Source organism: Lactuca virosa, chromosome 7 (genome assembly GCF_052849685.1).
Source record: "Lactuca virosa cultivar CGN04683 chromosome 7, Lactuca_virosa_CGN04683_v6, whole genome shotgun sequence".
Lineage (NCBI taxonomy): Eukaryota > Viridiplantae > Streptophyta > Magnoliopsida > Asterales > Asteraceae > Lactuca > Lactuca virosa.
In genome coordinates, this window is record NC_136432.1 from 15,755,462 (window position 1) to 15,827,550 (window position 72,089).

General features: G+C 33.5%; 4 protein-coding genes across 5 annotated transcripts; 1 reads left to right on the plus strand and 3 right to left on the minus strand.

Moving 5' to 3' along the window:
• Positions 1-28,569: 28,569 nt before the first annotated feature.
• LOC145125459 (DUF641 family protein (DUF641)) lies at positions 28,570-31,397 on the minus strand. The gene is made up of 2 exons (XM_079060922.1): positions 29,688-31,397; positions 28,570-28,918 (listed from the first exon to the last, which is right to left on the minus strand). The coding sequence occupies exon 1, from the start codon at positions 31,175-31,177 to the stop codon at positions 29,753-29,755; it is 1,425 nt and encodes a 474-aa protein (XP_078917048.1). The 5' UTR covers positions 31,178-31,397; the 3' UTR covers positions 28,570-28,918; positions 29,688-29,752.
• A 4,130-nt stretch (positions 31,398-35,527) lies between these two features.
• On the minus strand, positions 35,528-36,352 carry LOC145126424 (uncharacterized). Its single transcript, XM_079061796.1, has one exon. It carries the CDS (start codon positions 36,350-36,352, stop codon positions 35,528-35,530), a length of 825 nt encoding a protein of 274 aa, XP_078917922.1.
• A 4,905-nt stretch (positions 36,353-41,257) lies between these two features.
• On the plus strand, positions 41,258-43,875 carry LOC145124744 (vesicle-associated protein 1-3-like). Its single transcript, XM_079060201.1, has 8 exons — positions 41,258-41,412; positions 42,026-42,096; positions 42,182-42,263; positions 42,370-42,485; positions 42,591-42,743; positions 42,828-42,869; positions 43,235-43,312; positions 43,587-43,875. Exons 1-8 carry the CDS (start codon positions 41,361-41,363, stop codon positions 43,698-43,700), a joined length of 708 nt encoding a protein of 235 aa, XP_078916327.1. The 5' UTR covers positions 41,258-41,360; the 3' UTR covers positions 43,701-43,875.
• A 434-nt stretch (positions 43,876-44,309) lies between these two features.
• LOC145124303 (flavin-containing monooxygenase FMO GS-OX5-like) lies at positions 44,310-49,315 on the minus strand. 2 transcript variants are annotated; one of them, XM_079059589.1, is made up of 7 exons: positions 48,711-49,315; positions 46,989-47,059; positions 46,608-46,757; positions 46,112-46,194; positions 44,902-45,037; positions 44,641-44,763; positions 44,310-44,549 (listed from the first exon to the last, which is right to left on the minus strand). In XM_079059589.1, exons 1-7 carry the CDS (start codon positions 49,270-49,272, stop codon positions 44,403-44,405), a joined length of 1,272 nt encoding a protein of 423 aa, XP_078915715.1. In that variant the 5' UTR covers positions 49,273-49,315; the 3' UTR covers positions 44,310-44,402. The 2 variants fall into 2 exon arrangements, with proteins under 2 accessions (XP_078915715.1, XP_078915714.1); XM_079059588.1 differs by having other exon boundaries at positions 44,641-44,811.
• Positions 49,316-72,089: the final 22,774 nt, after the last annotated feature.

Consider the following 72,089-nt stretch of genomic DNA (forward strand, 5'->3'; position numbering starts at 1 on the left):
TGGAAATAAATAGATCTAAGGAAAGAATGATCAAGTTAGAGACTTGATTACCAGAAAATGTAGCAAATGGAGTTTGGGACAATGAGGTTGTAAATTAGGCAAAAATGACTCACACAAGCTTCAAAGCACACTAAGATCACTCAAAATGACTCACACACTCAAAGAAAGCTCTAGGGTTCTGTGGATTAGGGTTTGGGACAATGAGGTTGTAAATTAGGCCAAGAGGTGGGGATTAAGATGCTTAAATAGGGTGCAAAACCCCAAAATTAGGGTTTCACTCTGCCAGGCCTACTCGCCGAGTCGAGGGTTTTTGACGAGTCGAGTAGGTGGCTGAAATCCCGTTTCCAAGACTAACTTCTACTCGACGAGTCTGTGGCATCCAACTAGTCGAGTAGCTTTTCAAACATGAATAATTTGTAAATAAATGTGTACCAGAGTCCGGGCGTTACAGGTTATTGTATTATAGTATCATCACCGCAATGGACTTATGTAACACTCATTTGAAAGAGATCCAATAGGGTATTCGATAATTATACACTCTTGGCTAGATTTAGAGTCGAGAACTGAGTCCAAAGCAAATTTTCGATCCCCCACTGAATTGTGATAAAAAAGAAAGATAGAAAACCTCAAAAATCAAGCACATAAAGTTGAGTTTTTTTTTCGATCATGTTTTTATTTTCTCAATAATATATATAAATCTAACCTATAATTGAAAATCTTGTCCTAATTTATCAGTTATATGAAGTTATGCGGGATATACATGGATGCTATTGCAAGTAACAGAGCCCTAAATTCGATAATAAAGTACCAATTGTGAATTCAGCTTGAATAAGAAAAATTAAAACGGACATGAGGAAGAGAAAGACAGAGTTCCTGAGATTGACCTAAAACTTGAGAGAGTTTACAAAAGTCTCCTTTATTAAACCATTCATGCGATGGATTTGGTCCACACTAATACTTCCATCTCCAAAGTAAATGGTAATCAGCCTTGAGTTTCAACTGACTAAATACACAAACAATCTTAAGTAATATAAAACCCCAAAAAAGTTGAGCCCTTGTTAATTCATTCAAGAAACCACAAACACAAGGAGGCAGTGGAGATATTAAAAGAAACGGGCATAATAGAAACATGGAGAGACGGTGGAAGCTTCACATATATGAGCCGATTGATTTCAAAATTTGGAGCTAATTTATAGTGGAATACATTGAATTGATAGTGTTACCATATAAAATCGATGGCATTGATAGTATCCCACAAAATCAGGAAATCGGTTGCTACCTTATAATGAGAAAGATTGATAGTAGCAGGAGGTAGTATAGACGGGAAAAGTGTATGAAAAGATGACACGTGGCAATTTAAGCATGTAGAAAAATAACATATGGCAATAATAGGTTTTGTTAATTAGAGGAGGTAGATTTCATTATTATAAAAATGATAGATTTGGAATTGTTATTTTATTTTCATTCTTACCATATTGTCAATTTTACACTTGTATCTTTATGTTTTCCTTCTCTTTTATCAGTTTCATGAGAATGTCTAGCATCCCAAATTTAAGGATAAAATCATTCTTTGTAAATTAAATAAGTAGCTAATAAATAAATTAAAAATAATAAATAAATAAATACTAAATAACTTAAATAAAAAAATATGTCATATTTCTAGTAGATTTATAGTTGGAAATATTAAAATAACTTAAATAAAAAAATATGTCATATTAAAATTATAGCAAATAAGGTTGGAAGGTTAAAGGTGACAAAAAAGTGAAAATATGTTTGATCAAGTGTTCTCACTTAAGTGGTAGTTGGACCATTAAAGTCATAATATGGGTAGGAACGAATTATAGAAATTTTATAAGTCGGGTGAAACAGATATGTCAAAATGGGTTTTTATTTTAGCAAAAACATGTAACTTGAGGGTGGAATTAGAAAATTAGGCAAATAAGATGCGTCAACTCACTCGTTCCTCTATACAAATGGTTTTAGAAATGGAGAAGCTTTCCAATGGCGATATTGTACTCTTTATTATCTAGGGTTTGATCTAAGCAAATATCAATCATTAAAGCATGAAGTGTAGAAAACTAGTGCTTGCAAGGTATAATTCCTCACCACTCATATTTAAATTTGAATTTGAGTATGTGAAAAGGGTAGAAAACTAGTGCTTGCAAGGTATAATTCATCACCGTTCATATTCAAATTTGAGTTTGTGAACGAGGTAGAAACCAAATTTTTTATGAGTCAAATTGATGCTTAGGGTTTTATTTTCTAACCCTCCTTGAGTGTTTTATAGGGTTCTTAACTCAAATATATCATCCACTTGATGGATTTGGTGTTTGGGTAAAAACCTAACCATGTATCTTAAAATCTCAAAGTGAGATGGCCAAAGTAGGATGCCCAAAAATGAAGTTGTACAGAACTTGATGCATACCTGACCCGTAAAACCTACTGTGATCATGAAATATTTTTCAATTCATGGAGTTTGGCTTATCCATTTGACCATATTTCACTTCCATAATTCCTAAATAGGTTAATAATGAACATTTTGAGAGTTTGGGAGTTTTATGACCGTATGGGGGATTTTGGTCATTTTTAGTAATTCATTTTATATCTCATAGGAAGTGGTTGAAGAAGGTTCTTTAAGGAACAACTAAGGAAGGGAAGTGTTTCTTTAGCTAAGTGTTAATGTAAGTTAGTAGGAACACACATCTCTGCTATACTCTATTCTGCTTGGTAACACTTGATAATTCATATATGCAATGTTTATTGGTTTCCTTAGATGAAATTTAAATACTATATCTATTAACATGGCATTAAAACCATTTTGAATATATGTTTTGCTCACTTGAGTTACTAATTCGTTTTTAAAAACTATTTTGGCATCCTTCCATGTGTGTATTGTTGGAAATAGGTGTCCATTGTCATATAACTAATTAGTATAATTTTGGGAATAATAGCAAAGTCTTTTTTGGGTTGCCCTCAAGATCAAGAATAGCTAGAAATGATTTTAGGAGATTGAGGAAAAAGTTTATTAATTTATTATATGATTAATAAATTAATTAGAAACTGTAAAACTTGTTTTCCAAAATAGACAAGCTGAGGACTTGAAGGGATCAAGGTAAGGTTTTTGGAAAAAAGCTTGGTGCCACGACGTGGAGAATGGAGTTCCACGATGTAGCATGTCAATTTTAAGAACGCGTGTTTTTATGGCCACCATGACGTGATAAGAGGAAGGCCACGATATGGAAGTTCATGCAGCCGAAGCCCATGATTTTTAGGGTTTTCTCCATATTTAAGCACCTAATCTCAACGATTAGGGCATCCTATTCAACCTCCATGCATGTTTGAGAGTCTATTTTCTTGATTTGGAGCCTAGTGTCACGGGATGACTCAATCACCGTGTGCCACTTAGTGTTTCTTCGACTAAGTCAGGCTTGGAACACTTCCTTATGATGTACTAACGACTAGGATAGCAAGAGATGTGATAAGGAATTCTACGAAGTAAGAAATAAAGCTTCTATTATAGACTCGACTACTTTACAAGGCAACTTCTCAATGATTCCTACAAATGAGACATCCTTCCTATTTATATGTACCTTACACCTCCTCAAATGGAAGTTTCTAGGTCCCGATCATTCTTGACTAATCTAGACTCTTCTTATTATATACATGGCCTTTACAAGACTCTAGAATATGGTATACTTGTCTACGATGCTCTAGAAATCTCCAGGTCGTCCCGACATTATCCAAATCGCTCTTGTATGATCTAGCGTGTTCTAGATCGTTCCAAAGTCTTCAGAGTCGTTCTAGCTCCGTCTAGCGCCCTCTTGATTATTTCGGATCGTTATCCTTTGTTCCATGGACATCTATAATATTCTAGCATCTTCCAGAGTCTCGTAGAACATTCTTGATCTCTCCGGAGACTTCTGGAGTATACCTGATCATGCCGGAGTTTTCTAGACGATCGTGGAATTTTCCAGAAACTTGGTCTGTGACACTAGTCTTTGGATTTTGGTAAAGCTTGAGGAAGGAGGAAGTTCACTTTGGTGCAAGGAAGCAAGGAGTTGGTTTGGATCCATCATTCTCTTCTGATTTTTGATCTATTTGAGGTATAAAGTTCATACCTTGGCATATTGTCCTCTTGAGGTCTCTGAGCTTCTCTTAATTGAGAAAAGAGTCATGGTTGGAATTACTTTGTGTCCATGTTTAAGATTTGGCCTCATTAAGGACTTATGGGATTTAGAAGTGTAGGTCTTGCCTTGTGGAGGAGTCATAATGGATATATATTATTGAATTAAATATAATTGAAAAATATCATCTTAATTAATTACAAGGGTAATTTAGTCAATTAATGTAGATTTAATAAAGGAAAATTGCATTTTTTAAGGGATCATAGATTCTATTAATTTTAAAAATCCGATTTTACGAATTATAATTCTTTTTATTCGGACATTCTGACAGAATATGTTTATGAGTATATTCAAAAATAAAAATATTCTTGAACCATAAATAATAAAAATATTCTTGAACCTATTTCTTGATCATGAATTTAAAAACTTCTTGTAGAATAACAAATTCTTGAACAATCAATTGAAGAATAAAAACAAAAAATTCATTATTTCTTATAGAATACGGGTAACAATTGTTAAGAATTACATTTATTGTTAAAGAATAAAACTAAAAAAACTTTCAAACCGGGAAAGAAAACATCAAAATCTAACAACGACTAATACATTCTAAAAGAATAATGTGGTCCGTTCTTCAAGCATCAACTTCTGTGATTCCAACAGAATTGGAATTCGTGATTCCATTCCAACAGAATTGGAATTCGTGATTCCATTCCAATAGAATTGGAATCTCACCAATATCATCCATTGAATCATCTACATAAACATACTTGATACCTTTTCAGAATTCAACCTTGTTGCGATTACTCGAGCTTGACTTCTCTAGTTGGTGGTGCTAATTGCAAATAGTAAAATGGTTCACATTATTCCAAGATTCTGTAATTGTCAAATACCAAATGCAAGTAAAAATTCACCTGGGCAGAACACACCTGGCCTCCTGTAACATATTGTATGGCTGTAACATATTGTATGACAGAGTAAACATAAAGAAAGCACAAAGGAATCATAAAAACAACAAAAAAAAATCTCTACCTTTAGATGGAGCAGCCGGCTGTGACAACCTCACCTCCACCTTCTTCTTCGTCTTCTGCAACGACCACACACTCTAGTGTGGTGTTTTCTTCTTGTTCTGTCGATCAAAGCACAAAATATACACCACCCCCAAATCACTACTTCTAAGAAACAGAAGTTGACGCAGCTAGAGGCTGCTAGAACAAAAAAAAACTAATTTCTTCCTTCTTCATTTCCTGTTAATCAACAAACCCAAATTCCCTTCATTTTCATTTATTTCCAAGCAAACCCAAACACCCCAACGATTTCTATCAAACAAACAAACGAAATCCCAAAAGAAACTTTTTTTTCGTTTTACTATTGAGGTATCAGAATAAAAAATCAACCATCTTTATGCATAAAAATGTGAACTTTTTACAAATTTAAGCTATCAACATGAAAAATCAACCATTTTTTTGCAAAAAGTGTTAACACTTCACAACTTTGAGGCATTTGAATGATAAATCAACCATCTTTTGGCATAAAAATATGAACTATCAAAAACCCATAAATATTTTCAGATAATTGGAGCAAACAAACTCTCTGTAATTACTTTTGAGGAAGATGAAAAGAAAAGAAAGACTACCTTTTTAAGGCCAGGAACTAAAGCAGATAGAGCTATGAACCTCTGACTAAGTTTCTCTCTCCTTTTTCTCTCAGCTAAGATATGATCTTGAGCTGGGGTATGTTTGCTACTATTTTTCGCAACATCAAAACCACCATGATGACTTTTATTAAAACCAGAGCTCTCTTGGTTACTAAATGGAGATGAGTATCACTAATAAAGCCATGTCTGCTCTTTGAAGAAACTGTCATTTCTTCTTTAGGCTTTACGAGTGTTGCTTGTTGAGATAGATTCAGATTCATTAAGGAATGAGAATGATCAGTGATTATGGAGGAATTCCAGCTGCTTGTTTTGAGTTGTTTACTTGGTCTTGAAGATGGTTGCATAACAGGTTTGTAATAGTCAAACACGCCTACTTGACCATAGATACGATCCATGTTGTCTCCGAACGTACCTGAAATCTCCATTGAATCTAGTTGATTGTCGAATGAATTGACTGGACATTGGAAATTGAAAGAGGCGTCTTCCATTCCTGTCAATTCTGATAAGTTTCTGAAATGTGAAATCTCCATTCCTGCAAATATCAAAATATACACACGAACGTTAGATTCTGAAACCTTTACAGGATTCAGCATATATTGGAAATACCCAAATCAAAAATCGCATTTAAATATGAGAATATCAAACACCACCGAGGTCCTCACCTGCGACGGATGGCTGCCATCGGACCCCCATTTCCCCTCGTTTTCTTCCTTCTCTGCTGTTCCCATCGAACACAAAGCCGCTCCTCGCGAATCGACCGACTACGCACCGCCTGTGAGCTTCGTTTTCTTCGGCCTTTTTTGTGGTCTACGACAACCGAGGAACCGGAAGCAGCGCCGACGAGCCTTCGCTTTTCCCTCTATTCATTCGTCTGCTTGCAGACGTTCTTCCCTTGCCAGTTCAACAAATGACGACGGGATGCGATTTAAACCTAATCCCTTGTAAAATCTTTTAAAAATAGCAAAAATACCCTCACTATTAAACCTTTCCCCATCGATTATTTTTGGATGATCAGTGAGGGTTTTCCGAACACGATAGCTTCAATACCCTGTAGGATGCTAGGGCTTTATTGGGTGGGAGATTGAGGAAGACACGCTTATTTATTTAGGTTATACGTCAATACCATGATTATAGGGATTATTTTTGGAAGTTACTAAACAAATTACTAAATTACCCTTATTTATTTATTTTATTATTTAATTTTTTATTTAATTTTGATTAGCCCACATTGATGCATACAATGACACAATAATTAGTTTAAACACCTGAACCTAGCTCTCTCTCTCTCTCTCTCTATATATATATATATATATATATATATATATATATATATATATATATATATATATATATGTGTGTGTGTGTGTGTGTGTGTGTGTGTGTGTGTCTATATATATATATATATATATATATATATATATATATATATATACATAGGCTCGTTTAAGCTCGTTTAGGCTCGCGAGCTCACTAAATTGTTCACGAGCCAAGCTCGAGCTTCATTTTAAGGCTCGAATCGAGCTCGAGCTCGAGCTTCTTCAAAATTAAACGAGCCGAGCTCGAGCTTGGTTAGGCTCGGGCTCGGGCTCGGGCTCGGGTCGTTTACACCCCTAGTAGGGAGTGAGGGTGTTGTTGTATTTCCTTGAGTCTTTGATTCAGTTGAGTTTCCTCACTATACTATATGTTACAATATATGTCCTTATATGTTAGGATATAGGAGCAATGTCATGCGGGTTAAAGTACGAGGGGTTAGTGATCGTTTAATTGAGTGCCCTAGGGGTTGTATGCAGTCATGTATGATAACCTGAGAGCTCTTGATTTAGGCTTTCTTGCATGTTCTTTTTTTGGTTGTGGCTCTAGAGTGGGATTATTTGTTCAACTGTTTATCTCACCTTTGATTACATATACTTAACCATTTATTAGTGATATGCCAGTAGTGATATAGAGTATTGTATGATCCTCGATATACGGTAGTGAGATGTTAGTCAAGTAGAATAGTGTAGATAGTTGCATGTGTTTATGTTGTTGTTTGATTGCTTGTTTGATTTATATGTTGACATATCGAGTGGTGGGTTGAGGTGGTCCTACTTTGTATGGTAGGCCAAGATACCTGGGCGGGCCAATAATGTATTATAGGGCAGTTGCATACCAACTATATGTTGTAGTCGTGGATTGGAGGCCCAGGTGAGCGGTCTAGGTGTATTGTAGGCCTCGCGAGGCAGTTGAGTCAGACTGAAGGCTCGTGTGTGTTTATTGTATGTGTATTGTGGTGTGTGGTATTTTGGGGAACTCACTAACTTTTGGCTTACATTTATGGATTAAATGTTTTTCAGGTACCTTTGGTTATTGTGGGAAGGCGAATGCGCGAGTGTACACATTCATCGACAACATTGGAGATTCCACATTTATTATATTACTCTGATTTGCAAAAAATTGTATTTTAGAACAAATGAGTTTTCTTAACTTGGGTTTTTATGAACATAGTGTTTTACCTTAATTAAAAAGGAAAATTTTGTTTGTAAAAATGGGATAGTACAAAAACTAGTTGAAATTAATTAGAATTAATTTGTAATTAATTGTGGATTAATTTGAGGTATACGGACCAAATGTTAATTGTTCAATAGTTGAATAAAGGGGACATTTTAGAACCCCATTAGAATAGATGGTTTTGAGAGCCTCCTTGGAGGGTTCCAGACTTGTTTCATTCATCAGATAAGGCAGTGATTTGAATCATGATTAAATCTAATAATTAATTGATTCAAATCATGGTTATCCTGTCACCTGCTCAACTATATAAATGGGCCTAAGGGAGTTGGAATTTCCGTAGCCTCCTCCTGGAAGGCTAAAGAAATTGTTCCCTCTCTCTCTCTCTCTCTCTCTCTCTCTCTCTCTCTCTCTCTCTCTCTCTCCCCTCTCTTTAGTTTTAGGGTTCTTGGCTTTTGGGTGTGAAACATTAGAGGTACTCTCCTTTGGGTACTAATCTTCCAAGAAGCAATAAGATATCAAAGAATCAAGAAGACAAGTCGATTTTTCTAAAGGTATGTAAAAACCGGTAAAATTCGGTCAGAGTTCGACGATCAAACCCCCGTGAGCCGTTATGCAATAAAGACCAATGGCACGTAAATTGGGGTCTATTAAGTATATGTGTTTGTATTTCTAATTTAACCAACCGAGATTTAACGAATTAATAAATGTTACGTCCTCATTATATATATAAGTTCAAATATATATATATATATATATATATATATATATATATAAATATATATATATATATATATATATATATATATATATATATATATATATATATATATATATATATATATATATATGTGTGTGTGTGTTAACTACTTTTGCAAAATATCTAAATACAAGTATGATATATGATGTATATATATTCGAAATAAATTATACACTAACAAATATATAACAAGTTACAATTATTCAAATATATAACCATTTACAATTATTCAAATATATAACCATTATCATTATACACTAACAAATATTTAACAAATTTACAAGTATTCAAATATATAGCAATTATGTGAGCTGTCAAATTGAGGCAACTGTAAATCATCTTCCGTGATTCCAGCACACTCAATTCTTTTTCTCCTTGTTTCTTGCAAACCATCAAACAAACCCAATTCATATTCTTTTCTTTCTATAACTCGTTTCCAGTAAGAACACTTGGTTCTTAAATTCGTGTATAACTTCAACTTATCTGTCAAATAAAACAACAAAACAATTGTTTTTCCCTTCTTCAATTTCTTTGAATCACCCAACCCCAAACAACCTAACAATTCCTGTCAACAACCAAACCCAAACATTTTTCCCTACATCGATTCTTATCAAAATAATCATCCCATTCATCAATTTTCAATAAAAATAACCAAGAACAAACATCTCAAATACCCCCCCCCCCCCATCGATTTCAATCCACAACGGAAAAGAGAAAAAGAACTTTCTTTTACCTGTTAGCCACCGTCGACTGTTGCTGTTGCGGGTTGTTTCCGGTCTACTGCATCCAGGGAAGAGGAAGGAAGGGATTGCTACTATCGGTTATACTTATCCTTTCTCAAATCAGATGATGGATCAAAGACCCCACCCGATTGTCGCCTTCAATTTCAGTTTGTGTTCATTCCTGATCAGACGAAGACGACGGCTCAATCAAATTAACGGATCGCCGGAGATTGCTATCCTCGTGTTCTCCCTTTTTCGCCGATCTCCTCCCTTCTCCGGCCAAATTAAGTACCGATAATAACTCTCCGATTCAACCCCTGCCCTTTTCCTTTCGGTGACCGCTTACCTAGTCGCTGCTTGCTTCCGTCCGTTCCAACCACACGCACAAAAGAAAGAAGACGCCGACGATCGCCATTGGTCAGCGCCCCTACATGAGATTTGCTCGATCTTTCCCCGTCTCCTTGAACCTCGTCTGCGGCTGCTGCCTCGTTTCCTCGGGCCGAGATTTCCGACGATGGAGGTAGATCCTTCACAGGGACGTCGGAGTCGGGCGGTGATGGTGGTGATTCCGATGTTTTCGGTTTCTGTGTTCGGTCGCCTCCACTCCCGTTCATGTTGTCTCCATGTTGCAGTCCCGTGCACCCGAAGCTCCCGACTGGTTCTCTCTTTTGGAATCGATCGGGCAAAATAAGGGCAAAAGCCCCAAATTCTTTTGTTGTGAGAATTATCCACATCAGCCCCTACAAATGCCAAGTTATATCAAAATAAACCCCCATTTGTAAAAATTGATCAAATCTGGTCACCGGTGATTAAGGAAATTACTAAACAACCCCCATTTGTCAAATTACTTCCCTAAACAGCCCTACACTTGTCAAGAAATACCGAAACTGCCCTTTTTGTTAAAAATTAATACAAACGGTCCCCAGAGTGTTTCAAAGCTCAAGAATTACTAAATTACGATTCTCACGTGAAGCTTCACCAAAAAGAACCGGGATCGAGTTCACGCTACGACTGAAATATAAAGATACACGGTGAATCGTGGTACGAACGAAGAATGTCACGTAACAAATCTCACGACAAGTTTCCCAAAAGAACCCGAATACCGTGCGAATCGAACTCACGCTTCAAGGGTGAGTTCATACCCCTACATTTACATGTTTTTCTTAAGTTTTAAGGGGGGAATACAAGTAAAATCATCAAGAACACAATTAAACTTTTTCTAACAGATTACATCAGAAAAGATGGACTTTAATCACGGACTGTTTTGGTCAACTTAAATATTTTAGTTTTCAAAACTGTTCCAGGTGCAAGTAGTTCAAACTCTTAGCTTTAAAATGGATACTTGAACATCTCCATATGATTTTTCTACAATTTATGGTGATTTTTACAAAACTGTCTGTCATTTCAGAGGTAAACCCGGACCAGTCTGTGATTATGGACATTTTCACCTCTGTTAGAGATCACTAAAAATCTTGATAAAATTTACAAACAAACTAGACTCATATTCCAAACTCTCAAAATTTTCGGATTTGGATTTGGAGCTTTGATGATTTTTCTATAAATTTTCTAAAAACAGTAACAGAAACTGTTTTCAACAAAAAGTTGCTGTCAATTTCATTTCACCTTGTAACATGTTGAGCAAGGTGTATATCTTTATATGATTATATGTTATTGCAATATATGTCATTTTATCTTAATATATGGACACACATCAGTTTACAAATGGATTTGGACATATTGAATATAAAGAATAACAACTGATTATAATCAAAGTACAACCGATATATTCAAACATTTAATAAACTATTTTAAATATAGTTTGCATACATTACTACGTACTACCCTTGGTTGATAAACTATAATAGGTATAGTTTATGATACATTACATAACACATACATTTAAAAAATGGTACATTTATACAAAGGATATTTTCATTAAGCAAGGTACGGCCATACGGTACCAAGTTTTCATAACACGTAATTTCGTTAATTACTTTGTGAGACATTTACTTCAAATTACCATTAAGTCCTGTATTGTAACCAGAGTCTCCTTGAGGGAGAGCGTGATACTTGTGTATAGATCTATATTGGGTTTGACAAACCCACACCTAAGCTGCATGCAACAGCTAGACCGGCAGGTCTGGGGTGACAAATGTCATAACATTTCCGACGCCTGAAGAACGTCGTTTCAGGCCAACTAGGTCATAGCATGGTTATAATAACTCACATAAAGTATTAATAAACATTGGAATTTACGTGAACTTCATTAAAATTTAACGAGTTTATGTCGATTTAAACTTGCATTGTTTTACTATAAATATGACAAATTACTTGTACATTTCGGTCTTTGGGTTTTAAGACTACATTTACACATTAAGGAAAATATTGGATTTTCTAACACAAATACTACTTTCACAAACGAAAGGCTTTAATAATACCAAACAAAAGCTTATGAACTCACCAACCTTTGTGTTGACACTTTTTCAAACAACTTGTATTCTCAGGAACTCATTAAACAGGTAATCAAGTGCTTTTGAGGATGGGACGCTAAGGCGTCTACTATTTCATATTTTGTCAACATATTGTAATTGATTCGTAAACATGTAATTCATACAATGATGTAACTTTTTCAATTATATATATGTTGGTTGTGTTTGCTTGAATTACTATTACAATTGTTGTTATGATACTATACATGAAGTCCTCCACCCCCGGACGTTTCCGCCATCCTTGGTTTGGGGGTGTGACAGATTGGTATCAGAGCACAGTTTATAGTGAATTAAGTATATCAAACCACATAAGATATACAAACTATAAACACAATTGGTACTAATAGTCTCTGATTTGTGCATTTTTCAAATAAATATACTTTTAGAAAATAAATGATTTTTTTTATTAAAAGTATAAATACATGCATACATGCTCATATAGTGTCATAACTAGAAGAACATAAAATAAAAGAAGAGGAGTTGTACATTATGGGTATGCCTTGGTATATGTAAATCAAGTCTGGGAAGGATATAGTCTGATCAACTATATCTGTCCGAGGAGTGACTTGCATATACTGGGGGATAGTCATAATGGGCAACAAATCTATCAACCTAACTACACCCTACAGAGAATACTTTAAGAATCGAATCTAAACAGCTAAAAATACTATAGGAGTATTTGGTGATACTATAACCAACTTATGTGAAAACTAAAGACCTCTATTAGTAGGCCTATGATAACTGAGTGCATACGCCAAGGTTATGCATAATTAAAGATATTATAGACTCAGAATCTATGACTATTGCTCTACTTCCTGTTCCTTGTTTGGTTGTGGACTTAGAGTAGAGTCATTTATTCGAAAGTCTATTCTATCTCAAATTATGTATAACTGATATGCACTACGTGATTATAGACGTAACTAATAAGGATCACCCCTATAAGTAATTATAGGATTAGGCGTCTATTAATTATCTCTTCTACCCCTATTCTCGCAGGAGTAACATGATGTGTAAATTTTAACGCCCGTACAAAACCTACTTCTACCCACTACCATAACTCCATCTCCAAGACGTTAACAGAAACACCAAGAATAGTTCACTAAAGTGCGAAATTATACATGTGTATATAAATGGTAAGAATATTTACTAAAAGGTTTATCAATGAAATAGGCATGCATTTTATTTCATTGAATCTCACTACTTGGTATTACAAACAATTTACAACTGGTAACTCTAAGATTCTTTAGGTGTACCTCGAAGTTATGTGTAATTAAGGAATGATTGACCTAGAAATGGTGAGTCCGCCTTAGGACCTGTTCCTTGTTTGGTTGTGGACTTAGGGTAGACTCATTAGGATCAACAGTCTAATACAATTTTAATTACACATAACTGGGGGCATGTCAAGTGAATCTTAGGAGTGGATCAGACATGGAACAAATCACAAGATTATAATCAAGTTATTCCTACTAAATTCATAAGTCTATTTATATAGACCTCTGGTATAGAGTCGTCGGCGTAGTCATGTCAGCAATCTAAAATATGGCTAAATACATAATACAAACTATAATACCCAAATTATACAAAATTTTCTGCATTAAAAATCAATAGACAAATACATAAAATGAAACTAAAAAAAAGAGTATCAAACTATCAAGAGAAAAACACATACAATGTAGATTAAAATCCACGAATGATAACAAAATGGCTAAGGATTGTTAAGTCCTCTCTTCTTATAAATAGCTTTGAAGCAAGCTTGCCTAAGCTTCTTTGTTCTTTCTGTCAATTCCATACCTGGCAATTTCTCCATCATCTTCTTGTGCCCTTCTAACGTCTCTATCTCCTCGTTTAATCCCAACTCCTAAATTTTTTTAAAGGTAGATACAATATATTTTTCATGTGAGTTCACAAAATTTACAATGAGTTAAGTTTATATAAATATAAATCAGGAGATCGTAGTAAATCAATTGATTTGATGTGGCATATGCCTAGGACCTATGTTTAGTTATAAAGAAGCTAACGATTAAAATTTTAGAAAATACCAAAACTACTTTGGTTACCAAGTGCATGAGTAATGTATAGAAGGTTATTATCATAATTTACCTTGGCATTTTCAATGAGGGATTGAAGGCTCTTAAGTTTTCTATGAGGCCATCTGTTTATGTTTAGCTCTCTGCATCTTTTCTTCAACACTGTTAAACTTATCCCTAGTTCCTTTGCTGCCATGATTATCGGCATCTCAAAGTACTTCTCTATCTCTTCAAACTCCAATGGTCTCAATCTCTTTGTTACCTTTCGGCCACCGTGATCAGTGGTGACAGCACTAGCACTACATGTAGCCTCACCACCGGATTTATAGTCTTCACTGAAACTAACCAATGGTAAATTACCATCCTCCCAACAATCCCATAAGCTTATATCTTCAAGGGGATCAAGATCGTGAAACTCATTTCTAGAAATGATGTTTTGATCCTTGTTAAGTACTGTGGAAACGTTCTGATCGAGCCCTTCATGCAATTTTTCCGACAACTCGTAATCATGATGGTTGAGCATGTCACCACTGCAAAAATCCAAAAAAAAAAAAAAAAAAAAAAAAAAAAAAACTCAAGATAATCAAATCCAACACGATGAAATACTCTTTTTGATCACTACAAATCCAAACCATGTTTTGATAAATGTCGACAAAATCACTTTTCTGTGCGTAAGATGGTGTAATGAGTGACGTTTATATATACCTGAAAAGATCTTGATGATCAAAGTACTGAAACCAATCGAGGTCATCTATGGGGTTTTGATGATCTGCAGGTGGATCCATTTGTGAGGGAGAAGTTAAAAGTCGCGGTAAGAATGTGATGATTTATATAAGTAAAGTGGGAGAAGTAATTAATAAGCAAATTGTTGGGAATGCAACAAAACAAGTTAAGCACTTCTGAAAAATTGATAAATGATTTCGGTAACACTCGCGGAATATAAACTAGTGAAAATTACAAATGAAATAGAATATATATAGTCTATGATGTTATGGTTATTGTGTATCTAACAAATGAAGAGAAAATGAATATATATATATATTCTTTGAGCCGTAACTTTCTTCTTCCATTCACACACGTATAAGTATATACTGCTAAAATCTTGACTTGTGTGCCGCATGCATTTAATGCTTCACATGTCTACCCTGCAAATCCTTGACTTTGAAGCGACGTATCAGTTCCCATATACCTCAGATTAAATTCTTTTCACTGCATACTACAAGTCTTCAATCATGCAAAAGAAAACATGACTTGTCGTAGCTAAACTACTTACGTTCGTTATAATTATTTGACTCGTATAAACTTGGTTGCTATAAGCTGCTTTGTATGTGTATGCTAGTGTCAATTCATGAGGTCTTATCACATTTAAGTCCCTGGAATCAGTTCACACTAATCATTAACTCATTTGAGTATATGGTCATCATGGATAACGCTAGCCAGAAGTAGACAACTCCTCACTTGCACGATTCGCTTGAGTGCATTTTACCATTTTATACACTATGTTTTTGATACACATAGTAGTCACTAGGGCACAATTCGGTCATTAGGCTGGGGTTATGAACTCATGAATGGGGACTTGGTACATCTACGAGTCTTACATCACGTTTTATCAACAAATCTTGTATACTCATTTTAGCAACAAATCTGGTATCTCATTCTAGCAACAAATCGTGTATCTCATTTTAGCAACAAATCTTGTATCACGTTTTAGCAACAAACTTTGTTTCCCCTGAGAATATGACAGTTGCATCTCATTTGGGCAACATACTTCATCTCTCATGATAACAACAAGTCATTGTAATAAAATAAACTTGACATCATTAGTAGTTACGTCTCATATAACTTCTTTGTAAACATCATACTTTGACATTACTACCAATATTTATGTAAATTTCTTTTGTGTTTCAGAATTTTAAATTTATGTTTGAGTAAGAATTAGGTTTAGTGAGTTGCAGATTCATTAAGGAAGACAATCTAGTTTTATCATACATATATAACATCTGGAAGAGAAACATGTTTTGTATTCAGTTCCCTTCTCTGTTATAATTCTAACATTGTCATGCTTTAGCATTTTAAATTTACGAAGAAATGATTGAACCCTTAATTCCCATATCAGCAAAGTAGAATAAATCAATCATTCTCATCGCTATCAAACAACTTCATTCCACTAAATGTGAAAACCTAACAATATTGTAAACCATAAACAAGTCCATATATATTTTTCATCCATACAAAACTTATCTTGTAGTCGATTATCCCTAATCAAAGCATCGTATGTTCACCACGACGGTATACATCATTAACATCCTAAGTGGTTTTGACGGTTGATGATCAATCAAAATCTTTCGTATAGTAAACTAAGAATTTTAATTTCACCGATAAAATTAGCAAAGCTAAGTTTAATTTACACAACTCATTTGGTTGAAATAATTCCTCAAATCTGATAAAATCCTTTTGAACCTATACATATTTGTAAATTTTATATTACTCGTCATATAGTTTGAAAATAATTAGCAAACCCAATGGGGCAAATTTTCACAAAACTAGTCCAAACATATGTATCTAATATCGTAATAAATTAAAACTGGTACCGAAAACCCACAACTTTTCTCTTAAGGTACTCCTTTCTTAAATTTCGGGACGAAATTCCCTTCAACAGGGGGATAATGTAAAAACCAGTAAAATTCGGTCAGAGTTCGACGATCAAACCCCCGTGAGCTGTTATGCAATAAAGACCAATGGCACGTAAATTGGGGTCTATTAAGTATATGTGTTTGTATTTCTAATTTAACCAACCGAGATTTAACGAATTAATAAATGTTACGTCCTCATTATATATATAAGTTCATATATATATATATATATATATATATATATATATATATATATATATATATATATATATATAAATTATGTACATATATATATATGTGTGTTAACTACTTTTGCAAAATATCTAAATACAAGTATGATATATGATGTATATATATTCGAAATAAATTATACACTAACAAATATATAACAAGTTACAATTATTCAAATATATAACCATTTACAATTATTCAAATATATAACCATTATCATTATACACTAACAAATATTTAACAAATTTACAAGTATTCAAATATATAGCAATTATGTGAGCTGTCAAATTGAGGCAACTGTAAATCATCTTCCGTGATTCCAGCACACTCAATTCTTTTTCTCCTTGTTTCTTGCAAACCATCAAACAAACCCAATTCATATTCTTTTCTTTCTATAACTCGTTTCCAGTAAGAACACTTGGTTCTTAAATTCGTGTATAACTTCAACTTATCTGTCAAATGAAACAACAAAACAATTGTTTTTCCCTTCTTCAATTTCTTTGAATCACCCAACCCCAAACAACCTAACAATTCCTGTCAACAACCAAACCCAAACATTTTCCCCTACATCGATTCTTATCAAAATAATCATCCCATTCATCAATTTTCAATAAAAATAACCAAGAACAAACATCTCAAATACCCCCCCCCCATCGATTTCAATCCACAACGGAAAAGAGAAAAAGAACTTTCTTTTACCTGTTAGCCACCGTCGACTGTTGCTGTTGCGGGTTGTTTCCGGTCTACTGCATCCAGGGAAGAGGAAGGAAGGGATTGCTACTATCGGTTATACTTATCCTTTCTCGAATCAGATGATGGATCAAAGACCCCACCCGATTGTCGCCTTCAATTTCAATTTGTGTTCATTCCTGATCAGACGAAGACGACGGCTCAATCAAATTAACGGATCGCCGGAGATTGCTATCCTCTTGTTCTCCCTTTTTCGCCGATCTCCTCCCTTCTCCGGCCAAATTAAGTACCGATAATAACTCTCCGATTCAACCCCTGCCCTTTTCCTTTCGGTGACCGCTTACCTAGTCGCTGCTTGCTTCCGTCCGTTCCAACCACACGCACAAAAGAAAGAAGACGCCGACGATCGCCATCGGCCAGCGCCCCTACATGAGATTTGCTCGATCTTTCCCCGTCTCCTTGAACCTCGTCTGCGGCTGCTGCCTCGTTTCCTCGGGCCGAGATTTCCGACAATGGAGGTAGATCCTTCACAGGGACGTCGGAGCCGGGCGGCGATGGTGGTGATTCCGATGTTTTCGGTTTCTGTGTTCGGTCGCCTCCACTCCCGTTCATGTTGTCTCCATGTTGCAGTCCCGTGCACCCGAAGCTCCCGACTGGTTCTCTCTTTTGGAATCGATCGGGCAAAATAAGGGCAAAAGCCCCAAATTCTTTTGTTGTGAGAATTATCCACATCAGCCCCTACAAATGCCAAGTTATATCAAAATAAACCCCCATTTGTAAAAATTGATCAAATCTGGTCACCGGTGATTAAGGAAATTACTAAACAACCCCCATTTGTCAAATTACTTCCCTAAACAGCCCTACACTTGTCAAGAAATACCGAAACTGCCCTTTTTGTTAAAAATTAATACAAACGGTCCCCAGAGTGTTTCAAAGCTCAAGAATTACTAAATTACGATTCTCACGTGAAGCTTCACCAAAAAGAGCCGGGATCGAGTTCACGCTACGACTGAAATATAAAGATACACGGTGAATCGTGGTACGAACGAAGAATGTCACGTAACAAATCTCACGACAAGTTTCCCAAAAGAACCCGAATACCGTGCGAATCGAACTCACGCTTCAAGGGTGAGTTCATACCCCTACATTTACATGTTTTTCTTAAGTTTTAAGGGGGGAATACAAGTAAAATCATCAAGAACACAATTAAACTTTTTCTAACAGATTACATCAGAAAAGATGGACTTTAATCACAGACTGTTTTGGTCAACTTAAATATTTTAGTTTTCAAAACTGTTCCAGGTGCAAGTATTTCAAACTCTTAGCTTTACAATGGATACTTGCACATCTCCATATGATTTTTCTACAATTTATGGTGATTTTTACAAAACTGTCTGTCATTTCAGAGGCAAACCCGGACCAGTCTGTGATTATGGACATTTTCACCTCTGTTAGAGATCACTAAAAATCTTGATAAAATTTACAAACAAACTAGACTCATATTCCAAACTCTCAAAATTTTCGGATTTGGATTTGGAGCTTTGATGATTTTTCTATAAATTTTCTAAAAACAGTAACAGAAACTGTTTTCAACAAAAAGTTGCTGTCAATTTCATTTCACCTTGTAACATGTTGAGCAAGGTGTATATCTTTATATGATTATATGTTATTGCAATATATGTCATTTTATCTTAATATATGGACACACATCAGTTTACAAATGGATTTGGACATATTGAATATAAAGAATAACAAGTGATTATAATCAAAGTACAACCGATATATTCAAACATTTAATAAACTATTTTAAATATAGTTTGCATACATTACTACGTACTACCCTTGGTTGATAAACTATAGTAGGTATAGTTTATGATACATTACATAACACATACATTTAAAAAATGGTACATTTATACAAAGAATATTTTCATTAAGCAAGGTACGGCCATACGGTACCAAGTTTTCATAACACGTAATTCCGTTAATTACTTTGTGAGACATTTACTTCAAATTACCATTAAGTCATGTATTGTAACCAGAGTCTCCTTGAGGGAGAGCGTGATACTTGTGTATAGATCTATATTGGGTTTGACAAACCCACACCTAAGCTGCATGCAACAGCTAGACCGGCAGGTCTGGGGTGACAAATGTCATAACATTTCCGACGCCTGAAGAACGTCGTTTCAGGCCAACTAGGTCATAGCATGGTTATAATAACTCACATAAAGTATTAATAAACATTGGAATTTACGTGAACTTCATTAAAATTTAACGAGTTTATGTCGATTTAAACTTGCATTGTTTTACTATAAATATGACAAATTACTTGTACATTTCGGTCTTTGGGTTTTAAGACTACATTTACACATTAAGGAAAATATTGGATTTTCTAACACAAATACTACTTTCACAAACGAAAGGCTTTAATAATACCAAACAAAAGCTTATGAACTCACCAACCTTTGTGTTGACACTTTTTCAAACAACTTGTATTCTCAGGAACTCATTAAACAGGTAATCAAGTGCTTTTGAGGATGGGACGCTAAGGCGTCTACTATTTCATATTTTGTCAACATATTGTAATTGATTCGTAAACATGTAATTCATACAATGATGTAACTTTTCAATTATATATATGTTGGTTGTGTTTGCTTGAATTACTATTACAATTGTTGTTATGATACTATACATGAAGTCCTCCACCCCCGGACGTTTCCGCCATCCTTGGTTTGGGGGTGTGACAAGGTACGTATTCGAATCCCTCTCTTATAGGTTGATTTGCTAGTTTTGAAAGTATGTTACTATAATAGTAAAACTTAGAATCCTAGGGTGCATGTAGACTTAGCTTTATTATTGAATGCTTCTATTGCCACAACTAGTGTAGAGATTCATAGAAAACCTAACATGTACATCTAGGATAGGATTTTGTGAGCGTCCCCCTTTATATCCATGCCTTTATATCCATGGGGGATTTAACAAACTAGGGGACATGTAGTCGGTGAGTAGGTAGATTTCTAAATAACCTTCACGATTTCACATGTGAGATCAATACCCCTTGTGTGGCTTAGGGTGGATGGTTCCATAATGTCTAGTGTTTTGTGTATTAGACAATAGGGGTGGTGGTTTCCTCTATGGCACCAGCCATGAGTCCTAGGTGTAGCCATCAAACTTTTTTGTGAGTTGAGTTTATGATATGGACAAGGGTGGAAATAGTTGCAAAATTTCATGCTATGTTATGGTGTTATTCCTCATTTACTCTTTTTGTGTTTTGAGATGAAATGTTTGAGTTTTTCTAACCTAATGCTTAGCTTGAATTGTTTTTGGAAACTTTGAGAATTCTATCATACTTTATGAAAAATGTTTTATAATTTTTTTTAGGTTTGGATTGAGTAAGTTGATTGCCATCTTCCTACTCTAATAAGTCGACCTCCGTCATCTCACTAGGAAAATCCATTGCCTAACTTATTTTGATGTGTGTGCAGATTGAAGACTATGAGGCTAGGATTAAGCAAGGACATTTATAAGGCTTCGACTTGTGAGGTACTTGAACCTTGTTATGATACCAATAATTGACACCTTGCACTTAGATTAACTTAATTTTTGGAATACTTTTTGAGACTGTTTGTTATCCGCAAAACTTTTAATATCTGAAACTTTTATTTTAGAACTAAACTAGTTTTAGATGTATCTTTTCAAACCACTCATGCGAGGGTTGTTACAGAATGTGTGTCTTAGTGCATGGTTATGGGATGTATCTTTTCAAACCACTCATGTAAGGGTTGTTACAGAATGCATGTCTTAGTGCATGGTTATGGGTTATGGGTTATAATGGTTTAATGCCAACGTTAAAGACGTGGAAGATAAATTAATAAGTTTAACTGCAAACTTTTTTGTTTTTTTGTTTATTTACTATATTAAATGTTTAATTTGTTACAACAAAATTATGCTTTCATTTGAAATCTTTTATGTGAATCAACCATGAAACACATGTCAATAATGGAGCCTTAAAGCTTGATCTAGACATGGATTCCCTTACACTTGTGTTAGCAAGGAAAATGTGGGTTTTTAAAATGTGTTGGCATTGGAATGACTTCCAGCAGATATTGGCAATCTGGCATGTTCCTCGAACTAAAAATCATCAAAAGACCGAATTATAGAACTTAAGTTTCAACTGCATAATGAGTGACATGAGTAAGAAAAAAGAAGAAGAAGAACTTAAAGACCTATCCACATAGATGACAAAAACAAATAACACACTAAATAAAGTATTAGCTCATCTTGCTTCACAAGGAAGGACGTTACCAAAGTGTCCCTCTTATACAAATAAAATATCACCAACATAGGTAAGTGAATTATTCTATTGACAAGTTAAACCATTAACATTTAGAATATGTTACCTATTATTCCTAAGGTCATATTGTTTTTTATATATTTTGGAGAATTAAATATATGGTCCTTGTGTAATAATATGCTTATAGAAAGTGTCCCTGTGTGGTACAATTTTAAAATTGTCCTTGTTTCAGCAAAATGAAATTATTACATACAGAATTTTTCCATTTGTCCTTACATTTTGCAAGTAATTTCTATGGAAAATAATGTTGGATCTAAGAAGACACTCCTAATGCTACCATGTCTAAAGTAGTGTAAAAAGAAGTCATAATACTGTAAGTAATTGATAATTTCATTATTTTTAATATAGCAAGTTGCAATAACAAAACGTAATGCAAGCACCATCGATTCACTTCAAACTTTGCCTCTTTGTTTTCGATTAATTTTCCATTATTGTTTCCTTGGCACAGCCACCCTAGCTCACCCCACCTCCAAATAAAAATAGAAAGAAAACATGCACATGATTTCTACATATTAATTAGATAATAGCGTCGACTTTGACATTATTCAGTCTATATATACGGGCTTTTTTATGTTCAATATAACTCATTTTTTATAGCTACTATAGTGACCGAATATGTTTCCGCTAACAACTCTTAAGTCCTTTGGATAAAGAACCAATTATTTGACTATGACTTAGAGTTCACAAATCACAAAGATCCAATATTATACGCTCCACAAGTGCTTTCATTTCTGTAGAAACATTATTTCAAAAATAGACAACAACAATACAATAAAATAAAAACACAGTTTTTGCCGGGCTCATGGCCACGACGTGGATTATTTGGAAATACAAGAATGAGCGCACATTCAATAATGTCGTGAGCAACAATCAAGATCTGTGGCGAGTGAGATGAAACTTTTGGTTTTCAGTTGGATCAAAATTAGATGTAAAAAGGGAAACTTGTGGAATTGACAGACTTGGTACAATTGAATGTTTGAACTTGTTGTAATTGTTGTAATTGTAGCCTCTCGCTAACCTAGTTTCTAATTAAATCATCTTGATGTTCAAAAAAAAAAAAACGAGTGCAATACCCATATCTTCCAACTCTATCTTACATTCCAAGATCTAACTGATGCTACACATCATTTCATAAATCATCATAAGGCAAAATACAGAAAGACCAACTTGTTTGGATAGTAATATAAAAAAAATTATCTTAATTTTTATATTAAAAAAAGTAAATATTTTTCCGTTTACCATTTAAATATATTGTGTTAGCCGATTTACCTATCGCTATTACAGACAAAAAGCCTTTGTCTTTATTTATTTCTTTTAGCAAAACGGATTACTTTTTTACCGTTTGAATTTAACTTATTTTTACCGTTTCAATTTAACTTATTTGTAGAGCTTGTAGTTATTCACTACTTCATGTGGGGTTTTATCCAACGTATGAACTATGAAAGTCATCTAATGCTTATGCAAGTTACAATGTAGCACACCCAATCTTTTGCTGTAATCCACCATAGGCAACTTGGTTATGCGACTAGTGCATGCTACCCGTATATATAGACTTGGTTGCAGCCTGAAAATTGTCTAAATGTTGCATAGTCTGGAATTTGACTTTTGAGCTAGACCACTGGCCACGGTAGTAGCAACGAACTAGCCACTAGCCACTCACTAGCCACTAGGCCACAACAGTTTGGTCGGACTTACTGCCTTGCCGGGCCAATGCCTAATTCTGGTAGCCCAAATGCTTGTTTATTAGTTGTGTCTTGATAGATTTAATTTATAGTTGTTTGATTATTTTATTAAATTATTAAGTTTTGATTATTTTATTAAATTTACATTTACCCGGAATATTTTGTAAAATGTATTACCATGAAAAAAAAAAGTAAATCAAAGATATTTGCTTTTGTAAAATCTAATAGTTTTACGAAAAACTAGTTAACGAAATAACTTTTATTTATTTAATACATTTCATGTTCTAGGTAAATAGAACTTAGTTTACGTTTATTTATCTTGCTTATCAATAAGTAACAACATACACCCAAATCCTCTATATCGCTCTCACAGTATATAGATGTTGGGTTTTATACAAAAATTCAGTTTCTAAAACGACAAAATAGGCAACGGAATCTAAAAATATTTGAATAACATAAAACTATTTTATTCCCACCAAGATATTTTGCATGTATAGAAAAATTAATACAACCATAAGAAGAAAGAATAACAAACTTTGAAGTCTTTGATTTCTCGATTGGAGATTGGAAGTTGATGAAGTGATGACAAGAGCAATAAAGAGAGTTCCTCTAGAAGTATCCTCCAACAATTACCAAGTTGTCTTGAATGCTAGTTCTTCCTTTCAATTAAGCTCTTAAGCATTTAAGAACAAAATCCAATTTTTTTGTTTTAAAGGAGAGCATTCAAGTATTAAATCGTATATTAAACCTTTAAGAACTAGAGAGAAAATAGAAAAAGTATGGAAACTCAGGCAATGTTCAAGAGAAAAGGAAAGAAAGAATGCAAGCCTTTAAGCTCTTAATCTTAATTCATTATCCTTCGGATCTTAACATATCGGGATTCATGTTTTTAATCATTTTGTCAACCCATGCTTCTAAATCATGGCTTTCTTATTAAAATAAGAAAGTAGCCCATATCTTGTCTCTCCTCATTCATTTTCGGATTTATGTATAAAAGGGAAGAGATGTTTATAAAAAAATCTCACATTTTTTATAACTTATAAAGCCATGACCTTTTAGTTAAAAGACAAAAGTATTTAAGTCCAAAATCGATGTACATGACTTTAGATATCATATCTTATGATATAAACCATGATACTTATACCGGAATAATATTATTTTCTCAAAAAAAAATAATTTTCAATTAATTGCAAGAATTATAATTATTTATCAAGAATCAAATTCTTATAAATAATATATCTATATCAACTTGTTGTTGGCGTGACCCTTTATGATCGTATGTTATTAACAAATATCATTCTACATGATTCTTGAGCATATAGATTCAACAATCTCCCACTTACACAAGATTCATTGTGGATTGATATAGGCAGTGGTGAATTTTTTGGGAATTAGATGTTGTTGAATGGCACTTCGTCGTGTGTTGTTATGGGCAGTGAAATGTTGCTAGACGTTCACCACTGCCTATATCAATCCACAATGAATCTTGTGTAAGTGGGAGATTGTTGAATCTATATGCTCAAAGAACAAATTCCATCTCACATTTTTTTATAACTTATAAAGCCATGACCTTTTAGTTAAAAGACAAAAGTATTTAAGTCCAAAATCGATGTACATGACTTTAGATATCATATCTTATGATATAAACCATGATACTTATACCGGAATAATATTATTTTCTCAAAAAAAAATAATTTTCAATTAATTGCAAGAATTATAATTATTTATCAAGAATCAAATTCTTATAAATAATATATCTATATCAACTTGTTGTTGGCGTGACCCTTTATGATCGTATGTTATTAACAAATATCATTCTACATGATTCTTGAGCATATAGATTCAACAATCTCCCACTTACACAAGATTCATTGTGGATTGATATAGGCAGTGGTGAACGTCTAGCAACATTTCACTGCCCATAACAACACACGACGAAGTGCCATTCAACAACATCTAATTCCCAAAAAATTCAAAGTGTCAATTGATGTATAAGGTAAGTTATTAGTTATCTCTTTGTCACAAATATCATCTTGAACATGAGATATGGATCACAATCAATCTCTTTTGGTGTTCATCTTTTATTAACACACCTTAGATATGTAGCTCTCACGACATAAGATGAACAAATTCCATCTTGACTACATATCTTGTATAGTTCATATTATACCTTATAATGGTCTTTATAACTGTCTGGTCAAAGAATAACATTAAACCATATCAAATTATAACATTCCTGCAGTCAAGCCACAAATATGTGTCTCAGGTCTAAGGATACAAAGATATTATATTTATCAAGTATCATTTATGATAGCGATCCATAAAGTGATCTTGAAAATGGTTGATGTCTAATACTTTTTCTCTGGAAAGTACCTACGAACTTGGTTATAACGTTTTACCTACTTTTATCTTATGAAAGTCAGTCAATCCAATTCATATTAGTCTTACTTAATATTTGTTCTCATAATTCTAACCGACTATGGACTTTTAGAATAGCTACATTATTTATGGATTAAAAATATTAAAACACATTACAACAAGTATTACTAAAAAGATCATATTCTAATATATCAAAACAACACAATAGTTGTTGTTACAATGTTCCAATATCCAAATATTAAATCCAAATCAAATCTGATTACTAGAATAATGAAGTCTTGTAGCTCAAGCACGACATTTCATGCTTAGCTTATGAAAGGGCTTCATGAATAGGTCCAACTTAATTTTGATTTGTGTTAATTCTATAATGGATATATACACTAAAGTTTTAATATTTTCATCGATTTGACAAGAAAGTCCTAAACTTTATTTTTTTGACAGTAAAGTCCTAACTACCGGCAATTTTTGACACGTTTACTCTTTTTTTCGGTTAGCCGGTAATTAGGACTTTGCTGTAAAAAAAATAAAAAAAAAAAGTTTTGAACTTTCTTGTCAAATTGTGAATTAGGACTTTACGATCAAAAAAATAAAGTTTAGGAATTTCTTGTCAAATCGTTGAAAATATTATCACTTTAGTGTATATATCTTTTTTTTTGTTAGAAATTTAATGATATGATTAGGGTTGTAAACAAACTGAACGTTCAACGAACTGTTCATGAACCGTTCGACGGGAAGTTCGTTTATGTTTGTTTATTTAATAAACGAACGAACATGAACACAAATTCTCGTCCGTTTAGTTAAACGAACGAACATGAACAATGGTCTCGTTCGTTATGTTTATGAACGTTCGTTTATGTTGTTCGTTTACGTTTGTTTATGTTCGTTCATATCAGTTCCTTCTATCTTCATAAATGTTTAATTGTGTTTGATTACATTACTATATTATATGTTCATTTATGTTCATATATGTTTGTTTATCATTGTTCGTTTATGTTCGTTTGTTTATGATCGTTTAGCATGTTCACGAACATAAACGAACGAACATGAACAATGTAATTTGTTAAACGAACGAACATGAACAATGTAATTTGTTAAACGAACGAACATGAACAAGAAAACTTGTTCGTGTCTGTTCATTGGTTCATTTAACTTAAACGAACGAACATGAAAAAGCCTCGTTCGTGTTCGTTCGGTTCGTTTACAACGCTAGGTATGATAGTCTTTAAGCATACAAGTTATTGAAACCTGCTATAGTCAGTTAGATCCTATTGAAATCCTTAACGTTTGCTTCTTGTTAAATAGTTTTTTTAATCTCAACAAACCAACATTGAAAAAAAATGGAGACAATCAAGAAAAAAAGAACTAGTGTTGTGTTGACTTTTTTCAGTCCTAAAACCTGGAGAACTAAGAAACCGAAACTGCCCTTCTTACCCCTTCTCCATATTCACACATTTTTGACTAGGCGTGTATTGTTTGTGTTTGTACAATTTGTCCCCTCTTTTTAGTTCAAGATTTGGCGGCGAACCAAGAAGAAAGCTTTACAAGTTTTCTCACCCTCTGTCACTCTTTCTTGGGGTACAAAAATACACTAAAGTCTCAATATTTTCAACGATTTGACAAAAAGTCATAAACTTTATTTTTTTGACAGTAAAGTCCTAATGCATGAGTTTACAAAAAAGTCCTTGACATTATTTTTTTTGACAGTAAAGTTCTAATTACCGGCAGTTTTTGACACGTTTACCATTTTTTTCCGGTTAGCCGATAATTAGGATTTTACTGTCAAAAAAATAAAGTTTATGACTTTCTTGTAAAATCGATGAAAATATTGGGACTTTAGTATATATCCCATTTTATAAATATAGCCATCTATTTATTTAACTTTGTTCCAAATATAGTTAAATCCATGGATAATGTGATTAGTGATGTGACTTAGAAGCCACATTCAAAATGAAATATTTTTGTCTATACCATATAAAATAGACAAGTTGCAAAAATATTGTTAAACTTATTCGAGTCAAAATACCATATACATGTGGTGTAGTCATCATCCATAAGCAATATTTATTGTGAAAGAGATGCATGTTGTACACTATAGTTTAATGCCAACAAACACTAGGGCCCAATGCACTAACAACTTTAACAACCTTCTGACTAGAATAACACATAACTCCAATATAAATAAACCTTCATAGACCTAAAACCAATGATAATATGCACAAACAGGACTACTGAAAATGGTTTGACCAGCTCTTTGACTATTTGTCGAATATTTCTTTGTAATGATGATTATGAGCAAGTAATTGAACTTAAAAGCTTTTTTCCGACAATAAGGAGGAATCATCATAAAGAAAAGCTAAAAACTAGTTGTCATTGACATGATGTACAACATCAGAACAATCATAATATATACAACTATACAAGAGTAAATTACAATCTTAGTCCCTGTGTTATATCACTTCTTTTTGGACATTGTACAAAACTTCACCTTTTTATTTTTATTTTTGCTTTTTTTCATCCGCATTTCATTATTTCTTAGCCCTTTTCTTCCCTGACTCACATGCAGTTTAGAAATCGGATTTAACCAATGTAAAATGACCATTTTGTCATTATAGAACAGATTCCAGAAACATAAACTGCCATGAGACAGCATCATTGATGCAAATTCTTCACTTCAACATAGAATAGAATCCTGAAACATAAACCGAATTGACTGTTCTTGTTTTCTCAACAGATTCTCTATCTATGCAGCCTCACAGCAATCAAATGGTAAAAAAAAAAAAAAAAAAAAAAAAAAAAAAAACCTAGTTTACTCATTGATTACTTAAGAATTCATATATAATAACTCAAGAGCATGGATATGAGGTTGCATCATTCAAGCATATTCTTCCCTTCAAGATAAAACAAAATGAAGATAGATCAAAGCAGATTCACATTTTGACTATATTTTTTGGGTTAATTGCAAAAAACAGAAACATGCTTCCATTTATTTGTTTGTAATAGCAATATCATCCAAATACAAAGCAAGTGTCACTGATACAATTAAGTAGATTTTTAAAAGCACAATACCCTAATAATAACAAATTTTGAAAGTACAATGCTATAATCAGATAGATTTTTCAAAGTACAATGTCTTAATTAGAAAAAAAATGCTATAATTGAAACTAAACGAAAGTAAGATGCTATGTTTAAAAAAAAAGGTACAATAGCTATGTCTTGCATCAAGGCTTTTTTCCATTAGATACTTGGATCATTGCAAAAGACACGTTGTGATAGAATTTGAATTAGATAATTTAAAAAACTGCTATGATATTTTCACAACTTTGGAGTAACATACAATTCGTTATCTTCTTTAGTATCACAACGAGCAAAGAACTTCTGTACAGAAATCTCTACACGAAACTAAACACTCAAAAAACAAACCTAAAAAGTAACAATAAATTTAAACTTAAATACATTACCAGGAAACTCCTCTTGTAAACCGCAAGATCAAAACTCTAACATCCAACAAGATTCACAAAAGTTCTTATTTTGTATGCTTTGATCCACTTAAATAAACTTGAGATTGAACAACTGTTCTTCCAATTTTGAATCCAGGTACAACTGTAAACCCCACTTTTGATAAACCCTTATCATGATGATATTTATCTTTTTTTGTTACATCTTCCATGTAAACCATTGAAAAGTCAACCCCTTTTTCCACTTGAAAGATCTCAACTGGTGGAGTAAATGATCGTGCCAGTTTATGAAGTAACCACATTGAGCTAGACATATTAACAAATGCTTCATAGAATACGCTTAAAGACTTCCATGAATCCAAAACCTCCTTCTTAATGTCCAAATTCTTGAATATTGAAGACTCCATTGTTGGATGCACAAGTTCTTCGTACTTTCTTTCACAATATTTTGAGAAAGGGAAACTAGGGTTCTTGTTTAATGTCTCCAATGGGTTAACTGATACGTGATCAAATAGTTCCATTGAGTTATCAGAAGATTCACTTCCGATCACACCAAAATTTTCGGAATCAAAACCTTGAAACATACCCAAAGAGACATATGATAGAAAGGCGTAACGGTTATGCCCCTTTCTTGCGTACGTAACGTCAGGATGAACGTAATTAGCTGCTAAATCTAAATCCCACCCTGCTTTTTTCATCAACTGGATCAAAAGTTTTGTGAACTGATGTGAAGATCGACAGGCGTCACGTAACATTGAATCGAAAACCCTAATTGTTGGCAAAAAACCATTTGGGGGTTTTAAGTTTTTCGACAATTTGATTGATAGTTTGGAATTACACTCCTCGATGTCCACCAATTGCTTCTTTAACATCGAAACCTTGTCGTCTTTCCCGTCGATATCTGACTGCAATCTATTAAACATGGTTTCTAAAGCTCTTAATTTGTTCTGATTCTCATTAACCTGAGCTTCCAAACAAGACCCAGTTGTGAAATCAAGATTAAAATCCGGATTCTTTCGAGAATCTATATACAATCCCCTCAAATCGTATAATTTCTGAAGTTGATTCACTAAAGCTTTATCATTAATCATAATCCCTTCTTCATCAAACGGCACATGGGCTGTTTGTAATTGAAGATACGAAGCTTCGAAAGATGAAATCACAGCGAAAACAGATGAAATTAGATAGTTACCGAAGTGGGTATTGAAGGGTTGTATGATAGAAGCAGAAACACTTTGATTTTGACTTTTTAAATTCAAATCAGGTTTGATGATGATGACTTTCTGATCGGTGATGAAGTCTTCGGTGGAGTCAAGAAGAGTGAACCCATCTTCGGTATCGGAGACGGCAGCTGATACAGCGGCGGAGTTAGCGGCGGATTCTTCTTCTTCAGTGAAGAATTCGAAGGTTTTGGCTTTGAATGCAATTGCAAACTTCTGAAACATTTCTGAGATTTGTGGGGGTTTTGAAGTAGCTGCTGCTCCCAATTCCATTTCGATCTTTGTTCTTCTTCACATAATCATATCATGATTTCTAGAAAACTCATGTGAATGATCTAGAGGTGTGTATGTATGAATCTTTTAACTTTGAGGTGGTGGTGTGGTAGAGAGAGAGAGAGAAAGGGTTAACAGTGGTGCCTTGGATGTCTTAGAAGGAAGGCATGAGTGTAGAGAGAGATAGACAGAGTATTCTTTTCATTAAACTTTTTATTAAATTCTTTAGGGAAAATGTAAAGCCGTTCATTTTATTAAACATTACGAATTTGATTATTAATAATTTTTATTTAACTACCAAAGTCAACATTTATGTTTTTCAAGAAGCATCTAGAACTTAGTCTTTGCAAATTGATTTTTATAATTAGAATTGAAAGATTTAGCATGACTGAATTTTTTTCTTGAACGGCGAATTTTTATTAGTTTTTTTTTCTTGAAGGGCGAAATTTTATTAGATCCCCTAGCAAGTAGTTAGAGAGTAGAAGGAAAGGAAATCATACAAAAGTTTAAACAAAAACAAATATAAAAACACACCAAATTCACCAATTCAACCAAGTTCACCGGTTCAAAGAAAACCATTTCTTTTTAATTTTTAACTAGTTGTGTGGCCTGTATATTATACGGGTTGATTACAACAAAATGTTATAAAGGATTAAACAATAAATTTATTTGAATTTGAAAAAAAATGAAAATTACGGACAAAAAATATCTTTAATAATTATAGTATTGATTTACACATTTAATACAATGAATACTTTATATATATAATAATAGAAGTATTAATTAAAGGAATTGGTTAATTTTTTATTAATAAAAAAATAAAAATACCACATAATGACATGTGGAATTTAAGTAATTTAAATATATCACATAATGACATGTGGCAAGAGTGTATTAGAAGATGACATGTGACAAAATCATTTTCATTTATTAGGGATGATTAAAAATAAATCGTCTTAATGTCTTCGGTCACCCGAGAAGGAGAGGAAGAAACCTTGTTGAAGATCATATGGTTTCTAGCCTTAAAATTAACTAAAGAGAAGACAAAAACACAACATGAACTAATTTCCTCTCAATTAGAATTCCACAATAATCATGCGACATGGAAACAAGGTGCTCCAGATTGGTAACCTTTGTTAAGTCCATACCAAACCTCAAGCCTCACTTCTAAGAGTAGATAGCCTCACTCTTTTTTTTTAAGCTACACCTTTAGAAAGTAAACAATTAAGAATGGCTCTCCCGCAAAATATATATATATATATATATATATATATATATATATATATATATATATATATATATATATATATATATATATGATGAGGTTCAATAGAGAACCATAATTAACCAATGAACCAATCTTTTTTTCAACTTTAGAACTTATTTTTTATAATAAAAAAACTAAAAATACAGACATTCATAATTTTTTATCCTTTTTCCAATGATATCAAATTTGATAAAAAAAAATTTCGTCAAATTCACAATGTGAATCTTTGAAGATTCAAAATGTGAATCTAAATTCACACGATGAATCCAATAAATATATTTAACATTCACAATGTTAAGTTATGAATTTAGATATTTTTAGTTTTTTTTCGATAAAGAATAAGTTCTACATTTATTGTGTCCTACAGTGCACCAATAGAAATTTAGTAAATTAAATAATTATTTAATTAAATAAATATAGATATTAAATGATTTCCATAATTATATGTATATTAAATGATATCCATAATTATAATTCTCTTTTTATGGAAACTAATTAAATCCGTCATTAATGTCAACAATAACATTCTTTCAAAATTAATTCGCATCTACGTTTTTATATATGAGTTCGTATTTTGTTTCAGGACTCACTCACTTAAAATACAATAAAGTTGCATTGAATATGAAGAACGGGAGTGTATTCTACTAGAATACACTCTCATTCTGCTTAAATACACTCTAATTCTTCTAGATATGAATTTATTCTGAAAGAATATTATTGTTGACATTAATGACGAATTTAATTAGTTTCCATAAAAATGAGTTATAAGTATGGATATCATTTAATATACATATAATTATTACTAAATTCATATTGGTGCATTCTAGCACACAATAGATGTGAGAAACATTTGAACCTACCTCTCTCTCTCTCTCTCTCTCTATATATATATATATATATATATATATATATATATATATATATATGTGTGTGTGTATGTGTGTGTGTGTGTGTATAATATATTTATAAAACTAGCATTTTTTCTTGAATCTCATGCATTTGAAACCCCCATAAAAATTTGCCAACACCTCATGCATTTGAAACCCCCACACCCTTTCACCTTCAAAGTAATTAATCACACATAATCTCATTCCAAGAAAAACACACACTCTATAAGTTCAACACCTCATGCATTTGAAACCCCACACCCTTTCATCATCATTATATATGTAGTTATATTAGTACATTTTTCTTACAAAAAGTCGTCATTTGGTTGAAGATATTATGATTCAAAAGTTTTCATATAGTTGAAGCATTCACGATTAAAATATGATGATTTGAAGAAAATGAGTTATGTCGCATCGATGGTAATTGTAATATAATTTTTTCTTTCAACCAAAACAAATGAAGCTTTTCTATTCTTTATTTATATTCAATTTATCATTTGATCTTTATATGTGATTTGTATGTATTGCTCAATCTTGAATGTGACTCTCCAAACATCAATGTTTTGCTTGGAATATCTTTCTCATTCTTCTTTTTCAAGAAAAACATTTTGATTGCAGGTTAAGGAAGAATTGTCATCAAGAAAAAGTTGTAGTTCATATTTTTGTTCATACATTTTGTTACCCGTTATATATAGAGTATCATACGTTTGATATATAATTTACACAATTTTAAGCGGTTTATAACATTATCAAATAATTGTATATATCAAAATGACTTAAAAATTAAAACTATAATCATCATATCATATTATACTATATTATAAAGGAAACATTTTTTTTTCACCAAATTCATTTGAAACTCCAAACTTTTCATATTTCCATACACTATGCTTAATTTATTAACTTAAATATGCTTTTAGTTGTAAACATTATCATAAATGGAAGAATTTGTGACTTATCAATATGATATACTTAATTTGTTAACTTCAATATATAGTTAAATAAATAATCTACATTAATATATCAAATAAGTTTAAAAATTTAGTGTAAAATTTAAAACATAAAGTAAAATATCAAATAATGTTTAAAAAAATTCAATATATATTTTTTAACATAGTTAAAAGGAAAACATTAAATATAATAATAATAAAAGAACTTAAATTGATGAATCGAATTAACTAAAAAGTGTCTGAAAAACTATATTCTAACAATATATTTTTAACCTGCGACGCGCAACGTGCGAGAATTCGTCTAGTATATATATATGTTTAATGGAGACTCAGTTTTTCTAGATGTGTTTTTGTAACACTCCGTTTTTGTTTTATTATTTCAAGATAGGGTTGAAAAATAATACGAATAGTTATGTAATTAAAAACTAATTTTTTTAAGGCTCGACAAATGAATGAAATAAATAAAAGGCATTTTATAGATGCAAATGGGTTATTATGTTATTTTTGGAAACCTATTTTTTTTTTCAAGGAATGAGGGTAGATTCCGTCAAAAGACCAAACCTTAGGGACCTTTCCTCCTAAATTCAAAAGGCTATAGCTCATTTAGTAGCTTCATTTATCTTGATTTGATACTCTCTCCATCACAAAAGAACCTAAGATAACTTTAAAGGATCATGATTTTCGAATGAGATCAATATTTTCGAGCATAATATTTTTGAAAATGTTCATGATTTTCAAAGGATGTTAATATTTTTGAAGATACGGTTTACAAGATTTTTAGTACAAGCACAAATAATAACATACTTCTATTTATACAAAACGATTTTGAAAAAAATAATTTTTTCAAAGATTTTCAAAGATACATTGTATTACGACTATTAAAATAAAATTTCGAAGCCACGGAAATATTATTAAGGGACATCACCTTAAATAAAGGGACTATTTAAGAAAATGATTTTCGAAAATATTACATACTTCTATTTATACAAAACGATTTTGAAAAAGATAATTTTTTCAAAGATTTTCAAAGATACATTGTATTACGACTATTAAAATGAAATTTCGAAGCCACGAAAATATTATGAAATGACATCACCTTAAATTGGTATTTAAGGGACTATTTAAGAAAATGATTTTGGAAAATATTAGGCTTTTTAGTACTTTCAAAAAAATAGTTTTTTTTTAAACGACATTTATTATAAAGGAAGAACAAACAAAAGGATAGCAAAGAGCTAGCAAAAACCAATTACAAGTTCATAGGGAATTGAAGCCAAACATTCCAATCCCTAGACATTTTACGGTTTCTAACACAATACCAATTAAAGGAATACAATTTAACGGTATCGACAAGAGTATCTTTTCGATATTTTTTAGTGCGAAAGACCATCGCATTTCTATAACCCCATAAGACCCATAACATAGTCATAACAATGGCAAGAATCTTCTCTTTCTGCATCCCTTGCATCGATAAAGCATCCAACCAATCATAAACCTCTTGTAGCGAACCAAACAAAGGCATATGTAAATCCACCCATCTTGCAATTCGACTCCATATTTCTTTCGCTAACTCACATTTAAAAAACACATGATTTGAATACTCCAAGTCCTTATCACACATAGGACATCTAATAGAGGGAATATCAACCCCTCTAATCTCCACATTAACACGAGTAAGTAACCTATCCAAAGCAATCCTCCAAACTAAAACATTCACTTTAATTGGCACAAACCTATTCCATCTATACGACACATGACCCATAGGAAGTAAAACATCATCTAAATGATTACGAAGCGATCCAACAGTAAAATAATCCAAGTTACCTAACTCCCATCTCCAAGCATCCTTGTTATTAAAACATTTTACATCATGTAACTCCTCCATCAACATTTGTAGTTGTTCCGCCTCAATTCCTCCCCTCACGTCCGTGCGCCATTGCAAGACCCAATCTTCACCATTCCAGTAGTCACTCACCACCCCTTCTTTAGCCAACGAGAGCGCATAAAATCTATCATATTTGATTTTAAGACTTAAACCATCCCTCCATTTATCCCACCAGAACCGAATATCCATACCATTACCAAGTTGTCTTCTCATCCAAGAATCACTAACATTACCAATACAAAAAAATAGTACATTTCGGAAATCCAAATCTTGAAAGATCATAGTTATATTATAATATTTTCAATAAAATGGTTATCAGACCCGACCATTATAAACAAAATGCAGCTCAATAAAAACATTTCTTGTAAGATGTTATGACCTAATTTATTACGGCTAAATTCAAAATTAAAGTTTATAATAAATATAGGATCACAAAAATAACTGTTAACAAGATTCAATTAAATTACAGACTATATTTTATATTATTAAAACCACGTAAATATGTTATGAGTGAACTTGTTAATAAGAATAAAAAAGTAACCATTACTATATAAATAAAAACAAACGATATCATATGTATCAAACAAAATATTTAACAATAATTGTTAGTAATTAAGTATCATATATAAATCTTTACTCGTTAGTAATAAATTCAATTTGCTATAAATAAATATTCAAAAGAAATTAACATCCAACACATTTATATTTTCTAATAGTTCTTCTAGTATTTTAGTAATAAATTCATCTATTATTCTTTCATAATCAATACTTTTAAGAAACTCCTTTTCAATCAAAATCAAATCAAAATTAAAGTCAAAACATTAATTTCTCTTGAAATATAGTAGATTGCAAATATGTTTATAAAAGTTTTAGTTTTGAAAACTTAATTTGTATACAAAGAACTTTTTCATTTTTTTAAAAATAAATATTACTGGGTTGGTTATATTATCTTAGTTGGTGCATTTTTTGTGTAACAATTGTAGTTCATTGCCATTTATAACCTATTTTCAATATTTTTTGCAATTTGTGTTTATATGGCATATGTAAATTCTAATCGACATAAATAACATGAAGGAGATTAATAGCATGCAACTATACTTTAATTAATGTATTTTTTTAATCTTTTAATAATATAAATATAAATATAAAGGACAGTTTTTTGATCAGAAGCCTATTATGATTGACGATCCATGCAATCGCGTCACTAACACCCTGTTATTATTTATTTTTTTGGTTATTGAGATAAATATCTTCTTTTTTTTAAAAAAAATTTAACCAAAAGAAAATTTCATTCATATTCTTATAACCTTAAAATATTACTTTATCTTTATAGATTTTAGAATTACATATATATCATTCTAAATCTATAAAATTCACATCTAAACCAAATCTTATATTTTAATTAGAATCAAACCAATTTAATATTAAAAAATTACCTAGAATTCAAAATTCAATATGATGTTATTAAAATACATTTTCTAAATTAAAGGTTAAAATTAAACCATTTTAATTTGGATAAATCCAATTAAATCAGGTCGTGATATGCATTTTTTTTCCTGATCGAAAAATCATCTTCTAAAAATCGACTAATCAAGTTCATCTTCTTCATTGCACAGTTCTTTGTCTTCCAGGAATAACAACAAGCTATTTTGATCGATAGTCAAATAAAACACCAAGATATTGTCAACAAATAATAACGTGAACAAATAATTGGTTGAATGGTTGTGTTTGGTTCAAATTAAATGTAAATAGATTTTGGACGCTAGAAGTGATAAAATTTTGAAGTTTATGAAGATTATTCTTGTTGAATATACGTAAGCAAGTGTAAATTTGGGATTTGAAGGTGATGTCATCTAGTCTAGAAGTCAAGGGTATATTTCTTTACAAAGGTATCATGGTCTAATCTTATGTTGCATCTATGCACATTCTTAGAGAAGATTTATTCCAAGTTTTCATACCACAAACATTGTAAGTTGTATTACATAAAAATTATTTGTCTTTTAGTTCACCTTTTAATTTAAAAGCATTAAATGCTATATAATATACCCACTTGACGACTTGAAATCGATCATAGGATCCTTAATCATTTAATAAAAAAATTATGATTTATGTCTAAACATAGTTTATTCGATAAATCATAACTTTCTTGCACCCAACATTTTGTTTACAATAGTTTGGTGTTTTATTTGACCATCGTTCAAAATAACTTATTATTCATGGACGATGAAGAACCGTGTGATGAAGTTCAAAATAGCTTGGTGTTATTCTTGAACGATAAAGAACCAAGAGATGAAGAAGATGAACATGGTTATTCGACTTTTAGAAAATGATTTTTAAATTAGGAAAAAAGTTGTAGATCATGGCCTGATTTAATTGGATTTATCCAAATTAAAATGGTTTAATTGTAATCTTTAATTTAGGAAAGGTATTTTAGTAACACCATATATAATTTTGAATTCTATTTTTTTAACATTAAGTTAGTTTAACTCTAATTAAAATATGAGATTGAATATAAATGTGAATTTTGTAGATTTAGGATGATATATATGTCGTTATAAAATTTATAAAGATATATAAATGAGATTTTGAGTTTATAAAAATGTAAATGAAAAAATTATGTTTAGTAGAGAAAATTCATGAAATAACCAAAATTAAGGGGTGTTTTAAACATTTAGGGAAAATGACATAAAAGCCCTTAAGTTTTCACAAAAATGTCGGTTTTACCCTTGGACGTGTTTTATGTCCAGTAAAACCCGAAGTTTTGTTTAATTTGTTCATTTTTACCCTTGTAGCCGGTTTCCAGGTAACCTACCGATTACCTAGGTTACCTAATGCCATTAAAGCCCTTGAATTTTCAAAAATGTTCGGATTTACCCTTAAGTTTTTCAAAAATGTTCGGATTTACCCTTACCTTGATTGTTATTTTGATTATTATTATTATTATTATTATTATTATTATTATTATTATTATTAATACATTTTTAATTGTATAAAAATATTTTTTACATACATTTTTAAATGAATAAAAATTTTTCATACGTTTTTTAATACATTTTTATACATATTATTATTATTATTATTATTATTATTATTAATACATTTTTAAATGTATAAAAATATTTTATACACAAATTTTTAAAAATGTATTTATTTGTATTTAGTAGGTATAAGTATAAATATATATTTATTTCATATAAAAATATATTATATACATACAAATATAAAAATACATATTTATATGGTTTATATTATATAAAAGATATAATTATATGTATTTGTACATATTACCAAGTATAAATATGTATTTATTATCAAACATCATACTAAATAGATAAGCAAAATAAATATTCGTTAATTAAAAACATAACGTAACAATTATAAAACCCTCGTAATTAGAAAACCTCAATAAAAACAGTCGATTACAGATAAGATTTAGTATAAAATTTGAAAAAACCTCTATTATTCAACTATATTAGGTTAATAGTGAGTAGATAACAATAAATGATCAACAAATAACACTCGTAAATGAAAAATACATAATATAATTAAAAAAACCCTCGACAAAAAACACTTGATTACTGTAAAAATTAAGTATTATCAACTTAAAATCATTCATTAATTATTTTTATCTCAAAAATTGATAATGAAATGTCAAATACGAGTGTAAACTTCATTTATGTTTGTTATAAGTTCACAAAAAAAGATCACGAAATGCATCATTTTTTATATTGATCTGAAGCATTTGTTTTTGCAAAATCAGTCATTAACGGCATTTTTTACTTTATCAAGCCTTTTCTGTTCGATTCAACAATTATAGATGAAGATTTAGGATTTTCAAATGTATATAAATACTAAATACAAGTACATATATTTTTAAAAATATATTTATATTAGTAAAAATATTTTTATACATTTAAAAATGTGTGTATAAAATATTTTTATACATTTAAAAATGTATGTATAAAATATTTTTATATAATTAAAAATATAATAATAATAATAATAATAATAATAATAATAATAATAACAACAACAACAACAATCAATCAATCAATCAATGTAATGGTAAATCGAAACATTTTTGAAAAACTTAAGGGTAAATCTGAACATTTTTGAAAATTCAAGGGCTTTACTGACATTAGGTAACCGGTAGGTTACCTGAAAACCGGCTACAAGGGTAACAATGAACAAATTAAACAAAACTTCGGGTTTTACTGGACATAAAACACGTCCAAGGGTAAAACCGACATTTTTGTGAAAACTTAAGGGCTTTTATGTCATTTTCCCAAACGTTTAACCATGAAAATTTGAATTTTGGAAAATGACCACGAGATCCGCAGAGGGGCTCTGCGGATCGCTTTAATCCTCTGAGAAACGATGAATAGTACCGATTAATTGGCGTTACATCACTAAATGACAAAAAATATTGGGGATATAATGGTTCCGCGGAGGTGGCTCTACGAAAGTTTAAATTTTCTAAGGAATCGGTAGTTGGTCTTCTCCGACAGATCCGCAGAGACGGCTCTGCCGATCCCTGCTACACCTCTGCGAAATTATTGATTTTTCTGCGGATCTCGTGGTAATTTTTTTGTCATTTAGTGATGTCACATCAGTTATTCGGTACTATTCATCGTTCCTCAGAGGTTTAAAGTGATCCACATAACCCCTCTGCGAATCTCGTGGTCATTTTCCAAAACTCAAAATTTCTTGGTTAAAGGCTTAGAACACCCCCTCAATTTTGGTTATTTCAAGAATTTTCATAATGTAAACTCCAAAAAATTATCCTTTTTAAGAAATCCAACACGTCGATAAGATGTCAAAAAAGAAATTGACTGACTCGTTTGACACTATGCCACGTTGTACCGGGGGTCCCATAATTCATACCACCAAACATTTTTTTTTTTTTCTCCCAAAAGAGCCATCCACCCTTGACCAGGGTATTGGCGATAATAACCAGAGAGTGTCTTTTCCCATATTTACCCTTAATCAGACTCAAAGCTGCTCGCCACCTCCTTTTAAAAAGCCCACCTCCATCAGGGTTAGTTTCGTCAATCAACAGGACCAGTCTATCGCTTCTTTAAATTAATACGTTAAAATTAAGAACCCTAACCGAACTCCTCACCCATTCTTGCCATTGCTCGACACAAAATTCATCAAATTAGGGGTTCCCGGATCGGAATTTGTTGCATTTACAGTCATGAGCACCGGGGATTTTCTCAATCTTCATCCTTCAGAACTCAAATTTCCATGTAAGTTGTTAGTTTTGATCTTGCTGTTATTAATGTTCTTTTTTCTGTAATTTTAGATTTTGTACTTGCGATTTGTTTGATGTACTCCTGAGTTCTGTCGTGGAGTGTACTACGCGTTTTAGTTCGATCAGGTTACTCGTGATTTCATGCTAACTGAATAGAAGTGTGATTTAAGAGTTGTTTATTGATTCGTTTTAGGGTTTTTGATTGAGCGTCTGTTAGGTTTTTATAGTCGTTATCAAAGAATAAGTGGTCAATCACAAGTCAACTACAAGTCTACATGACTTCATAATCGAGCAGATGACTCCATGAACAAGATTAGATAGGAAGACCGATAAAAATAGCAGCTTTCTTCTGAGATTCATAAAATGAAAAAAAGATGTGGAATTTTAAATGAAGTTTTATCAAAGCATCGGTTTTCTTGTGAATTCTGCTCAATTCTGCAGTTATTTTGATATGAATTTGAGATAAATCAACCCACTAATGTAAATTTTAGATTAGTGCTTGCATTCTTCTATTACACATACTTTTATCTCTGTTCTTTGCTATACTCCTATGCTCCTCTATGTGAACAAAAAAAAAACAAAAATGGATTCATTTTTATTTGTGATAGTTGAGTTGAAGAAGCAGAGCTCATGTTCCTTACAGTTGACCAACAAGACTGATCAATATATTGCCTTCAAGGTACTTGATTGGTACTTAAATTTCTTCAGTAACTTTTAACTTATTGTCTTCCATAAGCTTCTGTAATATTATCATGTGGTTGAAGGTTAAAACAACGAACCCCAAAAAATATTGTGTTCGTCCAAACACTGGAATTGTATTACCAAGATCAGTTTGTAATGTCACAGGTAACAAATCTTACCATATAATCCTACTAACATTTAATCTCATTCTCAACCTATGTGGGACAATTAATGTGGATCATGACTTACAAATTTCTTTGACTTTTTGTAGTTACAATGCAAGCACAGAAAGAGACACCTTCTGACATGCAGTGCAAAGACAAGTTTCTCTTGCAAGCTGTTATTGCACCTAATGGGGCAACTAATAAGGACATAACTGCCAACATGGTGACTCATCTTTTCATGAACTTTAGTTTTTAGTGCAAAGTTATGTGGTAGATTGATTATCTGATTATGAATCGAAAACTAAAACTATCTGTGTTTTTTTTGTAGTTCAATAAAGAGGAGAACAAGGTTGTTGAGGAGTTTAAATTGAGGGTTGTATACATTCCTGCTAATCCTCCATCACCTGTGCCAGAGGAATCTGAAGAAGGTTCTTCCCCGAGGGGCGAAGATGGAAGTCAAAATTCTTCATGGCCTGATGTTGTAAGCAATTTTTGTTTTTGCTAATATAACTTTTCATTCAATCATTTCCAAAAGCTTAGAGTTTATTTTATTGTATGAATGTAGACAACAAGATCCGTGGATCCCAAGGAGAAGCTCTCTGCAGAGGTGATTGTATATTTCTTCTCAGAAGCCTATTTTGTTTTTGTATTCTATAAAATGCTTAGTTTATTATTTTTTATTCTATAATAGAAGTTCTTCTCTCTTGTAGTATGGAAAATAAAGACTTAAATATTGGTATTCATTCATACAGTTATACTACATACTATCTGCATGACTCATGAAACAATTTCTTTATGTCTTGATTCGGTGTTGAATATTATGAGTTTTTGTCAAATCCCTAAAATGACCCTTAACAAAGAAAGCAATATTATGGATCTTAACAAGGATGATTAGCATGAGTGCATCTGTAGGGATTAGGGAATTTCTTTATGATTAATGTAACGAGGGTATTATTGTAATATATGCTGCAGTCGGTTTCTATGGTATCAAGGTTGACTGATGAAAAAACAGCTGCTCTTAAACAAAGTCAGAAGCTCCAACAGGAACTGGTATGTCTTTTTGCATCTTATAACCTACTATATAGACAATTTGCAAAATTGGTCCCTGTACTTTACTAAGATTTGTAAGTTTACTCCATTCTTTGAAATCTTCCGGAAGGCTTCCTTAAGTTTGCATTTAGTTCCGGATTTAGTTCCCAGAAATTAGACCAAACTTGTGGTTTTGAGTAAAGTGAAGGGACTGAATTTGTAATTTACTCTTATTTATATTATTCTAAAATAACAGATATATGAATTTTGTTATGTTGTTTTGAATTAAAAATAGGAGTTGATGAGAAAACAAACTGTGAAAAATCAATCAGGCGGTTATTCGATATTATTTCTGGTGGTGGTGGGTATAATAAGTTTTGTGGTTGGGTACCTTATCAAGCAGACATAGAAGAAGCAATGGGAAAATTGTGGATTTGTTTTTATTTATTTTAGATGCAAATTCTCATGGTTTTTCTGCAAAGATTATCAAACCCTTTGTTTATTTTTAGTCGTGTTGTAAGTGTAAAACTGGTTCGAGTACATTTTATTTTTTAATTTAAGACCATGATCAGTTGCAGCTACAACTAATTTTATGCTCATTAGGCTGTTTCATTTAGTTTGTTAAATACTTGATCTGGATATCTGTACATGGTTGTTTCATATTTACTTGATCAAGACAAAATGACTTAATGAGTTAGGTAAAAAAAATGGCTTAATGGTTAAGATACTAACGTTTTTTTTTTTTTTTTTCCTTTCAAACTTCTTGCAATTTAAAATAGACAAATATTGTGAGATTTGTTTTTTGCAATATAAGGGTAAAATAGTCATTTAGTTTCATTATCAAACTTCTAATATTGTTATCGAGGATTCAAGCCCCTAATACAACTAATTTGTAGAATGTTGTTATACTTGGTATTATTTTTTAACTAATTTGTAGAATGTTGTTATACTTGGTATTATTTTTTAACATTACGATAAATTTATTAGCACATGAGTAAGCATAGTACATGTAAATAACTGTTTGTAAATTGAGCTACTCATTTTATTACATCTTCTTTCTAGACATTTGTTTAATAAGCATACATGAAGACCATCGTCCGAAAGCCCATAATTATATACCAAATTTCACCTTGAATAAATTCATAATATCATCGTAATTCCCAGACTTGGCACAATAGATGATGTATTTGAACATCTCTGCAAATTTCTTTTCCACGTTCATTCCCAACTGAGCAGAAACCCAATCTATGTAATCATTCTGTCATTAGGATTTAGGCGTTAAGATGTTATGTACACACTATTAGCATTTAAGTTAAGGAAGGATATAAAAATAATAGCTTTAGAAAGACCTCAATTTCAAAAAAATGCTTGTAAGCTTTAGGAAATCCATCATCTTCTGTATCTCCATGATGTTCTTTGATGTCTCTTAACATTTGATCCTTTGATGGCAATGATATCTTCATTGACAACGTCTTTGCTATCCATTTTGATTGACACTCGATTATTAGAAATGTAAGACTCTAATTAATATTAGGAAATCATGTTAGTTATATGTGTTTTACATTATCAATGATATAAAATGAAAAGGAAAATAGTAACAATATACTTACCCTTTCGGGTAGTCCAACAAAAGATAGTCTTGGAGCTAGTTGTGGGGGGAAAACATGTTTGTAGAGAGGTCCAATGCGTTTGTCTTGTACACTCACAATGTCATTAGTCTTAAGAAATGGAACATGGTATTTGTACCTAAAATGTGAAGTCTATATGTTTAGAACATATCCAACCTGACACCCAATTTTATTTTTTGTACCATTTTTATAGCATTTTGGTGTAAAGGAATAATATAAAACCAAATTTGGCATTGAATTGTCTTTTGACACCAAAATGATAGAAAATTTCATGTGTCAGTTTTGGTCATTCAAATTTTAGGTTTGTATGTTTCTAGCTTATTAAGTTGTATAGACAACTACTTTTTATAATATATAGGGTATATGTTAAATTAATTCAAACTAAGAATTTATTTGGTTATAATTATATGATAATATGATTTATAAAGTCATTGTGACAAAAAAAGATGCAAGATAAATGTGTAGAAAGATGATAAACATAAAGGATGTTTTAGAAAAAAATATATAAGTCTCAAACAAATAATATATTAAGAGTATACTTTTTGTATAAAAATGGTATGCAAGATGAAACAATATTTGCAAAATCTTGGAGCAAAAATGTAATCATCCTGAAGATAAAGGACAATTAGGAACTGCATATTGCCTAGCAACTAAAGTACTTGGTGAATTAATAAAACAAACTTGACCCCTACTCTAATCAAAAGACTAAAGGCCTTAACGAAGATTCAAAGGGAGGGCACTAATATAAAGTTAGAAGATCTCCTGCTGAGTGAAAGTCTTCTTTGGATCTTTCCAGTTCTATTTCTTTTTCATCGGCGAGAGTGATGAAACAATATTTGTCCAAATTTGAAGCAAAAATGTGTCATGGGTGGAGACGACCTTATCTTTAACTGCTAATAATATTTTCTAAACTTTGTTAAGGACATGTCATCCTAAGTTGAAGTTTGTGAGTTTTGAACCAGGATAAACTCCAATGTGAAGTGATTAATTCAAGTGACCTCGATTTTTTCTATTATATACATTTTTTTAGAATGACTTATACGCGTATCTACTAATCAACTCCTAAATCTATATTTTTTTGTCCTATGTGGGACTTGAACTATATATATATATATATATATATATATATATATATATATATATATATATATATATATATATATATATATATGAGAGAGAGAGAGAGAGAGACCCAGTGCAATGGAATATGATATGTGCATCAACTGATAATCCATCTTCAAATGTAATTGTACCATCCTCGTTGATACAATCTATCTGTCAAATAAAAATAGAAAAAATTTGTATTTGTCATGTTTATATATCTTTATATAGTATAAGAGACAAAGTTTAGAATCATTATAAATTACATATCTACTAATATGAAAATTCATTTAAATGTATAATATACAAGACCAATGCAAAACACGCCACTTCCGCAACCTTATTTGCCCCTTTTTGAAGCCAAGTTTGCTTCCTCACTCAAGTTGCTTCACAAACCAAAAAGGCTGCTTCCGAAGCCTCAATTGATGCTGCTGCTTCTACTAAATTTGTCAGTTTTCTCAAATATATTTGGGTCAAGACCTCTACTAAAATCACCCATTTTGATTTTAAGTAGACGAAAGACATAAGAGACTTTAAATTGCGCATTTAGTCATTCTAATAAAGAGTAATCATATACTTTAAATTACCTTAGCATGCTGCCAGATATTGCTGAACTTCTCCGATTTCGAGACTTTAACATGCGGAGATCTTGATGACATGTGAACTTCTTTGGCAACCGTTGCTATTTCTCTTGACAAGTCCAACGCACTTGGCCCATTCCCAATTACAACTACAATCTTTTCATGATTTTAAATTACATGTTTATTTTTGATTACTAGAAATAAAAAATATTTAATTAATATGTTATATGTATATTCTCTTTTGAACCTAAAAAACGAGTTTATTTAGTTGATATAAGCTGCTAAATCTTTTTAAATTATACTACTATAATTTGAAGACACGCTTAAATACATAGATCAAATGTTTAATAATAGCATGTTTGTATTTCATATTTTCTTATTACTAACCTGATCTCGAAATGGTTCGGGAACACGATAGTTGTGACTATGCATTTGCTTCTTAGACCACGTTTGGATACCTATATCATTTTTGAAAAAGATATAAAAACTTTAATGGATTTAATAATATATAGTGGAAGCTTCTGTTCTAAAGGAATCAACTAAAGGCTGCCGAGATTCAAATATTTGTATGTAAAGTTACTGCCTGAAATCAATTGTGCTACACCTAGGGATGAACATCGGAACCGGCCAGGGAACCGAACTTGGTGGAAAATAGGAACCGAACCGGACCGCCGGTTCTACCAGTTCCGGTTCCTACCGGTTCTTGTCATGTCTTCAATGTTGGAACCGGTCCTCGAGAAATAGCAATATACGGTTCCGGTTTTTGCCGGTTCTACCGGTTCCCGGTTCCAAAAATCCACAAGAATATCGTCCTGGTCCCGGCCCGATCGGTTCTATCCGGTTCCGGTTCGGGTTCCGGTACCGGTTCCGGCCGGTTCCCCAATCTAAATGCTCATCCCTAGCTACACCTTAGGTGGTGGATGGATAGAAAATGATTATATCTTACCTTTTTTTATTTATTAATTATATTAAAATGTAATTTAATAATTATATAAATATTTAAAATAATAAAAGAGGAAGATTTCATTAATTAAATAAAAACCATTAAATAGTTGAAAACGACAACATTTTGAATCGGATTTGTTGAAGCACTTACTTGTGACTTGTTTCAGCCGGATCTTGGGGGTGATTTTGATGGGAGAGTTGTTTGGATTCATTTTGGTAGTAGAAAGTACAGTGTTAGGTGTGAAATGCGTAGTAAAAAGGCTAGCATTTGTGTGAAATAAAATATTTGGTAGTATTGTATTTATAGTGGTCAGTTTAAAAAAAATGAAAAATGACCATTGGAAAAAATAAGAATAGCATGTTGTGTAACTTCGCCACACGTCACTATTCACCGAACCCACCATACACCAAGTGGTGTGGTGTTCATAACATGTCACCACCGTGGTGACACCTCACCCAACTGTGGTGTGCGGTTAAGGTATTCCGACCAGCCTTAGGGCATAGCATGAAGTTAGCACTTGGCATTGTATCTAAAAAGATGAGTATCTATTTACCTTAGTTAAGTTGCAATATTTCAAAAAGAATTGATATATTGGTTGTTACACGTAAAACATATTAAATTGTGTGTCATGACTTCATGAGATAGTATTTGCAAATCATGTATTTATCAGTGTTTTAAAAATTTGTTTGAATTGACCGGACCAGAACTGAGGACGAGAGCATTTCAACAACGACTGGTTTTATGTTAAGTTTTAAACCGGATTGAATTGGACGGATTCTTCAAAAACCGGGTTGAATCGGTGTCATAAAATTGGTAAAAAAACCGTTTGAACTGGTTTACTGGACTTAGATAGTTGGATTTCACTCTGCCTATTAAAAAAAACAATCAATTTCTATAGAAAATTGAATAGCTTGATGGATCAAGTTTTCTGGAGTGTACATAACTCGAAAGCCGATGTATACCACTACCAGATGTAAATTGATGGTTAGTTGAACCGGTCATTAGACCTATTCAATTAAAAAACCGGCTTTTAAACATTGGTATTATAGTTCCTTTTAGTTTTAATTGCGATTTGTCTTTTAAAAACATATAGATTTTATTGTATGAAATTTTCCAAAATAGAAATATATTATAATAAAAAATACATTTCAGATAAGATAGACCTGGAATATCAAATGCAGGCCGAGGTTCACTATTGTGACCGTTACAGATAACCACCGCATCAAACACCTCCACTGTATTCACCCCATTTGTCTTCGACTCCACCTCAAACTCGATCATCTCCGAGTCAACCAATTCCACTCGGGTCACCACAGTATTGAAACGAATCAACTCAGTGAGTTCAAAGTAACCTGCAAATTCTTCCAAGAACTTTAGAATTTCTTCGTGTCCAGGAAACAACCTCTCATCGCCATAGGTTTTATCGCTGAGTTTGAAATCAGTGAAGCTCATGAGCTGACGTGGAAGGTTCGTCCGCAGAGATTTGTAAAGAGATCCATGAATGATCTCTCTGTTTGGGTCATGTCCTAAGAGATCTGACTCGAATCGTGGGTCGTAGACCCAAGTTCCTCCAAGTCGGTGTGACTTTTCAAACACCACAACTTGGTGGGACTCTCTTTGAAGCTCACGGGCGGCGATTAGTCCGGAAACACCGGCACCAATGACGGCAACCTTTAAAGAAGTTGCCATGGCTGATGGCTTTCCTCGCTTTTCTGGTAGAAACATATATGATGGAGCAGGTGGGTAGTGTATGTCAGGTTTTCATGGTCAACAATCAAGAACCTTTTCTATTTTTTTTAATAAACAAATTATGGAAAATGGAATTTTATTTTAAGAAAATTACCAGGGATTTATATTTTTTTTACCATTAAATAGTCGTAAAAAGAAACCTAAATAATCATAATTTTCGAAAATGCAAAAATATATTTGTTGCGAAATTTATATATTTTTTATACATCGTTTTGGCAAAAACGACATCGTTTGAATTTTGATCAGATTGCTAGTGAAAAATGATGTAATATGTTCTTTTTTTTGAAATATCATGGATTATCTTGTCAATTAGTCATTTAGGAGGACCGATAAAAATAATAGCTTTCTTCTGAGTTTTATAAATTGAAAAAAGGTGTGAAATTTTAAATGAAAGTTTTATTAAAAGCATCGGTTTTCTTATGAATTCTGCAGTTTATTTTTTTGGTATGAATTGTGAGATAAATCAACTCACTAATGTAAAATTTAGATCAGTGTATGCATTCTTCAATTACACGTACTTTTATCTCTATTCTTTGTTATATTCCTATCTCCTTTTATGGGAAAAAAAACAAAAATGGATTCATTTTTATTTGTGTAGTTGAATTGAAGAAGCATAACTGATGCAGGAGCATCTGATCACAGCCTCCTATTAGCTGAATTTTTTATGCTTTCACAACAAAAAATCTAGCCTTTAGCGGCGACAACAGTCGTCGCAATTGATTCCAGCTGTCGTCGCATGTCGTCTCTAAAGAGTCGTCGCAATTAACGACGACATGTCGTCTCTAAAGAGTCGTCGCAATTAACGCGTAGGTAATACTCCTGTGTCGTCTCTAATGCCGTCGTCTCTAATACATGCCGTCTCTAATACTCCTGTGTCGTCTCTAATGCTGTCGTCTCTATTTATATTCCGATGACCGGACAGAGTTTTTTCGGCAAAGCTTGCCGGAGCTATGTGTCGTCGCAATTAGTCAACGTCGCCCCTAAAGGTGTCGCTGCTAATGTTTTTTTTTTTTTTTTTTTTTTTTTTTTTTTTTTTGGAAAAAACTTATTTTTTATGATATTATAGTTTATATCATAAATAAATAAAATACAGATTTGATAAAAATAGATAAATAAATATATACCACATTACATAAAACATCAAACATACAATATTACATATCTAATAAATCCAACATAAACATCTAATATATAATCCATAAACTATCTAATAAATCCAAAATAACATCATCCATAACATAAAACAAGAAATACTATGTTTCTTCATCTTCGTCTTCGTCTTCCCCATCATTGTTTTCCTCGTTGTTGACTTGGTTTTTAAAGGAGCGGATAATGTCTCCAATGGCCGTCACAAATGCCGGGTTTTGAAGAAAAGCATTCACATCAACATCCTACAATTAAGTCACAAGCACATTAAGTCATTAACAATTCAACAAACTATCAAACCATCAAAACACCAAATGAATTAAGTCGATAACAATTTAAGTCACAAGTACCTGTGTTGGTTGCGGTGCTTGTGACTGTGACTGCCATTGGGATGGAGCACTTGTACCCGCAGTTGAAGAAGCTTTAGGCCCAATGCCTCTCACATGCCCCCTTCGTGTACCCAACACTTTCTCAAATATTGCGATCCAATCAATAGTGTCTGGATCACCACCAGAGTCGGCTATATGATGAGTCTGTAGAGCAACCTCAACAACTAAGGCATTCTGTAATTCACAAAGATTGTTAATATACTTTAAAACTAACACAAAAAAAAAACCAACAATCTACTACGAGAATTTGAATTAATAATAACATACATTTTCATATACATTTTTTCATACATACACATACATATACATTTTTTTCATAAATATTCACACATACATATACATTTTTTTCATACATATTCACACATACATATTTGCATATACATTTTACATATACATTCATAGATTTCATCTAATTTCACATACCAAAAAATATGCAAATTTCACAAAACAAAATATATACATTTCACATATATTATCAACAGAAAAAAAAGTGGAACCTGCTGCCGGTAAACGGAGTGTCGCCGGAAATATCTTTTAGCCGCCGGAAATTGTGAGAGCACCACCGGAGTTACTTAAAATCACAAAAAAAATTGAAACTAAGGTTAAATATAGGTGAGAAAACAAGAGAAATATAAAAGGGAAGAGCAAAATGCACCTTACCGGAGTTTTAATCTCGCCGGAGAACTTAGATTTCGCCGGAAATGGCCGGATATTGCCGGAATCTGCTGGAATTCACGGGAAATGAAAGCCTAGAAGGAGAGGTGGTTTGTGGTGGTGAAGTACGCCGGAAATTGACGTTATGTCGCAGAAAAATTGGATGGTCGCCGGAGTTTGCGAGGGAGTGTATGTACCCAACGAAACTGAGTTTTCTGGACGCAGGGGTAGTCAAATGGATGATCCCTTTAGCGGCAATGCTTTTTGCGGCGACCCCAAACCAATTGCGGCGACAAGTTGGAGGGAAAAACACGCGCCATTCTCTGGATCCTGGTAGCCGTCCGATCTAAAAATAATTCAAGGGTCACGATGAAAAGCACACGGATCGCTATCAATAGCGGCGACCCGTCGTCGCTATTGGAGTCGTCGCTATTGCGTCCCACCAGATGAAACCCTAGACGATGGATCACTATAGCAACCTATGGTCAGGATTAAATGGCGTGTGGCACAATAGGATCGCCGGTGGAAGACCTTTAGAGACGACATCTGTAGTGACGACATAGACCATTAGCGACGACCTTGTCTAGTGTCGCCGCTAAAGCTTGATGTCGTCGCTAAAGAGGTCGTCCCTAAAGGTGTTATTTCTTGTAGTGTTTAGTCAATTATTTTATTTGTGTAGTTAATTTACAGAATATATCTTTAATCTAAATCTTAGGAGGTCTTGTGGGTCACTTTGGCAGGGATAAAACATTGGACTTAATCCACGGTCATTTTTTGGCCCAAGATGGAGCGTGGTGTTGCCAGTATAATTGCTCGATGTTGTGTGTGTCATGTGGCCAAAACCCACCACTCTAATGCGGGCCTATAAACACCGTTGCCTGTTCCTGCCCCGTGGGAGGATGTTAGTTTGGATTTTGTCCTAGGTTTACCTCGAACTCAAAGACAAAAAGATTTCGTGATGGTTGTTGTTGACAGATTTTAAAAAATGACTCATTTTATACCCTGTGCTAAGACTTATGATGCAAGCCAAATTGCAAAATTGTATTTTTCTGAAATTGTCAAACTTCATGGAGTTCTAAAGACCATCACCTCGGATCAGGATGTTAAATTCGTGAGTCATTTTTGGCGGACTCTTTGGAAAAGTATGGGTTCTAAGCTGCAATTTAGTAGCTCTCACTATCCGCAAACGGATGGCCAAACCGAAGTTACAAACCGGAGTTTGGGGAATCTCTTACAGAGTCTTATTAGTGATAACCCCAAGTAATGGGATTTAACCCTTGCTCAGGCTGAGTTTGCCTATAACCGTTCCACGAACTGCACTACTGGGTTGAGCCCGTTCATGGTTGTATACGGTCGAAACCCCCTTACTCCGCTTGATTTGACACCCATTCCCCTGGTTGACCAGGTTAGTGTTGAGGTGGAAAATCAATCACAGCATATCAAAACTCTCCATCAGAAGGTTTGTGATGAAATCATTAAACATAATATGGCGTATCAAAATCGAGCAAACAATCATAGGAAACAAGTTGTTTACAAGGAGGGTGATTTGGTTTGGATTCATTTGAGAAAAGAACGTTTTCCAGCTGGTCGTTTTGGGAAGTTGAAGCCCCGTGCTGATGGTCCTTTCCGGGTGCTCAAGAAGATTAATGATAATACCTATAAAATCGAACTGCCTGGTCATTACAACGTGTCGGCTACTGTCAATGTTGTTGATTTATCGCCATTCCGAGAGGGAACAGATGAAGGAGCACACTTGAAGGCGAGTCCTTTTCAAGGCAGGGAGGATGATGCAGGAGCATCCGATCACAACCTCTATTAGCTGACTTTTTTATGTTTTAGTCAATTATTTAGTTGATTTGTTTCCTATTTGAATTATGTTAAAATAATAAGAGATTTAGTGGAAGATAATATCTGTTTACAGAATATATCTTTAATCAAAATCTTAGGAGTATTTTTTAGGAAAGTTGAGGTGTCTTTTTTTTTTCCTAGGGTTATAAGTATTTTCTTGTAGCACGATCAGGGGAGTTTTTTTGATAATTGATAATAAAATATCGAGATTTTCATTGTTATCGTTTTCTTCTACCCTGTGATTTTCTGGCCATTTGATTTTGCTAGCTTTTGGCATCAATAACACATGTTCCTTATAGTAGACCAACAAGACCGATCAATATATTTCCTTCAAGGTACCTGATTGGTACTTAAATTTCTTCCGTGACTTGTACTTAAATTTCTGCCGAGTGAAAGTCTTCATTGGATTTTTCGAGTTCTATTTCTTTTTCATCAATTGAGGCGACATTGATGAAACAATATTTGTACAAATTCGGAGCAAAAATATTTTATGTGTGGAGATGGCCATATCTCCAACTGCTAATAATATTTTATAAACTTTTTAACGACATGTCATCCCATGTTGAAGTTCATGAGATTTGAACCATGATAAACTTCAATTTAGGTTGAAGTATGTGAGATTTGAAATAATATCTTATAAACTTTTTAACGACATGTCATCCCATGTTGAAGTTCATGAGATTTGAACCATGATAAACTTCAATTTAGGTTGAAGTATGTGAGATTTGAACGAGGATAAACTCTAATGTGAAGTGATTAATTACCAAACGATCAAGATTTTTCTATTATATGGATTTTTTTAGAACAAATTATACACGCACCTACTAATCTACTCCTAAATCTACACATTTTATCCATGGCGGGAATTAAACCCTCAATATATATATACACACACACACACACACACACACACACACACACACATATATATATATATATATATATATATATATATATATATATATATATATAGGGACGAAGCCAAAATATTTTTAGGGTGTTATATATATATATATATATATATATATATATATATATATATATATATATATATAGGGACGAAGCCAAAATATTTTTAGGGTGTTTCTCTTAAATTATCAAAGGTTTGCAAGGAGTTAATTAACATATCAACTTCACATTTTTGTTCTGGGGTTGCTCCATCTTTCACAATAATCTCAGGTACATCTAAACAGAAAAACAAAAAGAAAATATAGGGTTCTATTTGGTGTGCATATGCTAGTTTGATAAAATGAAAAGAAAGATGAATATGTATATTCAAAAATCAAAGGCAAAATGGATGGCACTTTCTCTTTAGTACTGCAAGTGCAACAAAACAACTACATAAACAAAGGGAATTAAATAAACAAAGGGGTGGGTCTGCCGACGGCTTCATCTTTTTCCCACAATCTAAATAATAGGATTCTAATTTCCTATTTACTCACTCCACTACTACCTAAACAAACACAACAGCCAACCAACATGATTACATGACTAAGTCTTTTTGCAGGTTACTGATTTGCTTCTCAATTGCCTACATATACAATAAACATATACCCTACATTTGTTGAAAATATAAAATATTAACATACAATAATTCAATAACTGAATAACTTGGTGCTTTGCTTGCTCGATTGCCATCTCCGATTAAGATTTAAGAGAATTAGAAATTTGGAAGACGATGATTTTCAATGCGCACTGATCGAGGTCGTTGTCTCAATCAAAAATAACCTCAAAAACACTAGATAGCTAGGGTAAGCAAAGACCGAATCCACGAGGAGTTTGTGGTCAAACTTTGTGTTAAAATAGTCAACGAAAAAGTACTACTAGCAATTGTCACGAAATTATTTGAACTAAAAGTTGATGAAAAAGCTAAAAACTTGGTAATGCAAGAACTACTAAAACAAACTACTATCAATGAGAAAAAAACAAGATACTTCCGGTTCAATTGTTCAGATGGTTGGACTTACACGTTTTTCTTCCCTTAAATTCCAATTTAATTACCTATACATAATTAAGGTTGATTAAATTGCAACAAATAATTTTGAGCAAACAGTATGTTATTCCAACTAGTTGTCTTACTCCCTATGTCTAATTGGATTAGGAACAACTAGTGGTTTGGCGATAATGTGTCTTACGATTACCTATTACAATGTTGAGTATATAATACTACAAATTCGGAATAATGTATGTGGGTTCAACTGATCATCTTAGTTCCTAAATTACTTGAATTCAGAATGATTAGTGAATTAACAATACACTATCTTAGTTGCAATATCACACAATAAGAAAACCCAACTCCAATTACTGTAAGTAAAAATCATAACTTTAAGAATGAAACAATAACTGAAATTGACTAGAATAAAAGTAATAATCAAAACGTGTTCATCCTAACATCCTACAACGTTCCCGGAAGTAACCTAGGTGGTTTAGTCTTCCATAACAATCAAAAAGCACACAAATTGAATAAAAACAATGGAATTCATACTAAAATTCATAAAAAAACTTGAAATCATAAAACTAATAAAGTCTAATGATCAATCAATCATGGAATGATGAAACATTGGAGAAAAAGTAATCAAATCTGGAGTTTGATGGAATTGATGATGATTCACCGGTTGAATGATCTTCAAACGTTTCTTGATGATGAACTTGGTGATTCGTAGTCTTAGATTCATAAATTGATGATCAATAAAGCGTTTAGAGAAGGTTTGAAAGTGTTTGGAACCCTCCAAAACTGTGGAAAATCGCAGGGGAGAAGTCCCAAGTCGATTAAGGTTAAAGCTTCTTTAAATAGGTGCTGAAAAACTGATTTTCGGAGCTGTTTTGCGCGTCGACGTCATAGTGGGCGTCTTAGACGTCATATAGGACGTCTGGGCGTCCTTCGTGGCGTTTTACAGGCTTTCTGTCGTCCTTGATTTGCACTTGAAATTGGCCTAAAACGTTAGGCGTCCTAGGGGGCGTCTTCGACGCGTTCTAGGACGTCTCTCATCTTTTTTGCCCCTTTTTGGTGATGAAAACGGTAGAATCAATAAAAACGCAAAACATGAAAGTTGTAGGAAATTTTGTCTAGTTTCTAGAACTTCTTCATTCATGTCAATCGGAGCTCTAGATCGTGAGATATGATCAAAACATTGAAGAGTGGTCAAATTTCTCAGCACCATTTTTCTTCATTCCTTTATCAATTCGTCTCTCATGCTTGTTAGCTTCCTTTTTATCGTTTTTCTTGCGGGTTCCGCCCACTTTTAGTACAATATATTGACCTGCATATGAAGTTCAACAACTCATCAAAGTAGTGCCATTCTTGGACAATTATACATCAATTCAACAGATTTATGACAATTTAGTATATACACAAAATAGACTTACCAAACCTCCCCAACTTTATTCCAAACTCGTCCTGAGATTGGCCTGAATTAATCAGCGTAGTCTTACTCTCTTATCTTAAGAAAATCTCAATGGAATCACAAATTCCGTACTTTTTATCACAATATTTTCAATAGCACAATATATTGATTTCGGGGATTATTAGTTTCATATCCGGACTTTTAAACTCAAAACACATGTTATGCTTATTTTACTTTGTTGTTTGAAACCCTCCACTTTTTGAAAGCTTTCCAATAATCAACCTCATGAGTAATCAGTTGAACTCATTGCCAAAGTCCCGTTTTCAAGGTTCACTAACATAGTTAGCGCGGTCGGTAACACTTAATGGACCAACCCATACACTCCCGCTATCGAGGGGTCACATATTGTTTCACACAATGTCTTCAACTTGAACTTTTTTTCATATTTATCTTGATTGTGCATTCTTCAAGTTCTTTGATGGCTTCATTGGATTTGATCATCTTTGTATTTGACTTGAGCTTGAATATATATACTTGGAAGTTCTTCAATGTCTTATGATGCTTTTTGGTTGTGTGAAAACAATAATAGTCCCCTCCCAACCCCAAAGGCGCAGGAGTAAGTAAGACCAAGTACTCAGAGCATGATGACACATATTGTTCGGTTGGGTCCTCAATTGAAAGATCGTAGGCTCGAGGCAAAAACCTTCATTTTTCAAACACTTAGGTATTTCACATAACAATTTTTTAAATAAATATAAATATTCGAAAACCGGCTGAGCAACCCACAAAATCAATATGAAATATATATTATGACTCAATGTACGAAACTCCTATCATTTTCCATCTTGATGAGTTACATTCAAGATATAGAGAAGCTACTAACTCATCACATATTTCATGGTGACCAACTCGGGAAAATAAGATAATAAAAAAAAAAAATTAAGATAACATTCATTTATCCCAAAATGATTACCTAATAAAAATCATCAAAACTAATAAAAATAATACAAATGAGGGGGACGACACACCTTATGGTACCGGTGGTAGAATAGGTTTTGATTATTGAAAAGCTTCACTAACTTGAGGCATTTTCATAATGTTCCGTTATGCCCGAACGAAAACCGAAAAAATTATGATTCTTTTTTTTTTTTAAAATTCGTCACTTTTTCTTCAATCTTCAGTTTTCTTATTGTGTACACCCCTCCCCAACTTTGAATCTTGCATCGTCCTCGATGCATCCAAAGACAAATTCCTAAAATAATAACAAAAAAAACTACAAGCACACAAATCAAATCAAATAAAAATAAATCACACTAAGTAGCCCTCAATTTCGTAGGGGTCCACGATTGCACTTGGCACGTGCAACAAGCCTTTAAACCCCTAGGTTACCCCTAGTGGACGAGTGAAGTCTCGTGAGGGTTTGCAGTGAACACACCCACAAAGTTCCAAAATTGCCAAGTTTAATGTCATTAGCGGGACGGGTTACCTTGAGCGATGACTATAGAGGATCATATATTCGTAGACTTTTTTGAAAGTTAACAATGAGATCATTTATCTTATTTTTAGTAACTGGAGGTAAGCATGTCAATAGATCAGTCCCCTTAGTTTCATTGATGAGCCCATATTCTTTTGTTTTACCTGGATCAAATGAAATGCCTTCTTTCACCATGTGGAATCCTAACCTTTTATCTTTAGTCCTTCCACAGGAATGTTTAAACCTTGTTTTAAAGAACCACATACAATTTTTCTTTCGGGTAAAGTTCTTTAGTAGAGGCTTGATATCATGGAACACTTTTATTTTTGATTTGCAGACACGTGTTGTATAATGCTTTTTGTTCCAAAACTTTCTTTTCAGGTGCTGACTCCCACTACTATCCAATGATCTTGACCTGTTACATGAGAAAATTTTCTCCAAATCGAGGGTCGTGTGAGATAGCATATTTGCGGTATGCTCATAGACATAATCATGAATAGTATTGATTACACACAAGTCACCACTGATTGGAGAATCATTAGTAGGTCCAAACACACGGCATCTCACCTTATGGTTTCCAAATATCCTATCAATCGCACCTTCTTGACAACCAATCTTAGCATCGATACTTTCTAAAAAGGGACGATCAATGGTTACATTTGGTTGTTTGTTTTTGATCAATATTTTAGAACCCATCACATTAAAAAGTTGTGGTTCAAGTTTTTTCAAAGTTGTTGGGTAAGGGGTGGTATTAGCCTCCGCAAACCCCTCCCCAACTTTGGAGGCTTCTAACTCATAAAACTTTTCATTAGACTTTTCCAATTCAGTTATAGCTTCTTTGATTTCAAACATCCTTTCGGTATCATTATCATTTAAAGGTACATCATCCTCCACCACAACCTCAAGTTCGGGTGGTGTAGGATTATGCACAATGTTATCATCGCATAGAAAACTTACCTCATTTACTTGGGTAGTATCTGAAGGTTTGCCCGGTGGTTGTTGCTTTAGCTGCTCCGTTATTCGTTCTAGTTGATCTTCAATCGCCAAAATTGATTTGGAGTTCACTTCCTCCTTGTTGAAGGTTTCATTCAACATCTCTAGCATTTGATCCAACTTTTTGCTGAATGAAGATTTGTTTGATTCTTGGTTGTCTGGGAAGCAAGATGATTCATGGTATTGGCTTTGAGCTGAATTGTCAGTCCACCAATAATCATCATCATATCGATCATCGTATGGATCATCATTATATGGATCATTATAGTATTGATTTGATCGAGGTCGTTGTCTCGGTCAAAAATAAACCTCACACACACACTAGATAGCTAGGGTAAGTAAGGGTCGAATCAACGAGGAGGTTGTGGTCAAACTTTATGTTAAAATAGTTAACGAAAAACTACTAGCAATTGTCACGAAAAAAATTAAAGCAAAGATCAAACAAAAAGCATGGAAATTTATTAATTAAAACGAAAATCTCAATGAGAAAACTAGAGTACTCCCGGTTCAGTTATGGACAGTTTAGATTCGCACACTTTCTTCCCTAGAATCCTAATTCAATTACTTAGATGCAATTGGAGTTTATTAACTTGTAACACATAGTTTTGGGCACACTAGATGTTCATTCAACTGGCTGTCTTACTCCTTTATGTCTAAATAGATTAGGCACAATTAGTGAACTAGCAATGAAGTGTCTTACAACTACCTATTACCATATTAAGATCAATATCATAATTTGGAATAATATATGTTGATTCAATCACTTGTCTTTATTCCTAAACTAAATGAACTTGGAACAAATGATGAATTGACAATAAACTATCTTAATTATGACATAAAACAAATTCATACAACCCAATTTCAATCATTATTACCAAAAGATCATCACATGAATCATAAAAAAACAATTGAAATTAACTAGAATCAAGTAATCATCAAGTGTGTTCATCCAAAAGTCCTAAACATCCCCGGAAGTAACCCCTAATAGTTTAGCCTTCCATTGAGTTCATAAAACAAATAACTTGAACGAAATGAATAAAATGCATAATAAAATCCAATAACAAACTTGAAATCATGAAACAATTATAACCTAATGATTATTAAAGCTTGAAACAATAAAACCTTGAGGGACAAGTAAGGAAATTCTGAAGTTGTAGTGGTGATGATGAACATCCTTGGTTGAACAATCTTATAATGTTGAATCCTTATGAACTTGATGATTCCTCGTCTTGAAACCGGATTGGAGTGATCAAAAACGTGTTTTGAGAAGGTTTAAATGTGTTTGGAACCCTCCAAAACTGGGCAAAATCGCAGAGGAGAAGTCCAAAGTCGATTAGGGTTAAATCTCCTTTAAATAGGTGCTGAAAAACTGATTTTCGGAGCTGTTTTCCGCGTCGACGTCATAGTGGGCGTCTTAGACATCATATAGGACGTCTGGGCGTCCTTCTTGGCGTTTTACATGCCTTCTGTCATCCTTGATTTGCACTTGAAAATGGCCTAAAACGGGTAGGCGTCCTAGGAGGCGTCTTAGACGCGTTCTAGGACGTCTCTCGTATTTGTTGCCCCTTTTTGGTGATGAAAACGGTAGAATCAGTAAAAACGCAAAACATGAAAGTTGTAGGAAATTTTGTCTAGTTTCCGAAACGTCTTTCTACATGTCAATCGGAGCTCTAGATCTTGAGATATGATCAAAACATTGAAGAGTGGTCAAATTTCCCAGCACCATTTTTCTTCATTCCTTTATCAATTCGTCTCTCATGCTTGTTAGCTTCCTTTCGCTCGTTTTTCTTGTGGGTTCCGCCCACTTTAGCACTAAGTAGTTGCCTGCACATAATGTTCAACATTTTATCAAAGTAGTGCCATTCTTGGACAATTATACATCAATTCAACATATTTAGTATAATTTATTGTGCTATAAATATAGACCGATCAAACCTCCCCAACTTTATTCCAAACTCGTCCCGAGATTCGCCTGAAATAATCAGCGTAGGCTTACTCTCTAATCCTAAGAAAAACTCAATGGAATCACGAATTCTGTACATTTTATCACAATACTTTCAATAAGCACAATATATTGATTTCGGGGATTATTAGTTTCTTATCCGGACTTTTAAACTCAAAACACATGTTATGCTTATTTTACTTTGTTGTTTGAAACCCTTCACTTTTTGAACCTTTTCCAATAATCAACCTCATGAGTAATCAGTTGAACTCATTGTCAAAGTCCCTTTTTCAACGTTCACTAACATAGTTAGCGCGGTCGGTAACACTTAATGGACCAACCCATACACTCCCGCTATCGAGGGGTCACATATTGTTTCACACAATGTCTTCAACTTGAATTTTGCTTCATATTTATCTTGATTGTGCATTCTTTAAGTTCTTTGATAGCTTCATTTGATTTGATCATCTTTGTATTTGACTTGAGCTTGAATATATATACTTGGAAGTTCTTAAATGTCTTATGATGCTTTTTGGTTGTGTGAAAACAATAATAGTCCCCTCCCAACCCCAAAGGCGCAGGAGTAAGTAAGACCAAGTACTCAAAGCGTGATGACACATATTGTTCGGTTGGGTCCTCAATTAAAAGATCGTAGGCTCGAGCCAAAAACCTTCATTTTTCAAACACTTGGGTATTTCACATAACAATTTTTTAAATAGATATAAATATTCCCAAACCGGCTGAGCAACCCACAAAATCAATATTAAATAGATATTATGACTCGATGTACGAAACTCCTATCATTTTCCATCTTGATGAGTTACATTCAAGATATAGAGAAGCTACTAACTCATCACATATTCCATGGTGGCCAAACTCAAAGGAATTAGATTATCAAGGAATAACTTAAGGTATAATACATTCATTCTAAATTGATTATCCAGATAAAAGTCATAAAAAAATAATGCAGATTAAAATACAAATGAGGAGGACGACACACCTGATGATACTGATAGTAGAGGCGGTTTTGATTTCCAAAAAAAAACTTCACTAGTTGGAGGTATTTGCATAATGTTTAGTTATGCCCGAATAAACATCGAAGAATTATGATTTTTTTTTCACTTTTTCTTCAATCTTTCATTTTCTTCTTGTGTACACCCCTCCCCAACTTTAAGTCTTGCATCGTCCTCGATGCATCAAAAGATAAATTCCTAAAATAATAATAAAAAAAACAACTACAAGCACACAAATCAAATCAAATAAAAATAAACTACACTAACTAGCCCTCAATTTCGTCGGGGTCCACGATTGCACTTGGCACGTGCAACAAGCCTTTTAAACCCCTAGGTTACCCATAGTGGACGAGTGAAGTCTCGTGAGGGTTTGCAGTGAACACACCCACAAAGTTCCAAAATTGCCAAGTTTAACGTCATTAGCGGGACAGGTTACCTCAACCGATGTCTATGGAGGATCATATGTTAGTTGACTTCCTTGAAAGCCAACCATGAGGCCGCTCACCTTACTTTGAGGAACCGGATCATGTGGCAAGCCTTTTTTGGCCTTGTGTAAATCAACTATTTTGCGTTTAATCCTTCCATGATGATGCTTAAACCTTGTTTTGAAGAGCCATGCATCTTTCCATCTAGTAAACTTCTTTAATCGATACTTGATATCATGTAACACTTTCATTTTTGATTTGTGGGCACGTATTGCATCATGTTTTTTGTTCCACAACTTTCTTTCCATGTGTTGAATCCCACTATTATCCAATGATTTTGACCTGTTACATGAGAAAATTTTCTCCAAATCGAGGGTGGTGTCGGAGAACATATTTGCGGTATGCTCATAGACATAATCATGAATAGTATTGATTACACACAAGTCACCACTGATTGGAGAATCATTAGTAGGTCCAAACACACGACATCTCACCTTATGGTTTCCAAATATCCTATCAATCGCACCTTCCTGACAACCAATCTGAGCATAGATGGTTGCCAAGAAGGGACGATCAATGATTAAATTTGTTTGTTTGTATTTGGAATTTATTTTAGAATCCGTTAGAACAAAAAGTTGTGTTTCAGGTTTTTTCAAAATTATTAGGTAAGGGGTGGTATTAACCTCCACGGACCCCTCCCCAACTTTGGTCACTTCTGACACATGAAACTCTTCATTATATTTTTCCTTTTCGATTACAACCTCTTTTATTTCAATTATCCTTTCAGTATTATTCTCATATAAAGGCACATAATCCTCCACCACAACCTCAAGTTCGGGTAGTGTAGGAGTATGCACTTTGTTATCAAACCATTTATCACTACCAAAAATTGTTACCTCATTATCTTGTGTAGTGTCTGAAAGATTGCCTGGTGGTTGTTGATTTAGCTTCTCTCTTATTTGTTCAATTTGTCTTTCAAGTGTAGAAATTGATTTGGAGTTTTCTTCCTCCTTGTAGAAGGTGTCATTCAACATGTCCAACATTTGATCCAACTTCTTGCTGAATGAAGATTTGTCTGATTCTTGGTTGTCTAGGAAACAAGGTGATCCATGGTGTTGGATTTGAACTGAATCATCATTCCACCAACAATCATCATCATATCGATCATCATTATACGAATCATTGTATGGATCATTATAATATTGACATGGACTCGGATTTCTCTCTCCCACCACATATCTTGATTCATGTAAGTGTATTCCTCCATTCACGACCGTCCCTACACAAAAATAGTAAAATAGTGAAGTTTCTGAACTAAAAATAAAACAAATAACATAAAATTTAATGACTACTTCAACACAATAGTTTAAGCGCACAATCTCCCCGGCAACGGCGCCAAATTTTGATCGAGGTCGTTGTCTCAATCAAAAATAACCTCAAAAACACTAGATAGCTAGGGCAAGCAAGGGTCGAATCCACGAGGAGTTTGTGGTCAAACTTTGTGTTAAAATAGTCAACGAAAAACTACTACTAGCAATTGTCACGAAATTATTTGAACTAAAAGTTGATGAAAAAGCTAAAAACTTGGTAATGCAAGAACTACTAAAACAAACTACTATCAATGAGAAAAAAACAAGATACTTCCGGTTCAATTGTTCAGATGGTTGGACTTACACGTTTTTCTTCCCTTAAATTCCAATTTAATTACCTAGACATAATTAAGGTTGATTAACTTGCAACAAATAATTTTGAGCACACAATATGTTATTCCAACTAGTTGTCTTACTCCCTATGTCTAATTGGATTAGGAACAACTAGTGGTTTGGCGATAATGTGTCTTACGATTACCTATTACAATGTTGAGTATATAATACTACAAATTCGGAATAATGTATGTGGGTTCAACTGATCATCTTAGCTCCTAAATTACTTGAATTCATAATGATTAGTGAATTAACAATACACTATCTTAGTTGCAATATCACACAATAAGAAAACCCAACTCCAATTACTGTAAGTAAAAATCATAACTTTAAGAATGAAACAATAACTGAAATTGACTAGAATAAAAGTAATAATCAAAACGTGTTCATCCTAACATCCTACAACGTTCCCGGAAGTAACCTAGGTGGTTTAGTCTTCCATAACAATCAAAAAACACACAAATTGAATAAAAACAATGGAATTCATACTAAAATTTATAAAAAAACTTGAAATCATAAAACTAATAAAGTCTAATGATCAATCAATCATGGAACGATGAAACCTTGGAGAAAAAGTAATCAAATCTGGAGTTTGATGGAATTGATGACGATTCACCGGTTGAATGATCTTCAAACGTTGCTTGATGATGAACTTGGTGATTCGTAGCCTTAGATTCATAAATTGATGATCAATAACGCGTTTAGAGAAGGTTTGAAAGTGTTTGGAACCCTCCAAAACTATGGAAAATCGCAGGGGAGAAGTCCCAAGTCGATTAAGGTTAAATCTCCTTTAAATAGGTGCTGAAAAACTGATTTTCGGAGCTGTTTTGCTCGTCGACGTCATAGTGGGCGTCTTAGACGTCATATAGGACGTATGGGCGTCCTTCGTGGCGTTTTACAGGCTTTCTGTCGTCCTTGATTTGCACTTGAAATTGGCCTAAAACGTTAGGCGTCCTAGGGGGCGTCTTCGACGCGTTCTAGGACGTCTCTCATCTTTGTTGCCCCTTTTTGGTGATGAAAACGGTAGAATCAGTAAAAACGCAAAACATGAAAGTTGTAGGAAATTTTGTCTAGTTTCTAGAACTTCTTCATTCATGTCAATCGGAGCTCTAGATCTTGAGATATGATCAAAACATTGAAGAGTGGTCAAATTTCTCAGCACCATTTTTCTTCATTCCTTTATCAATTCGTCTCTCATGCTTGTTAGCTTCCTTTTTCTCGTTTTTCTTGCGGGTTCCGCCCACTTTTAGTACAATATATTGAACTGCATATGAAGTTCAACAACTCATCAAAGTAGTGCCATTCTTGGACAATTATACATCAATTCAACAGATTTATGACAATTTAGTATATACACAAAATAGACTTATCACGCACCTTTGTCATCTGATTTCCCGGTGATTTGAACGAAGAAGATTTGGGGTTCAGACTAATTCAATCGAAGAGGGTGGGCCTGGGCAGCTAGGCTAGGTTAAAAAAAATTGACAATGTGAGGGTGGGCCCAGGCTCACTCTGGCCCTAACGTGGCTCCGCCACTATGTATATATATATATATATATATATATATATACACACACACACACACACACACACATATATATATATATATATATATATATATATATATATATATATATATATATATATATATACAGAGAGAGAGAGAGAGAGAATCTTACCTACTGCAATGAAATACGGTATGTGCATCAACTGATAATCCATCTGCAAATGTAATTTTACCGCCTTCGTTGATACAATCTATCTGTCAAATAAAAATTGATAAAGTTGTATCTGTCTTGTTTATAAACCTTTATATAGTATAAGAGACAAAGTTTAATATCATTCTAAATTACATAGTATTTGATATTATGCACCTAAAACTCATCAGGAAGCTATAACTTCCAGGAATGCTGCTTTCTGCAAGGAGGCAATCAATGATGACATGGATTCCCTCATATCTAATGGTACTTAGGAAATCTTTGATTTGCCTCCAGCTTCTAAAGTAATTTGGTGTAAATGGGTATTTAGAGTTAAGAGAAATACAAATGGCTCAATTCAAACTTTTAAAGCTAGACTGGCCATTCAGGTTTTCAGCCAAAGACAAGGAGTAGAATAATTTGACACATATTCCCCAGTAGCTAGAATAACATCTATTAGAATAATCTTTGCCTTAGCTTCTATTCATAGTCTGCCTATCCATCAAATGTATATAAAAATTGCCTTCCTACATGGGGACTTAGATGAGGAAGTTTACATGAGGCAACCAGAAGGCTTTGTGTTGCCTGAAACTGAGAACAAAGTATGTAAACTTAAGAAATCCTTGTATAGGTTGAAACAGGCACCTAAGTAATGGCATGAGAAGTTTGATGTTGCTATATTATCAAGTAGTTTTTCTCATAATTCATTAGAAAGATGCATTTACTCAAATGTCACTCAAGAATATGGTATTATCTTATGCCTTTATGTAGATGATATACTAATTGTTGGAACCAATATGAAAGTTATCACTGAAACCAAGAAGTGTTTGTCTTCTTGTTTTCAAATGAAAGATTTGAGTGAAGTGGATACCATATTGGGAATTAAGGTTCAAAGGCATAGTGGGGGTTATATATTGAATCGATGTCATTATATTGATAAATCCTTGATATGTTTCAACACTTAGATGTTAAGGAGGCAAATACCAGATATGAAACATCATGTAAGCTAAGTGAGAATGGGGGTAAAGCCATTACTCAGCTTGAGTATGCAAGTACCATTGGTTGTATTATGTATGCTACCCATTGTACTAGACTAGAAAATACATTTTCCATTTGTAAACTTTCACGGTTTACAAGTAATCTGAATAAGGACCATTGGAAAGCAACTGGTCGGGTTCTTGGATATCTCAAGAGAACTAGAAGCCATGGTTTGCATTATGGAGGTTTTCCTGAAGTGATAGAAGGACATCCAAATGCTAGTTGGATTACCAGTGGAAGTGAAAATAAATCCACACGTGGGTGGATTTTCACCCTCGGTGGGGGTGTTGTTTCTTGGGCCTCAAAGAAACAAACATGTATCACTCATTCCACCACAAAGGCTGAATTTATGGCGTTGGTTGTTGCAGGTAAGGAAGAAGAATGGAATAGAAATATGATTTTGGATATAGAGTTGTGGCCACAACCAATGCCAACTGTTTCCTTGAACTGTGACAATGAGGCAAATTTGGCTAGGGCTTATAACAATATTTACAATGGTAAGTCCAGACATATTAGTCTTAGACATGATTATGTGAAATAGTTAATTTCTGATAGAATTATTATTGTAGTTTATGTTCGCTCTTGTACTAATTTAGCAAATTCGTTTACAAAAGGTCTTCCTAGAGACATGATTTATAGTACTATAAGAGACATGGGTTTGAAACCCATGGATTGAAGTTGGCAATAATAGAAATTTTGGGGACCGCGTGTGTATGCTATTCGAATTCTAGGTATTTACCTTAAACCCCTTTAGTATGAGAATTGTTTGCAATTTGGTCTTCAGGGGCATTTTAGTAATTTTGGGGACTGCATGTGTATGCTAGGCGTACATGCATGTACGTTGGGCGTACATGGGTTATATTGAATATGATTGCCATACATTTGGTCTGTTGGGTGTACGTGGCTAGGGTGCAAACACTAATTTTTAGGGTTTGGACCTTATTTAAACATCCTTAAACCCAAGACTCTTTCCTCTCATCAGCCTCCAGCCCTCATTTCGTCCCTAACAAACCCTAATCTCTCCCATGTTCATTTTTAAGCATAAAAGTGTGTGTTTTGGTGTCTTTGAAGAAAAGAGAATGTTGAAGAACCACCTTGGAAGATACAGACCACTTAGATCCAGAAACACCTCACCTCCAAGGTTCATTTTGAGGTGACACGTAGAGTTGATTGTCGGAGCAATGCCCTGTTCAACGATCTATTCAGACTGAGAGGTGAGTTTTCCTCACTGTCCTCGTGGGTCGAAGGCACTAATGTCGACCCACTAGATTGTGTATCCTGGTATATATGAAGTCGTTATGTTGTAGTGATCTGTTAGATTTGTATCCTGGTATATAGAATGTTACTATGCGGTAGTGATCTATAGATCTTCCCGTTGGTCTGCTGACTGATTATATGTTTATCCTTTGTTAGATATATGTTATTTGTTATGTATATGTTGACATGATATGGTGGGGTTGAGATTATAGCGTTTTGTGCTGCCAGTCAACAGACCGGGGCATTCCAACCGAAAGGTTGTGGGCCGGGGGTAATCCAACCAGGAGGTTATAGACCCAGTATGTATTGGCAATCCAACCGAAAGGTTGTGGGCCAGAGCATTCCAACCAAAAGGTTGTGGGCCACGGGTAATCCAACCGAAATGTTGTGGACCCGATATCTATCTTGTTATATGTTTGTGCGGTGGTACTTTGGGGGAACTCACTAAGCTTTGACTTACAGTTTCAGTTTATTGTTTCAGGTACTTCAGATGACCATGGTAAAGGCGAAGGCATGATCATGCACATCCTTCAGATTTAAGTTATTTGGATTTTGGGACACTCTGATTATTGAATAACACTTTTGAAACAATGGTTTTGTAAACATTTATGTTTATTGGGATGTTTTTGAAAAAGTTAAATTTACTCTTATTTTCTGGATGTTACAAGTTGGTATCATAGCCTTGGTTTGAGAGAATTGGAGGAACATTCATGTGAATCCAGACTCAAACTAAGGAACTGTAAAAGATTTTCAAAAAAATTGTTTTCAAAAGTAACCAAAGAAGGATGTGATGTGTACGATCAGCCGAAGCAAGAAAGTATACCCCAAGTTACGACACTGTTATGTCTTATGTTATGATAACACTGCATGCTAGTGATAAGCTAGGGATCTTTAGAAATTGCATGATAGCGTTGTCTGATGTATGATGCATGATAGCCTAGGAGGACTTCTTGTATGTTAGATGAAATTGACATCATTACAGTAGTTGCTTAATGTCTGCATCATAGTTGTACATAACTAAGATTCTATAGCATGAGAATGTTTAATTTAGCCTTATTTACCATTCTTGTCTGCATCATAGTTGTACATAACAAAAATCCTAATTTTCAGGCCTTGAGCCCTATTTAAAGGAAAGTAACCAATGCATGTCTCTTCCATTTTAGGTTAAAATATGGGAGAAATGAACACAACTTATGCATGGGACCAAAAATACTCCAAGGAACTCCAAATCTAGAACATATAACCTCAAAGGGACCTCAAGGATCCATAAATTTTCCAACTTTATGGTATCCCTTTAATCAAACTTCCACAATCATGAATAAAACGGACAATAAATCTAGATCTAGAAGTTTACAACCAAAAATCTTGGACCTTGAACACTTATAGGGGTCCAGAGAATTCACAAATGGGATGATGATGATGATGTTTGCCTACTGAACCAACACACTAGAACACCTTCTTCTTCTTCTTCTTCTTCTTCTTCTTCTTCTTCTTCTTCTTCTTCTTCTTCTTCTTCAAGCTATCAAAAACACTAAAATTAGCCAAGGATCACCAAAAGGGATTAGGGTTAGGGTTTCAAAAGTTTGTGAGTGATGGAGGCTGAGGGTGAGCAAACCCTAGCCCTTACTTTCCTTTAAATAGGGCTCAAGGCCTGAAAATTAAGATTTTTGTCATTATATGGTTGCCACTTCATGGCTAAAATATTGCGACGTCGTGGGGATCAAAATGAATGTCGCGGTTCCTCCATCCATGCCACATCATGGTGGTGTCTCCACTACGTCATGGCAACCAAGGATTCAATAACTTAAATAAAAATAAATACCTCTAGATATGAATGTTACAGACCGATTTAGGCATGCTCACTTATTACCTAGGGATCGAGTTGTGCTAAAACGATAATGAAATTTTGATTACGGAAGAAGGTTATGCAAAGAAAGAACTAAAAGATGTGGGCATGTTTAACTGTAATCCCACGTTAATTCCTATGGATTTAAATATGAAGTTTTCAAAAGGGGAAAGGGAGGAAGACACTGATGTTACTAAATATCGGATCTTAGTTGGAAGGCTAAGATATTTGTTGCAAACAAGACCAGATCTCTCATATGTGGTTGGCACTACAAGTCGATACATTCATGCTCCTAAGAAATCATATATGATAGCTATCAAACGAATCCTAAGGTATGTGAAAGGAACCATGGGTTATGGAATTCGATACACACAAGGTGGATCAGTCAATCTAATTGGATATAGTAATAGTAGTCATAATAGAGACCAAGATGATGGGAGAAGTACAACTGGTCATGTGTTTTCTTAAACCAATCGCCAATCACTTGGTATTCTAAAAAAAAGAGATGGTTGAACTATCATCATATGAGACTGAATATATGGCTGCAAGTGCAGCAAACTGTCAAGCAGTGTGGCGTTGTGACTTATTTGAAGAAAAAACCAACGTTCGTGTTCAAGAAGTAATACTCAAGATTGATAATACATCTACAAACGCTAGTTAAAAATCCAGTTTTCCATGGACGAAGCAAACATATAAAATCACGTTTCACTACATTCGAGAAAGAGTTGAAGAAAAGGAGATTGTGGTGGAACACATCAACGGAAAAGAACAACGAGCTGACATACCGACGAAAGCTCTTGCTAAGATAAAATTTGTTGAAATGCAGAAGCTGCTCGGAGTTGAAGACCTCACAATTTCCATTCGGAAATTAGGGGGTGATTATTTGTAACATCCGAAAAATGGTAGTAAAATTTGCATTATTCAAACACCCAAAAATACAACCAAATCATTCTAAATCAAACATATTATAAATATTCTCAAAATCAGAGTGAAATCAAATGAAAATGCGGAAAAAAATCGAGGGGATGTTGTGCGATCATGTCGATCCCTTCCCTTTAGAGCTTGAAGTACTGGAAAATACTAAAACCAAAAATCGTAAGTACAAAGCTTAGTGAGTTCTCTAAAATACTAAATATCATACACAACCTCGAGCCCCACCCATCATAACATGCCCCACCCAACATACAAAGGGGCTCCACCCAACATACATAACATGCCCCACCCAACATATATAACGGGCCCCACCCAACATAGATAAGGTACCCCACCCGACATACAAATGGGCCTCGCCCAACATACATAATATGCCTAACCCAACATATAACTAGCCCAACCCAACATACAATGGGCCCAACCCAACATATAAATGGGCCCAACCCAACATACCATTATAAGAGTCACAAAGACAACTAGCATCCTACACATTATAATGAGAAGACTCACCTCAACATGAAGATAGACAAATCTCACACCCGAGCTGCCGATACTAGAACTCCTCATACTAATCATATACACAATAGGAACATAATTAGAAATTAAGGTAATAATCCACACTCGAGGGTCTTGGTTCATAATTGTTCTACTTGGGGTAAAAGACCATTTTTCCCTTCGAAGGTTAGAACCCTCTCTACTTGACCTACTATCAAAATTATCCAAAGGTTGACCTTATGGTGCTACACCCACCGTACACCCTGCTTGATGACCCGCATAGAGCCTCTGGATGAAAAACAAGGCATTGTTAGACTACGCCCAACGTAGCCAAGATTACGCCCTGCGTAAATGAGTTGTTTTACCAACTCTCATTAAGCTATTATTACTCAAAGACTAAACGTCCAATTCTCAGGTTTGGTCCTAATGAACATCATAAGTGATACAGTCTCTGACTTTATGCCTTTGAATGGCTTACAAGGGCACAAGGCCAAACTCTAAGTCCAAAAAGCATTCTAATGCTCAAGATCTCATGCATGGATGGATGGGAGTGACCAAGCTCCCATTTTTATGACTTTAAAAGCTCATGAATAACT

Coding starts and splice junctions, on each gene's coding strand:
- LOC145124303 (XM_079059588.1), bottom strand. CDS start 49,272: ATGTTTCTACCAGAAAAGCGAGGAAAGCCATCAGCCATGGCAACTTCT. Junction 46,758..46,988: donor CCGAACCATTTCGAGATCAG/GTTAGTAATAAG, acceptor AATCATGAAAAG/ATTGTAGTTGTAATTGGGAA. Junction 45,038..46,111: donor ATCATATTCCATTGCACTGG/GTCTCTCTCTCT, acceptor TTCACATTTTAG/GTACAAATACCATGTTCCAT.
- LOC145125459 (XM_079060922.1), bottom strand. CDS start 31,177: ATGGAATTGGGAGCAGCAGCTACTTCAAAACCCCCACAAATCTCAGAA.
- LOC145124744 (XM_079060201.1), top strand. CDS start 41,361: ATGAGCACCGGGGATTTTCTCAATCTTCATCCTTCAGAACTCAAATTT. Junction 42,264..42,369: donor ATCAGTTTGTAATGTCACAG/GTAACAAATCTT, acceptor GACTTTTTGTAG/TTACAATGCAAGCACAGAAA. Junction 43,313..43,586: donor AGAAGCTCCAACAGGAACTG/GTATGTCTTTTT, acceptor AATTAAAAATAG/GAGTTGATGAGAAAACAAAC.
- LOC145126424 (XM_079061796.1), bottom strand. CDS start 36,352: ATGGATATTCGGTTCTGGTGGGATAAATGGAGGGATGGTTTAAGTCTT.